We start from the raw sequence: 72,089 nt of genomic DNA, 5'->3' as shown, positions 1-72,089 counted from the left end.
GCTGGGGGAGCAGCTGGGGAAAGGCCAGTGAGAGGGCACTGGGAGGGCAGAGGGAAGGCCTTTCGCCATCAAGGGATAGGTCCAAACACTATGAGGTGATCCAAAGGAGCCATGCCAGGCTCTCATAGAAGGGATGGCATGATACATCCAGGACCTTGAGGGAGAGTATGCCAAAAACGATGAAAGGAAAACACAAGAGCAGGAAAACAGCTGAGAGACAGTTGCCATGATCCAGGCACAAGCTGTGAGGGTCTGAGGCTTTAATGTTCAAGTGAATTATCGAGGCAGCTTAATTAAAATGCAGATTTCTAAATCCCACTTCCAGAAATTCTGATCAGTAGGTTTGAGGTGGGGCTCAGGGATAGGACAAATCTGATGCAAGATCAAAGTCACAGAAATATAACTGAATATTTTTCACTTCTACTTTGCTCCTCTTGGTCACTTTTATAGCTAACGGTATAACAGGAAGGAACTACTTAAATCAAAACCATCTTAAATTGAAGGCATCAGTGGAATATACAAATAGAACAGTGATTTGAATGTCACTTGTGAAATTTGAGCCCAAAGGAAATTTTATGGGGAATGTGTTGGTAGAAATAACTCCAGTTGCCAAGGGACCCAGAACAAGTAAGGTCATGCTCAGAGGCCGTGCTTTGTCTGGTGTGCTTAGGTCACCAGATGATTAGTTCCAGTCATTTTTCTATGATAATGCCTTTGGATAATGTCTAAAAGGGCCTAGCTTCCTCTAGATTTTCAAAGATTCAGCACATACCAGCTGTCCTCTCTCACATCGGTGTTTATTTTTTCTCTCTCCCTTCCTCTCAGGTGAGGATTAAAAAACAAAAACAAAAATGAAAAGTAAAAAAAATGTCACCCAAGAATTTAATTTCCCCATCGTTATCATTAAAAAAATTTTTTTCTCTCCCTCCTTCTCTGGGAACACAAACATTCTACATAATAATAACAAGTTCAGGAAAATGCTGCTATGCTTACTTCCTCCACCAAAAAACGAAACAAAACAAAAAACAAACAAAAAAACCCCCAAACACCCCAAAGCAATTTCTGATTAAATTGTTCAAACTTCACTTGTTGCAGAGAGGAGATTAACACCCTTGTGCCCAGACCACGAGTGGCACATAATTAAAATGTGGTTCCACAGATCAGGAGACACTGAGAGATGAATGACCATTCTTTGATGGACACTGTATTTTGCTGCCTTCTGTCAGAAAAATTGGATGAATGTATTACAAGGCCTAACTTCTGAAAGTTAATATTTGGAACATATGTAGCTATATACCGGTGTTAGGGTCTTTTGTCATAATGATACAAAATAAAAATAAATTTAAAAATATTAAAAATTTAAAAAAATCATAAATAAAAATACATATTTTGACAATGAGCGTTCAAAAGAGAACCAAGAATACTATTTTTCCTGAGTCATGCTATTTAGGTTTTCTGTGGAAGTCCTCAGAGAAAGTTACATATTGTGATAAATAACTTCCATTATGTGTGAGGCAAAGCATGAGCTAAGTATTTTAACATATTTATCTAAAACCATTGCATGCCTACTATGTGAAAAATCCCTATTTTCATAGAGAGTTTGTTCTAACAGGAAGACATAGAATGAAGCAGAAAAGTAACTAGAGCATACAGTGTGTTCCATAGTGGTATGTGCTAAGGAGAAAAATAAAGCAAGGAGGGGAGATGGGCAATGTGGGTGGAGAGATCTCCCGGGAAAGGTGGCACTTGAGTAAATATCTGAAGGAGGGTGAGATCTCTGGGGAGCAGGACTCCGGGCGGAGGGACCAGCAAGTGCAAATACCCTGGAGGGACTATGCCTGCGGTGCTGGAGACAGAGCGTGAGGCAGGTGAGGGAAGGACAGTAGGAGACAGACAGCAGTGCGTCAGGAAAATGTTCGCTTCCACAAATGGTGAACAATGTGGACTTCCCCTGAACCCTGTATTTCTGGAAAATAGTGACAGTTGAAAAAAAACCCTCCCCTTTTGTGTTCTGGGAAAGAATGGCTTACTACAAAGAGCCACCCTTCCCCAAATGACCTGATAAGGCACACGGATGACCTCCTTGTGTACCTATGACAGAGACAGACAGACACTCCAAATTTCCATTCTTTGTCTCAGAAAGGACTAGCTCAACTGTCCCCTCAAAACCAGCTGGACACAGAGGCAAACATTCCTTGTTCCTGACTGCCTGAGACTTCCCCGATGACAGAAGCATCCCAGCTGGAAAATCAGTTGCTTATAACTTGTCTACTCCTCTCTATACAAGTCCAAGGCAAAACCATGCTGCCAAGATGCTCTGATTTTCGGATCTGGCGTACTTTCCTGATTGCATCTGAGAGAATAAAATCAATTTCCTTCCTTGCTCCATTTTTGTCTTTGACAGGGTATTAGATATATTAAAAACCCATTCACAAGATTTTTCTTCCCCTTCATAACACATGTTTGCTAACAAACCTTCTTTAAATTGAAAAGTAACTCTCTTGGGTTAAAATCACCTTCATGCAGGCTTGAAGAGCAGAGACAGTCATGATTCAAACTTAATTACTGGACTCTAAGGTTACACTCTGTGAGAATTAAACTGGGAGTTAGAGGAAATAGTTCATCAATAGAATCCTTTGGGCAATGTTCACTATTGAGAATGTAAGTTTGTCCTCTGCATTGCCAGCCAATGTCATTGATTTAATAAATAATAAATTAAGTTTAATTAGTTTATTTCCTTTTATTGGGATATTTATTATATGGGGTATTGGACTATATTGGTCTTCATTATAAATAGATAAATTATAAAAAGAAAAATATATTTTATGTCAATACATTTTTGCTGATAAAAATTTCTGCCAATAAAAAAGTGAAAATTCTTACCTACCTTGTTCCTAATATATGTCCACAATAGCTGGCAGTTGAAACTACTCACTTTGTTCAACTAGGGTTTTTTGAAATAGTCAATTGTACTTGAAATGATAAGAAGAAGCCTATCAATCATTCATACCATAGTATGAATTAGTGTCTGCAGACTTTTTCTTTCACTTGGATAAAATCATCTTCAATGAGGAAATGGGACTTTGTAACAAAGTTGTGAGTGAAGAGAACAGGACAATTTATGGGAATGCAGGCTTGAGTGAGAATGCTATTCTATAGTGGAAATGTTGGGTAACTAGACAGCACAAAACCCATGAATGCAAAAGAGAAGATGAGATGCACACAAAAGATAGATAATATTTATTTGCTCATATTCCAGCCTCAATTCCTAGAACTTTCACAGGTTTGTGAACTAATTAGAGTAATAGAAACATATCTGATAAAGGTCCTTCTTTCAAAGATGGACTTTGAGCAAATTCAGATGTACACCTTGAGAATTCTCTGTGTCCAGTATAACTGAGGGCCTGAGGGGGGATCAGGAAGCAGGCCTGCAGGTCATGCATGCCCAGGTGATGCTATAAAAAGAGGATCGCCACCAGAACCGGAGATCTGCCTAGCCACTCCCACTCTCTAACATGGGTGGGCCCCAGGATGTGAGTCCAGATGGAAGGCCCACATACCATATGTCAAAATCTTTAGAAGTTGTCAATTAGGCTGGTAAGCTGCTAGATAAATATATTCTCTCTTACTATCTTAACAAATATAACTCCCTGGAAGATTAGGTTCAAATTTAGGACTCAGCCAGGCAGGGAGAGCTGGCTCCCTGGTCCTCAGCTTGCAGGGGCTTTGTGTATATGTGTGTGCCCTCTATTATTGTATATTCAAATTCTGTTCACATTCATGCCAACAGCTCCTCCTCCCCAAGTCACTCTGTGGGCCTCTGAGCATGCACACTGGTGGCAGAGGACGTGGGGTAGAAGCCTGTGTAGGTCAGGGATGTAGGCTTGGGATCACTTGAGCAGGGAATTCCTGGGTCCTGGATACACTGATCATTGCCTAGAAGGGGAGGGGGCTTGGATTCCAGGGGGACATCAGACCCCTTGGTCCCTTGAACTTCTTGCTCTGGAAGGTGGGGTTTCTGTTTTCTCTCTGGTGTGCTGGGGAGGATTGTTATGAATGTAAAACTAACACTAACCAGTAAGTGAAATTGTTCAGGGCTTCACCAGAGCTGCCCAAATACAGTTTTGTCGAACCCCATAGTGTGGACCAAGCCCACGCATGTCCGAGGGCAATTTCCTGTCCCTTTGGTGGGACAGTCCCCCGAGATTTCATAGTGGTATGCATTGTGTCCCCTCTACTTAGCGTAACTATTTTTAGGGTGTGAGAAACAGAGACCATGATCTGACATAGACTCAAGCTGGTGTGTGTGGGGCCCCACTGCCCCTGTCCTGTGGAGACGTGGCCTCATTAACCCGAAAACACACCCTCCCATAGGTCACTGTGTCTGTGACTTTAACTGAGGCAGAGACAGAGTGAACAAGATAACTGAGTAAATAACGGAACAGAAAAATTGTTTCAAGGTCCATATCACTGACTGGCCTGGATTTTGTGTGTGAGAAGGAATGAAACTGTGAGCCAAGGTGAAGAGACCATTATTGTTACTTTTTTTCTTATCTCAGTAACAAAAAAGCCTAAGTGGTTCTGAGTGTCTCACCTGTCCCCCCAAATATTAATGGAGAGTTTATTCTCCACACGTTGTTTAAAAAAACGCCAGGACTCACCACCACTTCCATTACCACCCACGTCAGCACTAGGGTTGACCAGATGTCAGGGATCCTACTGTGCACTTTTCATTTATATTTATTGCTATCATTTATAACAACCTTGCCAGTAATGCTATTTCTTTTGTTTTCTCAAAATGAGGAGGCTGAGGCCCAGTGAGGTCCATCTCCCACCAGTCTCTCATAGATGGGAGTTTCTTGGGCTTGGGGCATGGCATTGGGGACCAGATCACTTTTTGTTGTGAGGGGAGGGGCTGTCCTGTGCATTGTAGGTTATTTAGAAGCCTCCACAGCTTCTACTAAATGCCAACAGCTTCTCCCCGGGTTGTGACAACTGAAAACATCTCTAGACATTGCCAAGTGTCCTTGGGGGTAAAAATTCCAAGGTATGGCTGGCTGGCATGGCTCAGTGGTTGAGCGTTGACCTATGAACCAGGAGGTCAGGGTTTGATTCCTAGTCAGGGCACATGCCTGGGTTGTGGGCTTGATCCCCAGTGTGAGACATGCAGGAGGCAGCTGATCTATGACTCTCTCTCTCATCGTTGATGTGTCTATCTCTCTCTTCTTCTCCCTTCTTCTCTGAAATCAATAAAAATATGATTTAAAAAAATTTCTAGTTATGAATCACTGTTCACAGCATAAGTGGCTAACCTGAACTTTGAGTCTGTTGCTAGAAACGCCTTCCTTACCTGGAAACAACATTAGCATGTGAACATCAGCACTCACATGAGGAGACCGGCTTTCAGGGCTGCCGAATGCTTCCGTGTGCCCTGGTTGTCACAGAAATGAATGCCATTTCAAAAATCATATAAAAACAACAGCTAACATTTATCGAGTGCTTGCTATGTTCCCAGATGTACGCCAAACACGCCCTACACATTTGCTCATTTAATGGTCTCTGCGCCCTTCTGAGGAATGATATGCCTGCAGACTCAGCATACAATAAGACAGATTCAGAAAAGGAAGCTGCCATTGCAGCACAGGAGAGCATGCTGCAATGGCTAATCATCTTTCTAAGTTCAACTCCAAGTTCTTGTGAGATATTAGATTTTAATGACATCTGCGGTTCTAATTATCCCCAACTATGGAATGTACCTGGTCAAACTTGCACTGCCAGAAAAGCGTTGTTCTGAACAATTTTCATGGGGTCAGCCAATTAGTTCATAGGATCACTTCCTTTTTGGTATCTGGTCTGGAACTGCTGTCACCCCCTCCCAGGGGAGTGCATGGAGTCTGATGGGAAAATGAAATAAAAACTGGCTTCTTGCATTTTTCAGACTCGTGGTTCCTTAACACCGTCTCCCCTAAAAAGCCATTGGTTTTGAAAGCATTTTCTAAGTCAAAGTGATAGTCTCAGAAAAAAAAAAAAAAATGACACTGTGAGCTCATTAAGTTAAATTAAACCATTGACTTAACAGTAATCATTTCAGGGGGAGAAATTAAAGTCCAAAGCCAGCAGAAGAAAGCTCCAAATGAAGGAAGACTGGTCTAGAAGTTGGTCTAAGAACTTGATAATACACCAAACTTTACTAGGGTTCACATGGAGAAGAATTCTGACTTACAGATCAATCACAATGCTGAAGCTCTTCATGGCATGTATTGTGGAGGGTTGGTTTATGGAATAAAATGATTTGAACATAGGATGGGAAGACAGAAAAGCCTGGGAGAGTGGGGCAGGCATGCTAATTCCAAAGCAAAAGATACCTGGACTGGTAAGAAAGAAAGGGGAACAGCCCTAGCCGGTTGGCTCAGTGGATAGAGCGTCGGCCTGTGGACCAAAGGGTCCTGGGTTCAATTCCGGTCAAGGGCACGTACCTTGGTTGCAGGCTCCTCCCCGACCCGGGCCCTGGTCAGGGCTCCTGCAAGAGGCAACCAGTCAATGTGTTTCTCTCACATTGATCAATGTTTCTCTCTGTCTTTCCCTCTCTTCCACTCTCCCTAAAAATCAATGGAAAAATATCCTCAGGTGAGGATTAACAAAAGAAAGAAAGAAAGAAAGAAAGAAAGAAAGAAAGAAAGAAAGAAAGAAAGAAAGAAAGAAAGAAAAGAAAGAAAGAAAGGAACATAAAGAGGAATCAATGAGGAGATGAAACCCAAACTGGTGTGGCTCAGAGTGGGGGAGACATTACCCAGATCTGTGCCTAGAGGCCTCCTGTGGCTTCACTATACCCACAGGACTCACCTCCCTTCCCCAAGACAGAAGGTGTTAATTGGGCATATGTAGAATTAATAGGCTGTGCACAAATGTAGCTGTGGGGAGGAGCTTGGGGAAAGCGTGAAGTGTCAGCGAGGGAGGGTTTCTGGGGAGTCTGCAGACTTAACGTGCTTCAGGCTCAGCACAACCCGCTCCTGTGGCCGGGGGTGGGCCAGCTTCACGCACACAGTCTGCGAAGATGCACAGGGCCTGAGCTCAGAAGGGCCCATGCTTGGTTTAATGCTCACCTGCCACTTTGTTCTTAAAAGTGTTTGAGCAAGGGTCTCCATATTTTCATTCTATGCTTGGATCTACGAAATAATTAGCTTGTCCTGGGCAGCAGTCAATGCTGTCCCCATACGCCTTTGTGACGTGCCATCTCCTCATTACTCTGGGCGTCAGGGAGGATGGGGCTGTTTGGGAGGGGCCCCAGGAGTAACACAGGGGTGACGCACAGGGCATTGTGCTGAGAGGTCTTAGAGGAACACAGTAAGGTATCCTGTTTCTTCTAAGGTCACATCAAATATGACACACCTTTGTGCCGGAAACAAATCAGTTTCACTAAAAGAGAGATGTTGACAGGAAGCCAGGAAGGCTGGTCAACAACCTTAATTGCTCTAACCACTCACCCTTTAGTTGAGACATTGTTAGCTGAAGCAGCCTCCACCTTTGTTTGTCCCATGTAAGTTTCTGTTATTTCCTGCCTAAGGGCTACATGTACATTTCTGTTTATCCTGGCTAAGATGTTTTCCCCAAAGCCTCAATAAAAGGGATGGCAGGGCCAGAGCAGGGAGTAGTTCTCCCACTAGAGTTGGACTACCGCCTGGCCCCCCATTTCACCAAATTGAATTTCTTCAAGTCTCCTTTCATTTGTGTGCGGCCCTTCTCCAGAACTCGAACCCTGAACCGGAACCCTGGACCACGCGGGACGTGGAAAGGGATTCCTACACCTTTGGCTTCTTTTTTCCCTGAGAAAAATAAAACGTATTAGCTGTGCATATAAAATATATAATCTATACTGATCTAAGAAACACTAAATTGTAAAAAAAAAAAAACACCAAAAGAAACAACAGCAGATACATCATTCTGGGTTATTTAATCCAACTAAACAGCGGTGCATTTTGTACGAGTGATGCAGATGCTCTTGCACCTGTGATTTGTTGCGAGATGGATACAACTGATTCTCAGACCCTGAGATCTAACTTTGATGATGTTGAAAATCAGCGAGGAGAAACCATTTGAGCTTCTCCTGGTCATGGTTTTGCTTATTCTGTTTAGCTTAAGCAGACCTAATAGTTTTAATACCTGAATGTTCTAATCCAGCTGAAAAGTGGACAAATGCATCTAGATAACAAGTCCTTTCTGCAGATGCAGACTTTCCCTGGATCAGACGATTTTCCGAGAGTTTTTATTGACATGCTTCCTCAAGGTGAATGCTTCTTTAGTGGCTCAGATTTGTGGCCTGAGAAATCTCTCTTCCCCAGAGAGCCCCTCACCAAGGAGCGGGTTGCCCACAACAGACGGGACTCACGTAGGCTTGGCTATGACAAGCTCAGGCACAGCATCCTCCCATATGCCTCTCACCAAATCTGACTTGAAAAGATTCCCCTACTGCTTCACCCCAGGGCTCCAGGACAGGGCATGGTGAGTTACCTTGGAAAAGGGCCTCGGATTTGCTCTCTACCGCAGTCACCAAGAATGCACTAACGGCCTGGTGTCTGACGTAGTGCCAGGGGATTGTCTAATACTTATATTTACCATCCGAGAAAGCTTTGCTGCATATCTGCTTTGTGGATAGATCATAGCAAGGTGAGGGGGTGGGGAGAGTGTGAAGACAAATGAAACCTGGGGTGGGATGAGAGGGCTCTGAATCTGGTGGGACAGAAAAGGTGTGTGTGGAAAATCCGCTCTGATGAGGCTAGTCACCTCGTCCCTGCTTCCTATGATCTCGTGACTAACTCACTTTACATCACTACGCAGAATGCTGTCACTTCACTTCACACCATGTTACCCACCTTAAAGACCTTCCCGGTGGATAGACACTGGGTCCAATACTCTTTGTAAATGATGTGAGCTAACGCTGACTCATCAATACTTAACAACTAGAGGCCCGATGCACAAAATTTGTGCAAGAGTAGGCCTTCGCAGCCCCAGCTGCCTCAGCCCTCACAGCCCCAGCTTTGTCCGGAAGGTCTTCAGGATGGTTGTTCTGCTGTTTGGTCTAATTAGCATATTAGCTCTTTGTTATATAGGATGGTGGTGACAGTACTGATCCATTTCCTATTGGTTGCAATCAAAATGAGGCTAGCTTCCTTTGAGTCCATCTAGGAAGAAACTTACTGTAACTATGACGATGGCTACTATAACACTGCTACTTCTACAACTGCTTTTCAATATCTCCATGTGGCTTGCACTCTCCTTCGTTTTACACACACTGTTTCTTCCTTTTATAACAACCCTGCCTGATATTAATGATTATCCTAGTTTTCCTGAAGAAGAAATGAAATGTCAGGAAGTTAAGTCTGGGGTTCAGGCACAGCTTGGCCTCACGACCACCCCTGCAGCCCTTCCTTCAGTGAGAACTCTGCTCTCTGGCAGCCCCTCCTCCCGTGGGAGCTTCAGGTGAAAGCTCAGGTCCTTGGGGTGCACTAAGGAAAGGCTGCGGGAGGAACTGGGGCTGCATTGCTAGAAAGGAAATGGCAAGGGCTGGGGTAGAACCCGCTGTCTCATAAACACTTTTTTTCTTTGGTAAGCATTAGCATTCTGGAGCTGTAAGAGCAACTGCTTGCTTGTAAAAAAGCACCATAACCTTTTTATTGGAAAAGTCTAATGGCACAAAGGGAGGAAGAGGAAGAAAGAAGGAGTGGAAGGAAAAGGATGTCTAGAAAATTCACTTAGTCGCCTGATCTATTTGTTGTTTTAGCCTCACCCAAGGATTTTTTAAAATAGATTTTTATAAAGAAGAAGAGAGAGGTTCCGTATATATTGGGGATCAAACCCGAAACCTAGGTATGTGCCCTGCCTGGGGATGGAAACCGCAATCTTTTTTTAAAAAAATATATTTTATTGATTTTTTACAGGGAGGGAGGGAGAGGGAAAGGGATAGAGAGTTAGAAACATCAATCAGCTGCCTCCTGCACACCTCCTTCTGGGGATGTGCCTGCAACCAAGGTACATGCCCTTGACCGGAATCAAACCTGGGACCTTTTAGTCTGCAGGCCGATGCTCTATTCACTGAGCCAAACTGGTTAGGGCAGAACCCACAATCTTTTAGTGTAAGGGATAACACTCCAACCAACTGAGCACCCGGCCAGGGCGCCTGAACTAAGCTGATGGGAATTGGCTATGAGCGCCCTGAGGAGAGTATCTTCAGAGAAGGCCAGCGCTCCAGGCCCGACTGGAGCATGCGGACTTGACATCTCTCTTATCAAGGCCCCTGTGCAAGCCCAGATGAGAAGGGACACATTTAGGGAAGATAGTGGGGCATGCCATTCACCCACTCCTCCAAGTCCCATCAAACCATCAAGTCATTAGATGGCATAGTTGAGGCGGCTAATTTCATTTTAGTTAAGACAGATCAAGTTTGGTTAATGTAATTTTTGAATTACATAATTACATGTGTAAGGCCTGAGCGATTTAATATAGATCCTCAATGAATTAACCCCCTACGGCATAACATTCATGGTCACACTGCAGTATGAAGCTCTTTGCCGTTACTCAGTATCTATTATGATGAATCTTCTCTCTCACTGTCTTGGACTCAAGGTCCCCCCAAAAGGGCCTTTTCCAACTTTTCCTTACAGCAGTGGTTTTGAAAATTGTGAAATAAAACAGCATTTAGAAAAATGGAATGAAAATGATAATATGAGAGTGCAACGTTCCTGAAGAGTAAGCTGTTTGGTGGAAATTTAGTTTAGCTCTCTGTGTGTGTGAGCCCTGGGATGGGAGACAAATTTCATTTCTCACTACGGGTTGTGGCACGGCCCTACCGGAGTCCTCCAGCCTCTACTTCCCAGCCCCTCTCTTCTTCTAGTCAGACCATTGCAGACGCTTGGTTTTGGAGGTCACTGTGGCTCCGTGCCTGCCTCTGAGACTCCACCTCTCACACACTCCTTCCTTCCGGGAGCCACCTGACTCACGGTTAGGACTCTGGATCCTGTGCCCCACCCACTCTCTGTGCCAGCACATCCCTCACCCTGCCACCCACCACACACAGGTGGCCAGAGGCTCCAGCCTGGCCAGGACATTGGTGCCCTGATCATTCATGAAGGGGCGATTCAAGAACCCACCATGTACACGTACAGGTCCCTTCTGCATTTGCAGTGAAGCTTTTGTCAACCGAAGAGCTACCGCTTTCCTGGTTGCAGAGAGGGATACTTTAAAGAGAAGCAAAGGCTTGCCCGAGGGGGTGGAACCTGGGCCTTGTGAAGGGTTGAGGGAACAAAGGCTGGCCATCTCTCAGGAGGAGCCTCACCCTGGCTTTCCGGACTGATTCCTCGTGTGTCCTTCTTTGGGCCTCTCTGTGTAACTTGACATTTGCTCCCAGCCACCAGCTACGGCTCCCCTTCTGGGCTTCAGTAACAAGAACTAATGTTTTTATTAAGGGCTTACTGTGAACCAGACACTGTGCTAAGCACACATGGTCATTATTCTACATACTCTCACAGCCCGATCATAGGTGGGTAACGTTTCCAGCCCATTTTACAGACAAGGAAATGAGCCATGCTAGTGGCTGGCCCTGGTTCGGCTGGGATCTGTACCTGGCCAGCTGGCTTCCATTCCCGCAAGCTTGACCACCACATCATGCAGGTTTGGTGGTGTGTTGCCCGCCAAGTTCTGCCCTCCCACGCCAGTCTCACCATTGCTGCCTGGCCAATATAGAAAAGTGCATTAGCTTCATCACGATGCATTTCTTTAAGGACTGAGAGTCAGGAAAAGGGTTATTCTTCCAAAATTTTGGTATGTTTTATTCATCAGCTAAGAATGATTTAATTATATTTTCCTGTTTTGCCTTGGTTTCCAGGAGACTCACAATTAAGTTTAAATGTTTATCGTGTGTTAATTCTGTGGTTGGCGTAATTTCTCGTTTTCACTGCTTTCACTTCTATTTATGGGAACATACATGCATGTTTAACGATAAACCACCTCAAAATTATAACAAGAAAGGAAATAAGCAAATTATCACATTCTATTCTTTGGAAAGTCACCTAATGGTCTTGAGTATTTGAATTACTTAAAAGAAGCCTCGCTAGTATCATTATAGAAAATTGTGCACAGAAGACTTCTTCTACTCCCGCTTTGCTTTGGAAAAAATGGATGTACAGCTTTATGCTTTACTATTTGCTTTGGCAAAACCTCAGGGCTGGCTGGCAGGGCTGCCACATACGGCGGTGCAGATTATGGGCTGCCAACTCCAGGGCACGCCATTCACGTCGCAATCTATGGAGTTGCTCAGTGTGCAAGCCGCACATCTGTGTGCAGCAGCTCAAAGCATTTAACTGGGCTCCTGCCGCTCTCTACTCTTCGTCTGGGATTGGAGCAGTTTGAAGAGGGGGTGGCTGTGGAGCAGGGAGGTGTTCCATCGCTCCTGCTTCTCTTCCCAGGCAAAGCCATTCCTCCTCGCTCTGGATTGCAGTCCCAGGAAATGTGGGTGATGAGGAGGGCTCCCCGCTGTGTCTGTGCAGGAGCATGGAGGTTGGGAGACAGTGGGGGCGGGGGGGGAGGAGGAGAATGGGCCCAGGGAGATGCTAATCGGAGCAGGGAATCAATCATCTCAGAACCTCTCTAGAGTTTCTTTTGGCTTTATTTGGGGCACTTACTGGAAATGCCTATCCCTTCAGAGTCTATTTCTCTACTGGAAGGGCAAGAAGGTTCCAGCTGAGTCTGGGGATGCCGACTCCGGGGTGCTGAGAAGGGATGCGATAGCTACTGGCACGCTCCATGGCTTCCTGTTCTGAGCCTCACTTTGGGGGGCTTGCACATGTGGCCTGTCACCTGCAAGGGGAGTCCTTTCCTCCGGGGCTTCCTGCTCTGGAGACCACCAAGCAGGGATTGGAGGGGATTATATAAGGGTGCCAAATATATGGCCCATTTTATCCATTGCTTATTTTTATTTTATCAGCTTTATTGAGGTATAACTGACAAATAAAATTGTAAGATATTTAAAGTGTACATGGTGGTTATTTGATATAGGTATACATTGTGAAAGGATTCCTCCCATCTAGTCAATTAATGCATTCATTACCTTATTTATTTATTTATTTGGTGAGAGCATATAAGTGCTCTCTTAGCAAATTTCAATTATATAATACAGTGTTATGAACTACAGTCACCATGTTATACATTAGATCCTCAGACCTGATTCATCTAATAACTGAAAGTTTGTACCATTTATGAATCTCTCCTTTCCTCTTCCCCCGCCCCCCCCAGCCCCTGGTAACCATTTTTCTACTCTCTGTTTTTATGAGTTGGACTAAAGTATTTGTCTTTCTTTGTCTGGCTTATTTCACTTATCATAATACCCTCATGGTCCATCCATGTTGTCACAAATGGCAGGAATTCCTTCTTTCTCAAGGCTGATTACTATTCCATTGCATATATGTATATGTTTATCCATTCATCTGTTGATGGACACTTAAGCTGTTTCCATACCTTGGCTATTGTGAATAATGCTGTAGTAAGCATGGGAGTGCAGGTATCTCTTTGGTATCCTGTTTTCATTTCCTTTGGACATATACCCAGAAGTGGGATTGCTGCATCAAATGGAAGTTCTATTTTAGTTTTTGGAGGAAAATCAATGCTGTTTTCCATAGTGGCTGCACCAATTTTCATTCCCACCAACAGTGCACAAAGGTTCCCTGTTCTCCACAACCTCACCAACACTTGTGTCCTCTTTAAAAAAAATAAAATAAAATATAAATATATATGTATGCATATGTTATACACACACACACACACACACACGCACGCACACACACACACACACACACATGCCATTACAAAATGGGAACACAGGCCCCTCTAAGAGCTGCTACTGGGAAAGGGTGGGAGGGAAGGGACCAAGTTCTGACTTAATCACATAGCACTGGCCTCAAACTCTTGCTGGGATCATACTTGATCACTAAGAAAAGGTTTGCTGTTACTAAAAATGACATAAAGGTAAAAAGACTCACTAAAGAAAAATTATGTTTAAATTGGCTCTAGTTTAGAGAAGGAAAGGGTCTGAGTCCTATGGTTGCATATTCTATCCTAATCTGGGCTCCAATACCCAATCTTGGGAAGTTTACTTAACTTCCCTAAATCTCAGTCTCTTAATCTGGAAAATAGGAAAAATACTAATAATATCTGCATTGTGGGGTTGGGATGGATATTTAAAGAGCTAATGTGTATAAAACACCAACACAAAGCACAGCGGGGACATTCAAGGTGAGTCCCTGGCTGACAAAGAGAAATGCCACCCCACTCGGTGATTAGGGGGAGAATGGAGATGTGATCAGCTGAGCTCACGGGGACTTGTTTCCTAGGTGCCTCTTGTAACTCAGGCATTACAGGATGTTGAAGGGTAATGCTGACTATTTGAGTTTCAACTTACATACCGTCTTTAGATCCCAAACCGCCTCCTCCAAGATGTGGTCCCATTGTAAGTGCTCAATAAATGGTAGTTATCATTATTAAAGTTTGCTCAGTCAACAAGTGTCCAATTAATTTGTGATGAGTGAAGATGATATTTGAAACTTAAGAAATAGCTGCTGGTTAGACCAAAGGGACTATGGCTACTTTATTTTATTCCTAAGGCAAAGTATGGATGTTTTCTTTTTCTTCATAGATGCTTGTGTTCCTCCCTCTCCCACTACTCCGCCCTCTCTCAACCCCCTCCCAAACAATTGCATTGTAAATTCAGTTTTTAAAATCTTGCTACTTTGGGCCCCATTCTCTGTTCAGTTGATGATTTAGTCTTCACTAAGTAGAAGCTTACCTCATGCTATCTGTGCAGAAAGGATTTTCTGTTATTAAGTCTCCCAGAAACATGGTTGCCAAGGGCATGGGCAAGTTGGTGTTGGCCATTAGGAAATGGATGATGTTAACTATAGGCCAGTGTGACCAAGGCTTAAACTAGAAGAGAGTTGTTATCAATGACTTTTTCCTGAGAGTACCTCCCCTCCCCATTATTAGCATGTTAGAGATTACAAAGTCTTAGTTTAAACCAGTGATTCTCAACCCTGGCCCCACATTGGAATTACCTGAAGAGCTTTCAGAAAATACACACGTCAGAGCCTGACTCCCAGATTTCATTGGCTAGTGGTGGGGAACTGACACCTGTGTTAGAGTTTCTCAGATGATTCCACTGTGCGGGCTAAACCTTGTGTCTTGGTCTACACTCCCAGTCCTCAGGCCATTAGACTCACAGCACCAGGATCACCCACAAGACTTGTTAAACCCAGATTGCTGCTTCCCACCCCAGCTTGTTTGACTCAGTGTATGTGAGACGGGCAGAGAAGGCGCATTGCTAACAAGTTCTCCGGGGATGCTGATAATGCAGGTTCCAGGCCACACTTTGAGGATCACTTGTACACACAGATCACACAGTTAGGGAGGCTGAGAAGTCAGTCCCACAACTTGCTGTCTGCAAGCTGGAGAACTGGGGAAGCTGGTGGTGTGATTCAGAAGGGGTTGGGGGAGAGGGAGAGAGAGGTGGAGAGGTTGCTGGTGTAAGTCCCATAGTCTGAAGGCTCCAGAACCGGGAGTTCCTTTTCCAAAGGCAGGAGAAGATAAACGTCCTAGCTCAAAAAGAGAGAAAATTAGTCTAGCCTTCCTCTGCCTTTTTGTTCTACTCGGGCCCCTGACGGATTGGATGATGCCCACCCACACTGAGGAGGGCAATCTTTCTATTCAGTCTACTGAATCAAATGCTAATCTCTCCCAGAAACACCCTCTGAGACACACACAGAAATAACGCTTCACCAGCTATCCAGGCATCCCTTAGACCAGTGAAGCTGAAACATAAAATTAACCATCCCAAGCCTTGTTTTTGCTTGTCGCCATTTTTATCTCCCCCCCTCCTGCCCCCCAACCAGAACTCCTTACTTTCCCCAATCAATACCCGGAGCTCCCTGCACCCCACAGGTCTCCGAAGTGCCTTTCCTTTTGCCTGCAACACCTCCCCATGTCACAAAACACACTTCCCTGAGAAGCGGCTGTAATTCAATTTTCACTAATTGGCATTAGGTTTCCTCCAGCAAACATAAATCAGGGAACTTATACTCAACTCGTTAATGTTAATACAGACACTTTTACAACATGTGGTTTCTCATTATATAAGGTTTTATTCCCTATGTTGAAGTGAATACAAAAATAAACTATGGCTGTACTTCCTTTTTTTCACACTTGGGATGTTTTAATACATTTTACATTAAGTCATGATACGCCCTTTTAAAATCCTAATTTGTAAGGAAAAAATAAGGAAATTGAACTGCTGAATTATTAATAATGGAATCCCATAGTGACATTGGGTGAGTATGTGTCAGTGTAAGTAAATATAAAATAGATTCCGGGTCTTTCCAGCCTCTGCCCACACCAGCCATTTATTTCTCTCGCGATGGTTTTGCCTCTGGGGAAAGGGCACTATGTTGAGTGGGAAAGAGATGAATGAATGCCCTTTTCTCCTGCAGTTTCGTGTGCAAGTTTTCCTGGTCAGTCCGTGCCTATGACTCTTCTTGGCTTCCATTAAATTACTTCAAAAGGTCCAAATAAAAAGAGAGGAGCAAATAAACCCCAAATGATGGAATAGGAAATACTGCCCAATTTAAACTTCATTTTTTTTTTTTTCATACTGAGCTAGTAATTTTTTTTTTTTTTTAAATATGTTTTTATTGATTTTTTACAGAGAGAAAGGGAGAGGGATAGAGAGTTAGAAACATCGATGAGAGAGAAACACCGATCAGCTGCCTCCTGCACACCCCCCACTGGGGATGTGCCCGCAACCAAGGTACATGCCCTTGACCGGAATCGAACCTGACCCTTCAGTCCGAGGCCGATGCTCTATCCACTGAGCCAAACCGGTTTTAGCTAGTAATTTTTAAATAAGGAAATCTCTTATAAGGTCTGTTAAATTGAGGTCTAAAGCAATTTTTGTACCTATATCCCACTAAAGCTGGTCCAAATGAATAATTTTTATTTCTCTCTCTCTTCCCTCGCTTTATGTCTCTTTCTGTTTCTTTCATCTTTTGCAATGAAACTGGCTTTAATTTTCCTGTTTCCGGGTTTGTGCATGTAGAGAGAAACAATCTGAAATAGAGGACTGATATTTGAAAGACTGTCTAAATAATCAAAATAGCCACAGCATATAGGATTAATGTGTCATCATTGTTCTCAGTGAGATGTATGTGTGGTGTACATTACATACACATATATTATGGTATATAAGCTTCACAAAAAAATTGATATAGCTAACATCCCCAAGGTCAAGGAGCTAATAAAGAGCAGAGCTGAGACATGAGCTCAGACAGTCTAGTTCTAGAATCTATGCTCTAGACCAGGTGTCCTCAAACTATGGTCCGCGGGCCACATGCGGGTGTTTTTGCCATTTTGTTTTTTTACTTCAAAATAAGATATGTGCAGTGTGCACAGGAATTTGTTCATAGTTTTTTTTAAACTATAGTCTGGCCCTCCAACGGTCTGAGGGACAATGAACTGGCCCCCTGTTTAAAAAGTTTGAGGACCCCTGCTCTAGACAATAGAATTTCAACTTTTCATTGAATTGTGTGGCTTTTATCTAGATCCAACATCAGCTGGACTGCTTTCTAACTTTAGCTGAAATGACATTGGAGCAATGTTGTCAGACTTGGGTAGAAAGTTTATAATGGCCTCCTGAGGAGACCCTCCGTGGGATCTATTGGAAGGTGGGGACCAAGATGAGATGTTTTGTTTTGGTCATTGTGATATTCTTGGTCAAAAAGACCCTATCAGACCTCTAAGACTGTAGGTCTCTAGAGACATGTGCCACTCTGCATATTAATGTCCTCAAGGTCACTCATAGTTCACTCAACCAGATCTGAGGTAGCCTTGGTAGGTGGGGAGAGGCGGAAAGCCTGACTCATCATCCCTGGCACATGGATGTGACCTAGTGTTGGTAGGACAGGTGAGGAGGGTCCGGGGGAAGTTCTGAGGTAAGCTCTGCCAGGAAGGAGCAGACACATGGCCGTGAGGACAGCTGAGTGAGAGAAATCCTCACAGCAAGTGACGGTAGCCTCTGCTTCGCAAGAGTTTGTTTTCCATATAGTTGAGGGACACACCTCCAGCATGTGGATCCTTCTAAAGGACCCATTGTGTATCCATGGTCTTCCTGAGGTTTGGTGTTGCCCTAATCACTGAAATCCTCATTTTTTATTAATTTGAGCCTTGAGCATACTCATAGTAGTTTTCTCTTATAATATGCTTCTCCTGCACTGTTAATATGTGTGTATGTTATTTGTATGGTTGTGCATGTTTGTGGGTATGTGCATATGGAATGTATGTTAATGTGAGCTAATAGAAATTATGTTAATGAGAGCTAATAGAAATTTAATCTTACTTATGCATTTGAAGTCATGACTACGCCCAGCTGAAATAGACTCCACTCCTCTTCAGCACCCTATAGCTATGTTCTCAAAGGTAGTTTAAGGAAAAAAAGACAATGGAGAAAAGGTATTAAAGCAACAAGGTGGCTGTGTTGGCCTTTATTCCTGACTGCTCACAGTCATCATCTGTGCTGTGAGCTTACTTTCAGGACATTTCCTATCCAATTCCCATGGTTGTTTGTGTGGTGGCGATAAGGAGGTGCAAAAACCAATGGCCCCGGTGCTGTCTCCTGCCTTCCTTTTTTTTCTCCGTGACCATTCCTTCAGGATTTGGAGATTTGGGTTCAGAAATAGACTTTAATTCACTGGGCATCAAACATTTAGTCTTAACTCTCCCCAGCAGCTGCCAGAGTCAGAGGGAACTAAATGTGGTGTCAAAAGATTTCAATATAATCCCCGCAAAATGACTAGATGGTGTCCTATGTTATCTGAACTTGCGTTAACCCTCCAAATGCAAGGAGATCGCTGGACAACTCAATATATAATTCTGTCTTTCCAGAGGGCCCCCTCCCCCGTTTTCATGCTTCAACCTTTGCAAAAAGGAAAAAAAAAAAAATTGGTGTCTTATGTAAATTATTCATGCCACTTTCTGTTCTGCCAATTCCAGCACACATTTGAAATCATTAATATGTCATGAATTTCCTTCATCTAGCCTTCTCAGATTTTTTAAAATCATGAAGCACCACAAAGAGGTAATAAGATTCATTAACAAGGGTATTATATGTATATTTTTAGTTCGCTATTTTCAGTCTTCTTGATGCAATTTTGGAAGCACGGAATGCTCGATAGGTAGGCACTGAAAATGGCACCAGTTCAGGGCGCTATAGTGAACAGTCCCGTTCAGCACACGATGGCACTTGGAGATGAAGCTGCTCGGTTTGGCAGGGTTTGGGGAAGTGCCACTTGGGTAAATATCTCAGGCACTTGCTGCAGTCTTGTAACCATCAAAAAAGGATGCACCATTTGGCTACGTGGAGGGCAGACTCGTCCCAATGACCTTTCCACTCTTTCACCAGCAATCTTGCCGCTCTCCCGAGCTTCTCACGTGTTCATTCTGTGCCAGGCCTTGCGCAGAAACCCAACAGAGAGCAGGGCAGGCACGGGCTTTGTCCTCATCGACCTCTCTACTCTGATCACCTGGATCACTGCAAAGTACGGGGTCCAAACCGAGCGCAAAGGCATGAGCTAGCAGGAAATGCTGACTAGGAGAGACAAGGTATTGAGCTCATGCCACTAAAATGGAATCATTTAGTGAGATGGAGAAGATCATAGGAAGAACAAGTTTGAAAGGGAAAGATGAGAAATTTGGTGCTGGGCTTGCTTTCCTTTACTTGGATGGTAAACACCCAGGCAGAGCTGTTGAGGAAGCAGTTGGACATGTGAATCTGTGTCTGGATGGGATGTCTGGGAGGCTAAAGATGCCTGTTAGGAGAAAGTAGTCAGTATGTGGAAGGGTTGAAAGCTATGAGACTGGGTTATATCCACCAGGGAGTGATTGTGGACAGCGAAGAACAGGGGCTCAAGGACTTGACTGGGGGCAGTTCCACTTATGAGGATTGGGGAAATGAGAAGCCAGGAGGGCTATTAGAAGTAGGAGGTCCCCGCCCAGCCAGCGTGGCTCAGTGGTTGAGTGTCAACCTATGAACCAGGGGAATCACGGTTCAATTTCTGGTCAGGGCACATGCCTGGGGTTGCTGGCTCGATCCCCAGTAGGGGGCATGTAGGAGGCAGCCAATCAATGATTCTCTCTCATCATTGGTTTCTCTCTCTCTCTCTCTCTCTCTCTCTCTCTCTCTCTCTCTCCCTCTCAGAAATCAATGAAAGAAAGAAGTAGGGGGTCCTGGAAACTAGAGCAGACAGGACAACATTCCTCCCATCAATCCACCTCAGGCATTCTCAAATTTCAATATACTTAAGAACACCTGAACACAACACATAAAACTGGGTGTGCTGTGCTTGATTTGCAATGTAAGGGATTTTCAACAGTTATGTGTCATGTCTGCCATTTTTCACCTTCCCCACGGACTTGAGAATCTAACCTGGCCCCCCAGCCTCTGCTTTGGAAATGAGTCCATGATGTTGTCACCTGGATATCATAGTCCTAGAAGGGGAGCGGGAGGGACTATGAAAAACCCATATACCATGTTTTCTCCTCTGAATCAGAAAGCATGTCAGTATTAAATGCTGCAGAGGTTTATAAAGCAACTCACACACCTCCCTTACAACGTCAGGGCTCCTGTTCACCTCCTCTTCACATGGACAGGCAATTGGCGTTCTTTCTAGGTGAGTAACTGTGGGAGGGAGTGGGCCAGGCACCGCCCTCGGAACACTTGCCAGCCTTGGGTGGCATTAGTCTATAAGCTGCTGGTTCTGCCACGGCAACGCCAGAAGCAAAAGCCTTTAATGAGACCCTGGAAGCTTCATAGCTGTAGGTCAGGGGAAGGGCTTCCTGCGGACAATGACGTCCTGATTCCACGTGTCTGTCCTGGGCTCCAGCTCTGTCTCCGGGAGAACAAACCCATCACCATAGTAACCGCATCCACCTAACGCACCTCCCCGTGGCCCTCACATCCTTTCCACGGCTTCTCCCGCACTGACGGCACTTATTAATTGAAAATCAGATCTCACAGTTCGCTTGTCTTCGGGAGGCTAATATCTCTTTAATCCCCACTGCTGCACGTAGGGCTGGAAGGCTCAGGACCCTCGGCCCTGTTTCCCGAAGAGTTAAATGACATTCAGGCAGCAGGAAACTTCTGCCAATAAAATAAAAATCGGAACCAGTTGCCTTTTATTATCACTCAAATTATTCTCTCCACTTGACATGGATTTATTGGTCAGCTTAGCCTCTGTGACAGATTTGGTTGTAGTCACACGGAGCGTGACTAACAGCCTTAACTACAAGCCTGTAAACGGAGCGTGATGTACGCGTACATTATCGCCATCTAATCATTTCTGTGGGCTAATTATATAATGGCTGAAGTAAATGAACACCATGGCGACCGCCATGCACAAGTTCAGGGAGAGCCATGCATGGGCTCTGGCAGCTGACCTGGCTTCCGGGGAAGGTGGGTAACTGTGGTCACCAGTCTGTGTCTTGCACCATCTATTAGCACCATCTCTGAGGATGGTTGCTTGCATCTCTTTCCTGGTAATTCTTTTATATATATACTAGAGGCCTGATGCACAAAATTCATGCAAGAGTAGGCCTTCCTTCCCCCAGCTGCTAGCACTGGCTTCCCTCTGGCACCCAGGACCCGGGCTTCCCTCGCAGCCCTGGCTTTGTCCGGAAGGTCATCTGGAAGGATTTCTGGTCTAATTAGCATATTACACTTTTATTATTATAGACTAGTGGCCCAGTGCACGAAATTCATGCATGGCGGGCGGGGGGGTGGGGGGGGAAGGGAGTGCCTCTCAGCCTGGCCTGCACCCTCTCCAATCTGGGACTCCTTGGGGGATGTCTGACTGCCAGTTTAGGCCCCAATCCTGGGGCCTAAACTGGCAGTCAGACATCCCTCTCACAATCTGGGACCGCTGGCTCCTAACCACTCACCTGACTGCCTGCCTGATCACCCCTAACCACTCTGCCTGCTGGCCTGCTCACCCCCAACTTCCCCCAACTGCCCTCCCCTGCCGGCCTGATCGCCCCTAACCACCTCTGCCTTGGCCCCGCCACCATGGCTTTGTCTGGAAGGATGTCCAGAAGGTCTCCCGGTCTAATTAGCATATTACCCTTTTATTAATATAGATAGTATATATATACACACACTTTTTTTTTATTGATTTCAGAGAGGTAGGGAGAGGGAGAGAGAGATAGAATCATCAATGATGAGAGAGAATCATTGATTGGTTGCCTCCTTGCATGCCCCACACTGAGGATTGAGCCTACAACCTGGGCATGTGCCATGACCGGGAATCGAATGGTGACCTCCTGGTTCATAGGTCCACACTCAAACACTGAGCCACACCAGCTGTGCTCCTGGTATTTCTTATTCTCCTCAAAATTTTGTTTTAGACAAAATAATTGATGTAAGGTTTCTGGCCCTTTTAACGTGGGTAGGCTTATCATAGCACGCGTGGTAATACAAGGGAGGACCGTGACATTTCTAGTTGTTTATTTGCCGTGCATTCGAGGTTGCTGGGTGCTCAAGGAAGACCCCTCCCCTCTCACACACGGTGAGCACCACAGGGTAGGCCGTGTGAATCGAGGGTCCCCAGCCGTGAACACGCCACAGGCTGTGTGGAGGGGAGGCAGCTCTGGAATTGGAAGCAGAAGACCCGGATGGGAATCCTGAAGCTGCTGCCTGGGCTGTTTCCAAACGCCTCTGAGCTTCCATCTCTAAATGTGGGACATAGAAACAATACCTTATATTTGAGACTGGAACGAGCTAATGAAAATGGTTTTATGCCATATGTTTTCTATTCAATGTTCATCAAACCTATGAGGTAGGTGTAATTATTGCTCTCGCCTTGGAGGTGAGGAGGCTGAGAGAACTGAAGTGACTTGCTCAGAGTCACACAGAGAATAAGTGGTAGGGTCAGGATTCGGACCCAGAGTCCATCCTGTTAACTACTATACTGTACTGTGCTGAACAGCGAATGTAAATGACTGGCAGCACAGCCTTCCCCGTTTGTGAAAGGAGTCAGCTCGTGGGCAGCAGGCACCGAGGTGACATAGAGGGCGGGGACTGGGGGTGGAGAATGGCTGGGCAGCACTGCTCACGGTCACCGATCGGCAACAAATCAATGTGTCACTTTGCATGTGTGCAGATCAGCTTCGCATGCTTTATGAGGTATTTTGTTACTTAAAATAAAGTCATGGTCCATGTTGTAAAGTAGCTTCATTTTTTAAGGAGGTAGTGACTGAAATTGAAGTGTCTTGTAACTCCATCCATACCCACACCCCGACTCTGCATGGGCCCTGCTTCCTCCTCTTAACTCCCTGGAACTCACAGGCACTCAGCCCCCTCCTCCCACCCACTTCCACCTCCACCCACTTCGCACAGACCCTATCCTCAGGGTACTGCACACGGACACATACCGGCCTATGCATTCTGAGGGAATGGAGGCAGGGGCATGACTGATAATCCCAGGTGGAGTTTGTAGATAGTGAACTGTAGACCACAGCAAGTTCGGTGGGTCTGCACAGTCACCTGGCCAAGTGAAATGTGAGTGCCGAACAGGAGGGAGGGTAGGAAAGGTGAGTGAGTCAACAGGAGGTGTGTGAGCAGGGCTGCAAAGGGATGGGAGCAGGGTGCCAGGTAGTAAGAGGGGTCCATTCCATCCTAATGTTAAAATCCTTAACTCAGAGGTATCCTGGCATCTGGAGTGGGGGTGGGGTGGAGGTGGGGGAGGGGAATTCTCTGACATCTTTGTGTACTTTGCATGTGACTACAGTCCTAATGATTTGTTAGCAATATAAAGAACAAAATTCTATAAAATACGAAAGTTAAGAGCAGGAAACAGTGACTGACACCAAGGATTAAAAACAATTTCCCAAGAACATACGCCGGCATATTTTAGATTTTCTTGGCAAAATCTGAGGTCAGACTTTTAAATCGATCTCGTTTATAGCGGAAAGAGTTCCTGGTCATTAGAAACTAACCCGAGGCGGTTAATTGCAGAGATCGCCTCGCCCTTGTGTTCACCAGGACTCCTACACTATCTCATCCGTTTATGTGGCTGCCTCATTCGTGGCCTTCAGGCTTCAGCTCAGACGTCATTTCCTCTGAAAGGTCTCCTGGTAGCTGCCACTGCACACCCCTCCACTTCCCCAACCCCATGGCCACTTCCCTTCCTGTCACCTTGGGGTGCCTTCCAGGACACTTACCAGAGGCTGCAATAGCCTTATTTACGTATCTGATTCCTCGTTTCTTCCCCATTAGGATGTAACTCTACTGGACCAGGAGCCACTCTACTCACCACCTAGCAGAGCGGACCCCAATGAAAATACCAAGCAAGTTTACCACTGACTTATTTAAGGCTAATTTTAAAGCCTGAAAATTAGTATTGACTTTGTCTGTTTTATTTCCTTTCAAATTTATGTATCTTTCAATAAGGCTATCCTTACACGAAATGTATTCAAGACCACCAAGAATTGCCTTAGTAAAAAAATAATAAATGCAAATATATTTTTCCTCCAGGAATGCTCAATTAATATCTTGAGGATCTTAATAGATCCTAATAAAGATGGTAGCCTGAATAATGAATAAACTGCATCTATTAGGTAAATATGAGCCAACTAGACAAAAAAGTAGCAAAAATACATTTTACCTAGTCTCTTAAAGTTAAAGTGTAACATATACTCTTGCTATACTTATGGTAATATTTTGAGTAGTTTAACAATAAAATACTTTAGGCTTTCAAACTTACTTTACAGTAGGGTTTTAGTAAAATAAAAGTTTGCTTACTAAAAAGTAATAGAAAATGATAATAAAAATGGTTCTAATGCTTTTATAATTATGCAATTTGCTTTTTATCTTGCAACCGCTCTTTAAAGAGGTACTAATGGAAATTGTGAAACCTTCAGTGCACTTATAGGAACAAAAATGCATTTTAATGTGGTTGAAGCAATAACCAAACAACTGTGTTATTAGTGGTAATGGCGGTGAGGCTGGAGGATGCTGCGCTCTTACAGATGGAAACGTGATGGCGCGTCTTTGTTATGAAAGACTTGCAGGAGTTGGGCTGTCGATGTCGCTCATCTATGGAAGAGGCAATGCTTGCTGACATGACGAGATTTAACTGCCACACTTCACTAAAAATTTCTCCCTGTTGTTTCCTTTAAAAAGTTTCAGTCTCCTGAATTACAAAAGCAACACATTTATTACGACAGCTCAAATAAAAGTGACTATCCATATAAAATTTATAGTCTTTGCTTCCCCCTCTAATTCTGCTCTTTTCATAACCCAGCCTAAATTTTTAGGTTACAAATTGTTTATTTTCTCCTTTGCCTATATAAATATAAACATTAAACATAATAATAAAAATAATAGCAAATAAAACTCTTGTAGTGCTTAGGATATACACTGAGTGGCCAGATTATTATGATCTCTGAATGCATAATAATCTGGCCACTCAGTGTATATCCTATATAATAAAAGGCTAATATGCAAATTGTCCCCTCGACCAGGAGTTCGACCAGCAGGCAGGCTAGCCAACCACCCATGTCCCCTCCCCCTGGCCAGGCTGGCTGGACCCCATCCATGCACGAAATCATGCACCGGGCCTCTAATATATATACTGAGTAGCCAGATTATTATGCATTCAGAGATCATAATAATCTGGCCACTCAGTGTATTTTTAAAGGACTGGACATATATCCTGCTATCCATATAATGCTATGAGATGAGTTCCAGTATTAGCCCCATTTTATAGATTAGGAAGCTGAGGCACAGAGAGGTCAAATAATTTGCCAAAGGTTACACTGCTAATATGTGGCAAGTATAGGTAGTCTTAATTACTAAGTGATACTGTCACTCACATTTAGCTCTTCTGGTTGGTTATGTCAAGGGGATTGCAGCATATGTTTCTTGTAACATGTTTGCATACCTAACAAAATAGCACGGTGCCTTTCCATTGCAGTGACATAGATCTAAGACATTCTTGGGGATGGTGGCACACTTCTGTCATGTGGACACATCACACTTTAACTGCTCTCCTGTGATAAACATGCAGATGGTTTCTGTTCTCCAGCCATTACAAATGACAAACGGGAAACAGACTTGTACATAAATCTCTATGCACCAGCACTTTTATTTTTCTCAGAATTGGGCTTTTGGGGGGTCAAAGACTATGCACATTTTAAATCCTAATAAATACTCCCCATTTATCTTCCCCAAAGGTTGTGAAAGTTTATAGCTGTACCAAGAGTGAATCAGGGTACTTGCTCCCTAAGCTGCCCTAAGACTTTTCTCATTACCTAATACTTTGTATAAAAGTAATTTTGTGAATGTGCATCTTTTATAACAAATCATTTATTCTATAGCTGTGATATTATGTCCTATTCCTGAGAAAACATTGGAGGGCCAGTCATAAACTGATTATCTAAACACAAATAAAATAGTTTATTGGTGGAATTATAAATGGCAGTTTGGAATTTTCCCCTTTTCCCAGATTTCAAATGTGCAGTGTTTGTTTTTCCCTGCCAACCGTGTTCATTTCTTATTACTCCTTCTCTTCCATCTCTATCATGCTCCAGGGAGGACCAAGAGGGGATAGACCACCATCTGTCCTAAATAGTTTATACCAGATGATCTCTCAAAGTCCTTCCAGCTCGATGATTCTTTGAAAATAGGAATTTTAAAAAATTGAGTTACAAACTCCAGGATGCTGGCTTGTGATTTTATAGGGCTTGTGTGTGGTTCTATTAAAAAAATAAAAATGTAAGCATGCTGTTAAAACAAGAGGAGTGTGCCTGTGTCTTGGGAAAATGAAAATTTTTGGAAACATGGCAGCAACCGAAACAATATATTCAGGGTTGTTTTAGGGACGCTTGGACCCTCGAGTTTGTCCTGTTTTGACTCAAAGGATACTGTAAATAGTACTATTTTAATAGGCAGGCACTAGAACAACATTGATAAATTGTCATTGAGGAAATGGACTGCCCCTAAATGGACTTCATTAAAGCCCATGTCAATCCCTTAATCAAATTTCCATATGATGTAGCTGCATCATATCTATTTTGTTTAACTTTAATTTTTATTTAACTGAAATTGCTTTCATTGGACTCCATTCTTTTCCATTTAAATGGGACAGATCTGATTCACCAGTCAGTTTTCTGTTTATATAAAATTGCACTGATTCTATCTTCTGTCATTTTTTGATGGCCATTATTTCTGCAAAGTTCATTTTTTTGTCTACCTTTGAAGGTCTAAAATTTAAAATTTTTTGAAGAAGGTTTGCTCCTTTTGTCATTTTTATTCAATATTAATTTTATAATGTACAGTTTTAGTCATTGTCAGTTTTGTATTGATTTTTCAACCATCAACCTTCATCATTTTATATGAATTTGAATAAAAGATGGTTTGCATTTATCTCCTGGCTAATCCATGATAGAACTGTGACCGTGTGTGTGTGTGTGTGTGTGTGTGTGTGTGTGTGTGTGTATGAGAGAGAGAGAGAGAGACAGAGAGAGAGAGAGAGAGCGAGAGCAATAGGGAATGGGAACTGAGAGACACAGAGCTCTTGAATGCACAGAGGGGCCCAAACAGCTAGAGGTGCAAAGGGATGAAGGCAAATGCCCTTGGGATCAAAAGGGCAGCCTCAAACCCTCCTGTTTCCTTGTTGCTGAGGTGAACGAAGATCTCTAAATATCCTACTGCTCTCCTGGCATCCTCTCTCCAGGGTTCTCTACCAGGATAGTCAAGTCCCATTCTGTCTTCCCTCTCCAAGAAGCCAGGAAGGCAGAGGTGGGTACGTTAATTAGGATTAGCTTCCGTAGTGACAGAAAATCCAAAGCACCTAGATAGAACTTTTTCTCTCTCTTCTGCAAGAAATCCAGAGGAAGGCAGTGAAGAGTGTTATGTGGAACCCTGAGAGCTGCAGCTGTGAAGGGGTGCTGCCTGAAAGAGGGACCCCGCCACTGCTGGAACCAGCCTGCCAAGACTGGCCGGGGGGCGGGGGACAGAATATTCTGACTGAGCTCTCCTCTCACTACCTGGTTGGCTGCTGCGCTCCTCTGGTTGGGCTGGTGGGATCTTGGTACAACTAAGCCAGACAGCAAGGGAGCCAGAGAAGGGCAGGGTGTGTGTGTGTGTGTGTGTGTGTGTGTGTGTAAATAGGGACTATCCAGGCAGGATGACACAAACTGACTTAACAACAAGATGAGACAAAGCTCAATGAGTATCCTAAGTAAAGTACCAGTTTCCATAATACTATGATTAGCTAATTAGCTACCATTGATTGAATGGCTATGATGCGCCTGGCCCTGTGCTAAACACGTTCCAGGCATATCCCGTCAGTCCTCATGACTACCTTGTGAGGGAGGCACAATCATTCTTATTTTAGGAAATGGGAGAGCCAAGCTGAGAGACAGAAAGAGCTGACTGGAGTGTGCACAGCGAGTGGTAGTGACAGGCTCTTGACAAGTCGGTCTGGCCCCACAGTCCTGCCTTCAAACACCCTGCGGTTTCCTGCCTGGAGGTCAGCGGGACCCATGCCTGCAGGGTGGACGTGGGCTGCTGCCTCACTCCAGCTTCCTGTCGAGGGCGAGGCCAACACTCTTTCCTCTCAGTTTTTCAAAGAAGGGAAGTTGGAGGCTGGGAGTGGAAGGCTGTGTGCAGGATCATGTAACAATTCCAGTTTTCCACCTTCCGTTTCTGCTCACCTCAGGAAGCTCTTACAGCTTCCTCCCTCAGCCCTGGCTTAGCTGCCACTTTCTGAGAAACCTGAGCCATGGGCAGGCCCAGCTCATTGGTCTGGTGGGATTTAGGGGAAGAGGCGGTTTGCCTCTACCTGCCTCGCAGAGACCTCGGGATAAATCAGTTTCCCGGGACCTGATTTGTCAGGGGGACTTTCCTGAACCTGTAAAATTGTAAAATCTTTTCTGCTTCCCAAAGAAACCAAGTTGGAAGGAACACTGACTTAGTTCGGATGGCTTTCCACTTTTACTTCTGTCAGCAACTACATGCAATTGAGCTTCCAGACAAGACACAGGAAAATGAACAGTGCTGAACAATTGTGTTATCGCAGACCAGCTCAGTGGGTAAACGCAGTAAAAAGCATCGGAACATTAGCTATAATGGCTTTCCAGGGCAAAGTGCAATGGTTATGAAGACACACAATTAGCAAAGTCATTTGTTCTGATAGACACTGCACTTCATACAGGGACAGAGCTGGTGTGGAGTCGTTTATCCGTATGAAGTTTATTGTGATCGCTGGGAATTCTCATGAGCACATGTCCCTCTCCCCACAAAGAATTGGAGGAGGATGCACTTTCCTTTCCCTTAAAGCCCTGTCTCTCCCCTTCTGGTCAATGACAAGGTTCCTGAAAGCATACTTTGGGTCTCCACCTCCTTTCCCATTCAACTCTCAGCTGTCTGGCAGGGTGACCTCTCCCCCTCCAGGCCTCCCATCCTCTCCACTGAACTCATTTCACTTGTGGCCTTGCTTGACCTTGAAAGCATTTGTCATTGTCCACCACTCCTTTATTTTTGGAGTCTTCTTTTCCTCATGGCTTTCTCTGACAGCATCCTCTTCTGAATTTCCTCAGCCTTTCTCCCTTTCTCTAACTTCTCTTTTCTCTGTCTGGCCCTTAAATGCCAATATGCTTTCTGGTTCTTTTCTTGGCTGTGATCTTTCCTGCCTAACTACCCTCTATTTATTCAGTATGGGTTACCTTTTTTCTAGTCTTTACCCAAAATACTAACAGCTTCCACTCTCGCCCAGATTTCTCTCCTGTGTTCCACACCACAAAGACACCCAGCTCCCTTACTGGATGTAGCAGACAATGATGGTGCCCCTGTGGGTCCCTTTTTAGCATTTCTGTGTGTCACAGCTCCCCACTGGGCTCTCCATGCCAACCAGGTGGCTCTCTTTCAGAGGGCTGTCCTCAGATTACCACAGCAGCTATGCTTACCCGCAGGGAGAGTTGTAACTTCCTGGGAGTTTATGTGGCCCCTGTGAAAGGAGAGAGAGAAGGCAGAAGGATTGGGTAGACTAAACCTCAGACTGCTAAGCACCACTGAGAAGGTGTCAGCAAGTCCAGGGGGGTGGTCCAGTGCAGAGACTGTGTGTTGAGGAGTCCCAGAAGTGGCAAGTCATTATAATTACACTTCTATGCTCAGTGGTTGCCTGGAGGCTGCCTGGGAGACACGTGGTCTCAGCTGGAAAGCTGAGGCTAAAAGCATTGCTTGTGGAAGGTTCTCTCTTGAAGAGAGATCTGAGCTGCTCACTCGACTCCACGGCTGCGGCAGGTGGGGAAGCTGTGAATGGTACTTTACCCATTAGAATCCAGGCTCTAGCCTGTGTTCTGTGGAGCCTTTGCCAGTGAGATCACATCCTCATGTGGCTCCCTCTCCTTCCTTGTCTTGTTTTCCCCACTTTCTTACTACTTTCCCCCCTGGCATCGATTCTTGACTCATAATCCACTTGGGAGAACTCAGCCTAAGATATGGACACATCCTTCTAAATATTCTGCAGAACTTATAAATACAACCGTCTCAAAACTGACACATCGCCTTCTCACTTAAACTTTCTCTTCTCCATAGCAAGTGTCACCTCCACCCACCAGTCACCCAAGCCTGCAGTCTGGGTGCAACTTTTTGATTCATATCCTTATTCTGCACATCCAATACACAAATCCTATTTCTCTTCACTCATTAATATTTCTCAGATCCATTATCTCCTTTCCGATTCTACTGACACGGATATCACCATCTCTTTGCTGGATTATAGCAACAGTTCTCCCACTGATCTTGGCCTCCAGGATGCCTCCCTCCAATCCACCGTGCACACTGCGGACAGAAGGAGCTACCTAAACATACAGGGGTGTCTAGTGGAGGCAGAATCTAAATTGTTGGGAGAGTACAATGGCCATTCTGGAGGCTGCAGGCAATCTCCCATTCTCTGATGTTAAATGGAATTTACTTTGACAGTAGCTTATCACTTTGTTCTAGAAAGAACCTTTTGAATTGTTTCTTTTGGTGATGTAAATATAAGACCAGCGTCAACCCACCATTTTTTTATAAGTCAATGTGATGGGCACTTTTTGACTCACCCAGGTCCTAGGGCTTAGATGCTATTGGTAAGTATAATAGGCAGCATTCCTCATTTCAGATAAGTTTAATGAGAGTGCCAACCTGGGCTGGGGGGATAGCAAATGGAAGGAAGGATCTTTCTCAAGTTCATGCTTGAGTCATGGCTTCTCCAACTCTAGCCAATGTGGATTGTCTTATTCTCTTAGCAATTTCTAAAAACAGAAACAACTACCTCAGCCTTCCCCTACTGCCCATTCCAAGAGTGATTGATAAAACAGAAAATAAGTTCAAAGCAATGTTTGGTGGACATTCTGTACCTCAAAATTTTATGGGTTACAACCTAGCTATGCTTTGGGGACCAGTAGTCAGAGAAACATCAATATTCATTACAAAAGTTTCATTACAGTCTTTTTTTCCAAACTAGAGTGTTAGCTCCTTGGGGGCGGGGTCCTTGTCTATTTTATTTTTATTCTCCAAAGGTTCTAGAATATTTTTGTCTGATGGATAATCTGACTCTTTCAACCCCATGTGGCCGAATGCTTATGTTTCAACTGCAAAATAAGCACCAAATTGAAAAAGTAAGGGAAACGAGATAATCTTATCATTTTGTAAAATAATAAAAATAGCGTTTAATTTGAATTTAGTGAGTATTATTTGATTTGCAAAATTTTGTTCTATTTTGTTTACTGTTGGAGCAATAAGCACCCTTACAGACCTGTTTATTGGTAGGTGTGAGATGAGTTTTTTAGCTAATCTTGTTTCAATCCTTCTGTGGTCATCTGTGCAATAGAAAAATGGCTCATAAAAAGCTCCAAATGGATAAAGAGAAAAAGATCAGGAAGGTACATGGTTGATGCATGTATTCATACTAGCATTACAAATAGTCTGAACAAAGTAGAGAGAATAATCACTTGTTGTAGAAATTCAGTCTATAATATGTGCCTCGGTATTTACAGTTTCTGATCAGTGACAAACAAATTTTGACATGTTTGATAGGCTATCGTGATGGGCCAAAAGATGCAAAATAAAATTCAATGGGGACGAATAAAACAGCTTACTCAAAAGCCAGGGAGATGTAGCTTAGCTTAAAAAGGTAATTTAAAGATTTAGTTTATTTGAAGCTCAAGATAAATCAATTCAGTTTTGCTGCTGAGAAAACAAATTCTATCCTAGGGTGCATTACTGGAAGTATACTGCCTGAGAAAATGCGTGTACTGGTTGTAGTTTCTGTGAGCACATCAAACCATACCTGAAATACTGTGTTTAATTCCAGGGATGGCATTTAAAGATGGACATTAACAACCCAGAAATGTTTCCATGTTGAACAAGGAAAGTGAAGAGTGTGTTCCAATTCACTGTAACTGTTACCAGTAAGAGGGGACTATGGTGAGGTGCACTCTTTGTCCCGTTCACCCACCTCTGTCTCTAGATAAAGAAGGTACGGAAATCAGATAGGTCTCTTAGAGTCATACTATAAGGGTCAACACATATTGAGAAGAGAAAGGTCCTAGGTCTACATGGAACAAAATATAAAGGACCAGTTATATGTATTAAAATACACTAAACAAGTCTAAGGAAGAAAGCATCAATTAGAAAGGTGGAACATGGGAAAAAAAATGAGTCATAGAGAAAATGACCAGTCATGCTTAGACAAGCCCAGTCCAGGGCAGAAGGGTCAAAGTTATGGAGTTTTGCAGATAGTCAAGGACATTTCTATTAAGATTGAAGAATACAACCAGCTCTGGTAGCCTGATGCCATTAAACATTCAGATAGTCTATTTCCTGTGTCCCGTTTCTGTGCCCACTAAGCTACCTTTTGATTACAAATTGGCTTCCTATATAATCTTGCCTACAGGGAGGGAATGTGCTGGTGTGCCATCTGAGTATTCTGGGATGTGTGACAGTAATAGCTGCCATTGTAAATGAGTCTGTTGGCATTCTGCATCTCACGGGCTTGGCTGATGGGAGCCTGCCTCAGAGGGTTAGAGCCACTCTTGATGTGCTTACAGAATCTGGTTTTATAAATTGCAAAGCTGAGCCAGACTCTGGATCATAGAAAATTCGCCACGGTAACAAGATCTACTTCCCTGAGAGTTCTTGGGAAACAAGAAATTCTTCTGACAATCAGAACAATACCCTTCGTGTGAACACCTGTAGCAGGTGTTGCCATTTGATTCTTAGATATTGTTTCATTAAATCCTGACTTCTCTCCTGGAAGGGACTGAATGTGGTTTACTTTTGTGTCATTTACAATATCCAGCACGTAGAAGTTTTGCCAACCAACTCAGAGCCTGTCCCTGACCACCCTAGACCTAACTACCACTCTTCTTCAAGTTCAGTGCTTACTCACTTTCCATCCCTCTGCCCCACTGAAACCAGCAGGGCTTGCCCCTCCCTCAGCACTTTCCTCACCCCACCCGAGAACAGTTATTCTACTGGGTGCTACAGCTGTCTCTCCAGGCTCCTCATACTCTACACTATGGACCTCACACTGCCCTGTTTCTGTTCCTGAGTCCTTGTACTCATGGTCCCGCCCATCAACTAAGTAGTATCCTTGGCTGGCTGACTTCCAGAAGATGGTCCACAATGCCATCTCTTCCATTGGCTCCACAGTCTGTCCCTGTGTCCAACCCAATATTTTATATCCTCAGATATTCCATTTGTTTTTTATATTCCCAGCTATACCTTAGAACTTATGAACCTTGCTGGTCTGGGATAGCTGATGGGGCAATGACCTAAACTGACTAAATACATTAACAATATCGTTTGAATAATCTATACATATTTTGGAGAAAATTAAACAGAGATGAGCAGGCTTAGCAACATGCCATTGAAGTCTTCATGCAATAAGTATTGTGCTGTGTGAATAGGGAATTAAGCTTGGTATGTGCCGAACCTGAGGGAGGGAGGAGTAGATGGAGGTTTCATGGAGGTAGATGTGGGTGTGAATTTAGGGGCAGGGGGTTGGGACTAGATCATCCTTCCTCAGAACATGGCAATGAAAACACCTCGGTACCAGTATTACGATGATCCCTGTTAATAGTAATATTACTACACTGACATTAAAGTTTGTTTAGTACTTTACAGTATATGAAGGGCTATTTATATGTATTATCTCATATAGTCCTCCTAATACACCATGAGGTAATTTTTATCCTTTTTACATGCAGAGAAACAGAATCTCAAAGAAGTTACAAATCATGGATCACAGAGTCAGTAATTGGCAGAGATGGGATTCAAAACCAGGTCCTTCCCCTCAGCTGCATTGTTTACACAATAAAGCTACAAAAATGAACTCTGTTTAGAGACCCAGCTCAAGTTGAAATCTTACGTGTTAAAAATCATTTAATGTAAACATGTAACACAATCATTTCCTTCTTCTGCTTTGATGTGGACTTGCTTTGTGCTTCAATAAAACGCCCATAAAAGAATTAGCACCAATATTGTCTTTTCTTAGAGACTGCCATTTGTTTCTCTTCCCTGGCAGGCTCTCCACTGTGGAGAGTGGGCCTCTGAGTATTTTCCAGCGCGTGGCAAACTGCACACGCACCACCCATTCGGGTGAATTACACTCACTCAGGAGCCAAGGCAAATGTCAGACACTGGTCCCGTAATGCACACTTGCAATTTTACCGAATTTCCTTTGAAACACTATTTGGGTGTCATTTCTGTCACAGCTTATGGGATATGGTTGCCTTTTTCAAATGAAGATGTGCAAATAGAAAGCCTTATTCAAATCCAGACACAGAAAAGCATTTAGGGGCGGCCCGACAACTCCTCATGGCGGCGGCTGCTGTTGGGGTGCAGTGGGGCGGTGACTGAGCTGGTGCCTGGCGGGCGGGCACCGAGCCCGGGCCTGGCCTCCGCGTGGCCCCCGGGCTCTGCACCCCTGATGCTGCTCGGGTGCTGACCCCGCCCGGCCGGGACAATGGTGAAGTATTTCCTGGGCCACAGCGTGCTCCGGAGTTCCTGGGACCAAGTGTTCGCTGCCTTCTGGCAGCGGTACCCGAATCCCTGTAGCACACATGTCTTGACGGAAGACATAGTGCACCGGGAGGTGACCCCTGACCAGAAGCTCCTGTCCCGGAGACTCCTGACCAAGACCAGCAGGATGCCCCCTGGGCCGAGCGACTGTCTCCTGCCAATGTCGCTCACTCAGTGTACATCCTGGAGGATTCTATTGTGGACCCACAGAACCGGACCATGACCACCTTCACTTGGAACATCAACCACGCCCGGCTGATGGTGGTGGAGGAACGATGCGTTTACTGTGTGAACTCTGATAACAGCGGCTGGACCGAAATCCACCGGGAAGCTTGGGTCTCCTCTGGCTTATTTGGCGTCTCCAGAGCTGTCCAGGAATTTGGTCTCGCCCGGTTCAAAAGCAATGTGACCAAGTCCATGAAGGGTTTTGAATACATCTTGGCCAAGCTGCAAGGTGAGGCCCCTTCCAAAACCCTTGTTGAGACGGCCAAGGAAGCCAAGGAGAAGGCAGAGGAGACGGCACTGGCAGCTACAGAGAAGGCCAAGGACCTTGCCAGCCAGGCAGCCACCAAGAAGCAGCAGCAGCAGCAGTTTGTGTAGCCAGCCCAGACCCTGGTGCGGCAGCACCCCACCCCACCTGCTGCACCCCCTCTGCCCTCCCCCCTGTATTTTATTATTAAAAGTCAACTTCCAGCCTGATCTACTCTCTGGGTAGTGGGTTGGAGGTGGTATCTGTTTGGCATCTACAGTGCATCAGACATGCTTATCCATGTCTGGGCCAGGCCTGCTTCTTCCTGCGTTGGATAGCTGAGGAGAGATTTGCCCAGGGTCTCAGACAGCACGCAGGCAAAGTGGTCATAGACGCTAGACTGTAAGCTCCATGAGGGCAGGGACCTTTTTGTTCTCTGCTGTGTCCCAAGTATCTGGAACAATATCTAGCTCATAATAGACACTCAATAAATATTTGTTGAATTCAATCAGCAAAAAAAGAAAAAAGAAAAATAAAAGAAAAGCATTTAAACTCATCTCCATGAAATTGATATTAAAATTTAAGAGCATCGCTGTACTAACTCTTGAACAAATGAGAAAATGGGCAGGAAAACCTTTCGCAGAGCATAGCTCTATGCAAATAGGAGAAGATGACATACTTATTAACATTCACGCAGAGGTAAATCTTCAAAATCTGTCTTTGCTGCCGCCAAAATCATTAATGTGGAATAATTAACCATCCAAAAGAATACAAGTACAAATCAATGATAAATGGTTCTAAAACAGAACTTAACATTTCTGTCAAAATTCCAGGTTGGAGAAGTGAGATAGACATCCTATATATTAAAAGGCTAATATGCAAATCGACCGAACAGCCGAATGACTGGTCACTATGATGTGCACTGACCACCAGGGGGCAGATGCTCAATGTAGGAGCTGCCCCCTGGTGGTCAGTGTGCTCCTACAGGGGGAGCGCCACTCAGCCAGAAGCCGGGCTCATGGCTGGTGAGTGCAGCGGTGGCAGGAGCCTCTTCTGCCTCTGTGGAAGCGCTAAGGATGTCCAACTGATGGCTTAGGCCGGCAGTGGGACATCCCTGAGGGCTCCTGGACTGCGAGAGGGTGCAGGCTGGGCTGAGGGACCCCCGAGTGCCCGAATTTCGTGCACTGGGCCTCTAGTAGGACATAAACCAAAACAGGAAATTTTATTTCACAATTTAATGCAGATTCAACAATACTTACTGAACAGCTACTCTATGTCACTTGTTCTTTTCCATTAGTTCTCCCAATAAATCTGTGAGGTAGGTATTATTTCCCCCATTTTATAGATAAGAAAGACAGCTCACATTTTAGGCATTTTCTTTGAGGTCACCAAAATCTGATTCTAAGTTGAATGTCTATCCACTACGACATGCCGCTTTTCAATCTGCAAACAGACCATGCACATGTAAGCATTGCCTTTCTGATGTTGGCTGGAATTACTTCAAAACACATTTCTCTGATAGGTATTTCTATCCAGAGGGAGCTGTCAGCTGGAGAGGCTGGTCCTTTCACAGCATTTATCAGTCTCCATGGAGGCAAGGGGTGTGGGTCCTTCTGGCCAGTCAGTGGTGGTGACACCAGCAGCCAGGCAGGCTGTGTGTCTCGGGAGCCTCTCCATTCAGATCGCAAGACTGTACCTTCTCTCTGTCTAACAGTTTTGAAAAACCTGCTTTCTTGGGTTGGGGCTGCAATTTACAATTCAGGCCCAGGTTTCTTATAAATTAAGGCAGAGAGCTGTAGAAGAGTCAGTTGACTATTCCTGCTTTCCTTTCATGGGCACATGGGCATTGTCACACAGACTCTAATCTGGCCATATGTGGGTGGAAAACGAATGTTCCCGGCTTCCCTCTCAGGAATTAGATAAGGTTTATCCCCCAAGATGGAGGCCAGAGGATTACCCAAATCACCAAACAGAAAAGATTAGACTTGACCACCCCAGGCGCAGAGACTTGCATTGTGGGATTGACCCTGAGAAAGGATTTGCGGATCTATCATACACAGTTGCTGGTAGAATCAGGATTAGAGGACCTCAATTTCTCATTTGTACCTCACAGCTCAGATAACTTCAGACCCTGGGAGTCGATGTTCCATATGCGGGAAAGGTGGACAGGACTGCACAAGCAGACGTTTGTTGTTATTGTTCCATAGTTGTCAAACTATTTTGTCTTTAATCTCCGAAATATAAAAAGCATCACTTACATCTATGAAGTTAAATAAAATTAAAATGTAGAAGATTACAGGTATTCGTCAATGGAAAATATTGAACATTAACTCCAGAGAAGACACTATGCTAGGGACTAAATGGGGGGAAAAAGTTACAAATTATAAACTTGAGGGATTTAAAAGAGTAGCACAAATATTTGCCATTTAATGGGTATCCTCTATGTTCTGGGCACTGTACTAAGAGTTTATGAACTTTCCATCTTCACAACAAGATTAAGAGTTTAATAGTGGCCTATTTGGTGGATTGGGAAACTGAGACTCAAAGGTTTAAGCAAGCCAGTTGTTCAAGGTCACAGCCAGAAAGAAAAAAGAGCAATGAGAATGAGATTTTGGAGGGCTGGGCTGGATCAAGGATCTCACTGATAACGACTTGATCCAGTATTACTTGCCTGGTAAAACTTGACCCTCAGTTACCTCTTTTGTTCACTGAAAAAGGTGAAACTGACTGCCTGGAACAAAAATATTAAAACTTACGATTTTAAAAAATCAAATAGTTTAAGATTTTGAATAAGAAATTATCAAGATTTACAAAAGATTATAAAGGGTTAGATTTAAGATATACATGTTTGGGTCATTCAGAACAGTCATTTAAATTAATGAGCTCAAAGAGGGTACTCAAGGAGGAAAATTGCAACTTCCATTTCTATCTATTAATTTTTAAAAATCTTTTCCTTTTAAAATTTCTACTTTTTAAATATATTTTGTAATCTATATAACCTATTAGTTCAATATTACATGGATATAATAAATAAATAAATAGGCACACACAATATCTATCACAAGAGTACAATGTATTTATATATTAATTAAGTGGTATGTGATAAAAAATCTCTGAGAACCACTGCTCTAGAGTCAGTCAGGACAGACTAAGTGGGACAGGCTCATTATACACAATATAATGCTATCAAGTGACAGACAGAGCACCCCCTATAGGTGATGGTTTTTTTCTGTAACAAGAGCCATAAGAGTTTGTCTGGAGATAGCTTTTATTTTCTTTTTAATTGAATTTATTGGGGTGACATTGGTTAATAAAATGATATAGACTTCAAGTAAACAATTCTACAATACATCATCTGTATATTGTGTGTTTACTACCCCAAGTCAAGTCTCCTTTCTTCACCCTCTTTTTTTAATCCCCCCTTTTACCCTCTTCTACCTTCCTCCATGTCCCCTTCCCTTTAGCAATCACCGTACTGTTGTCTGTGTCCATTAGTTTGTGGATTTTTTTTTTTGTTTGTCTTTTGTCTAATCCCTTCATCCTTCTCCTCTAGTCCTTACTCCCTCCCCTCTGACAGCTGAGAGTCTGTTCTCTGTATACAAGAGTCTGCTTTCACTTTGTTAGTTTGTTTTGTTCATTAAATTCCAAATATGAGTAAAATCATATGGTACTTGTCTTTCTCTGACTGGCTTATTTCACTTAGCATAGTAATCTCCACGTCCATCCATGCTGTTGCAAAAGGTAAGATTTCCTTCTTTTTTTTTTTTTTTTTTTTACTGCTGAGTAGTATTCCATTGTGTAAATGTACCACAGCTAGAAAGCTTTTTAATGCTTTGGTTATTTACCACTGAGGAAGTCTTTCATATCCTTTCTGCACTGTAACTTGGACTTAGGCTGATGTAATTGAATGAGTCACCCTTGCTGGGTGAAAGCCTGTAAAAGAAAGTCACAGTCTAATGTGTTCCACTTGGGGGTGGAGAAATATGATTATGACCTAAGTGAGATGGACAAGGCAGGCTACAGCTATTAAGACCTTGATCGCCATGGCTGAGACTCTTGCTGAAGACGTGGTTTCGTTGACTAGTGCTGGGAAAGTTGTTAGGATGCCAAGTTTGGAATGCCAAGCATGAAATACAAAAGTTGTAGAGTGACTATTAGAGCTGAAAGACCTTAGAGGATATCTGGTCTACCCTCTCATTTTATGGTAAGGAAACTGAAGTCCACAGAGATGGAGTCTGAATGTGATATAATGTTTTGTTATATGAGACTCTGTCTCATTAATGCAGGAAGCCAGGGCAGCCCAATGTCTCCTGAAGCAGCCCAACTCTTAGCGGGGCTCAGAAGGAAGTCTTTGGTACCTGAGAACAGGAAACATTTTACTTTATAAGGAATGCAAATTCCACATGACTCACTTTAGCATACTTTTTTCTCCATTTGTATAGGGAAACTATGTTATAAGGAGACAATTCTGGAAAAGTACATGTTATTAGACATGGATGAACTATTAATGAACTCTTCAAAAATTTTCAAAAATAGCCAATCTTGGTCTTATTCTATGGATATACGCCATTTAGCATTTTATTTAACCTCTCAGGCACAAAAAGATTAAACATTAATGTTGGAATTTTCCCAAGCATCTTTGTGGCTAGTTCTTGGGAAGTTTTCCATATATTTTTTATTGAAAGCAATGGAGAACATAATGCAATAATAACTGAAAAGGAAAATACTAATTATTTTACTCTGTATGACTTTTCCGGAAGAGGTTTTAACCTCCGTGTGTCCCATTAATTTAAATATTGTATTTCCTCTAAGGATTTCCAGTCTGAGATTGTGCTTCTGCAATTCCACATGCATTTCCCACATTTCTATTTCTCCTGTCTGGAATGTTCTTCCTGCCTGGCCAATGTCTCTATTTCTTTACCAGCTTAGCTCAGAGTTTAAGAGACCTCCTTGCTACTCCTGCCCCTTCCCTTAGCAGAGAGAAGAAGTCTTTTTCTCTTGGGGTACTTTTATTATGGAACTTCTCAGGCTCTGCTAAAATGCTCTGTGGAACTGTCTATTCCTTACACTAAGTCTTGAGTTCAAGTATTACAGAGTATCTTCTTTATTTATTTTTACATTTTCAGTGCCTAGCAATAGTCTGCCACTTGCTCCTGAAACTTGTTATTAGAGAAACACAAATTATTTTCAGAATCTTATTAAAGAACAACTAAAAAATTCCAATGTCTAATGTAGATTAGTTATAGTAATTTACTGTTTACTTCAAATCATCAATAGCTCTTGCATTAAATAAAGCCATTCAGTTGCTTTGAAAGGAAAATCCTGCATTTGATTCATTATCAACTGTGCGATATCAGTCAGTTAACTCTGCTCTGAGCTTCAGATGAGCTGAGAGAATTCTAGGTTATTATATTTTGAGAACAAAAGTAGCTAAAAGTACAACTAATAAAATATTGGAGAGGCAAGATAATACTCTGGCCTCTGCCTCTTCTTTGAAAATTGTTTATTTTGGTCCATTTTTATCATCTTACATTCATACCTATAGTTCAAAAGGAATTATTACTTTAATATACTAGAATTCTCTTTTTGTCCCAGGCAGCCATGCAATGAATGCATGGCTTAGAAATGTAGTCCCTTGATAAATTTAGTTCATGCTAATTTCTCTTTGGATGAAAAATAAATATTTTAACCTGTGATTCTATGTTTATTATCCTGTTGGGTGGCACATTATAGACGCCCATCACTTCTACATTTAAATCAAGGGAAGAAAACAGCTGTCAATTTTATGACCTAGATACAAATCATATCCTTTACATATCCCCTATCCTTGTAGTTTGATAACTTCTTAGGTTCTGAGAATTGATCTAAAAAAATGAAAAACCACCTATTTTCCTCTTTCCTCTTTATGGATTTCTTTCCCTTTATATTTTTCAACTACAGGCCCAGTGCATGAAATTCATGCATGGAGGGGGGGAGGGTGTCCCTCAGTCCAGCCTGTACCCTCTTCAATATGGGACATCCCTCTCAATCTGGGACTGCTGGCTCCCAACTGCTTGCCTGCCTGTCTGCCTGGTCACCCCCTAACCACTCCCCTGCCAGCCTGATCGACACCTAACTGCTACCCTGCCGGCCCAATTGTCCTCAACTGCCCTCCCCTGCTGGCCTGGTAACCCCCAATTGCCCTCCCCTGAAGGCCTGGTCCCCCTCAACTGCCCACCCCTGCTGGCCTGATCGCCCAGAACTACCCTCCCCTGCCGGCTATCTTGTGGTGGCCATCTTTGACCACATGGGGGCGGCCATCTTGTGCAAGGGTGTGAGGGTCAATTTGCATATTACTTCTTTATTATATAGGATTCGCTTTAGCAGGAAAAAACAAAGGCTTACCAGTGTGATCTCATGGCCTGGTTTTCTTGTATTTATTTAAATATGAACTATTGCAAAATTAAAACACTGCAATATAATATCCAGTCTTTTCTAAAGAAAACTCTTTAGCATAAAGCCTTTCCCACTGCACTCCACATCCACCTACAAAACTAACACACTCTAACAAAGAACATACTTTCATCTTTTCCCCAAACATCCATTATGCCAATGATAACATTTTTCAAGAAACAAAGTTTGATCTCTGCATGCTTACTTCTAAGTCTCATTGTCCTCCCAAAAGACTAGATTTGTGAATATAAAAAGTCCCTCCCTACCTAGCATTTGGCATGTTTTAATTTCAATAGAGAATACTTAAGTCAAGAATAAGGAAGCCAGACCTAACGAGGAGAAGAATTTGTCACTCATTTATTCATTCATCCACTCATCTACAGGAAGCTCTCTATCACACACAGAGAAGACTCCGATTCCCAATCTCTTCTCAAGGATCTTATCAGATAGTAGGGGAGGAAAGACATGTATAAGAGTAACTACACTGAGTGGCCAGATTATTATGATCTCTGAATGCATAATAATTTGGCCACTCAGTGTATATCCTATATAATAAAAGGCTAATATGCAAATTGTCCCCTCGACCAGGAGTTTGACCAGCAGGCAGGCCGGCCAACTACCCATGACCCTCCCCATGGCCTGACCCCACTCATGCACAAATTCATACACCGGGCCTTTAATATATATATACTGAATGGCCAGATTATTATGCATTCAGAGATCATAATAATCTGGCCACTCAGTGTATATTATAGACTGGAAGTGAATCATGCGAAGGTGATATTTCAGTATGCACAGAAACAGCTCTGTCAACCTTTTAAATATTCCCATATAGATTAGTAGAAGCTGCTTTCTACATTTCCCAAGCCACCATCTTATCCATTAGCTCCTGGATAGAGACACCCTTCCCATGACCTCTCCTATGGACCAACAGCTACAGGCTGAAAGCTTGTGCCAATCAGGAGCTCCTGCTCCATTCTGATTGGCCATTGCTTGGGCAGTTCTGGTTGTGACATATTTGGCTTATCACCCCTTGGATAGATGATTCAAAGAGGAAACAGACTCACAGGAAAACATAGTCCCCGACTAGATCTCAACTAGCTACAGAGTTATAAAACATGGAGCAAGAGGAAATCATTGAGATTCCATTTTGGAGCCCAGGTTTGGGGAATGTCATCAGAAAATTCTTCCTCGCCAAGACCGGTTTGGCTCAGTGGATAGAGCGTCGGCCTGCGGACTGAAAGGTCCCAGGTTCGATTCTGGTCAAGGGCATGTACCTTGGTTGCGGGCACATCCCCGGTGGGGGGTGTGCAGGAGGCAGCTGGTCGATGTTTCTCTCTCATCAATGTTTCTAGCTTTCTATTCCCTCTCCCTTCCTCTCTGTAAAAAATCAATAATATATATATAAAAAAAAAGAAAAAAAAAAAAAATTCTTCCTCTTCTCGTGATACAAAAGCCAGGGTTGTATGCTGGGCCTAAAACACGTCTGCTTTCATAGATCAGGTGGAGCCTTTCAAAACAGCCATGAAGTTTAGTTTCTTTGTTTGCCACCCATAACGTTCAGCTTGTGTTGTCAAATTTGCATTTGAAGCTACTATTAAACCACAGCATCAAAATAATGATGACAGTCACTGCAAAATAGAAGAAATCAAAAAAAAAAAAAAAAAAAGGAAAAAAAAAACCCAACCTCTGGAGAGAAGAATGGCTCCAAATGTGGAAATTATGCAGAGCTGTGAAGAGCCTCATTCACATATAATGTCCACTTCGTGCGCGGGAGGAAGTGCTGTACAAACAAATCTGAGCAGAACCTGCAATTCCCATTCGCCAAGCACTGCGCAGGGCCGCTTTGCCGTCTAGACAAGAGTGACTCAGAAAAAGGAGTAATTTGTAGTGGAGCACAAGCGCTCAAGGAAATTTGTCAAAATCAGTGTGGAAGTTGTAACAAAAGGAAGATAAATTTGGTTTGTTTGTCTTTGTTAAAACTGAATAAACAGAGAGGTGGGCCTCTGATTCTAACTGTTCAGCATTTCCTGTTTATTCTGTCTGGAAAAAACTTATAGATTTTGATGAATCTGATATACCAGCTTAACAAATATTTTTTAAACCAAAGTAATACATTTACATAGTTATTCTTTCCTCCCTCCCTCCTTCCTTCCTTCCTTCCTTCCTTCCTTCCTTCCTTCCTTCCTTCCTTCCTTCCTTCCCTCCCTCCCTCCCTCCCTCCCTCCCTCCCTCCCTCCCTCCCTCCCTCCCTCCCTCCCTCCCTCTTTCTTTCTTTCTTTCTTTCTTTCTTTCTTTCTTTCTTTCTTTCTTTCTTTCTTTCTTTCTTTCTTTCTTTCTTCCTTCCTTCCTTCCTTCCTTCCTTCCTTCCTTCCTTCCTTCCTTCCTTCCTTCTTTCTTTCTTTCTTCCTTCCTTCCTTCCTTCCTTCCTCTATTTTTACTGTACCAAATAGTATGAAAAGTAACCATTGCTCTTTCCATTCCCCATTCATACCTCCCAGAGACAACTCATTTCAACACTTTTCACTACCTTTTTCTTTTGGAATATACAGTTTCTCTACATTTCTCACTAGCATGTTAACAATGCTATTGTTTGCTTGGCCAGTTTTAAACATTTTTTATTTACTTTTTGTTATTAAGCAATCTAACCTACCCCCTCAAACCCTTAAAAAACAAATCTCAAACTTTCCCATAACCTAATGATTTGGTTAAATCAACAGTCAGAGTTTACATTTTTTGTGACTAAATATTACTACTGAGCTAATGAGTGTCGTAAGATTACAGGTGTTTGTTTTTTTTCCAGGAGTTAAGTTGCTTCCCCCACCCCACTTAGCTGTAAATCCATGTATGTATTACAATTCTCCCCACTCCAAAATTTTCAAAAGATCTATCAAATTGGCCATCACTAATATTTTCCACACATTTAATTACATCAGATAATCTAATTGTTCTAATCCTTTCTTTACTGGAAACTTTTCTCCCATAACCCTCATTCTTGCTGCTCCAACTTGACTGTTTCTCTGTGAGCCTGTTCTGTGCTAATGTCCAGGGCTTTCCTACATCTTTCTTTTGACTTGGATCCTGTGATTCTTGTGCTCCATGCCCCCTCTTGCCTGGCTTACTCCCGTGTATCATCAAAAATGAATGTACAATATACTTCCTCATCAGGAATGCATGGGAAATAATGTTTTGGGCCCTTGAATATGGAAAAAATGTCTTTTTCTTGCCCTCACACTTGAGTTTTGGTATGCCTGGCTTGAAATTTCACGTGACAATTCCTTCAGGATTCTGAAGGCATGACTCCATTCTTTTTTAGCTTCCAGGACTGCTGCTGAGAAGTCTGATGACATCTTTTGATTTTGATCCTTTGTGTCTGATGTATTTTTCCTCTCTGAAAATCCATTAGGATTTTCTTTACACTCCTAGTGTCCTGGAATTTCATGGCACTGTGCCTTATAGACAGGGCCAGGGCTCTTTTCTCTCTCTCCCATTTATTGTGCTGGGCATCGGTGGCACCTCAGTCTGAAGACTTGTGCTGTCCAAGTCTGGGATACGTTTACATGGTAGGTCTCTGATATATGTCCTCTGTTTCTGTTGGGACCTTCTGTTAGTTAGATGTTGGGCCTCCTGAATTGGTCTTCTAACTTTTTTTAATCCTTTGTCTTCTATTTTAAATTTCTTTTTGTTGTTGTTATTCTCTTTCCTGGGAGATTTCCTCCATTTTCCCCTCCAACTCTTCTATTTAATGCTTTTATTTTTGGATTTAAATTGTTAGGACCTTTCTTGTTCTCTGATCCTTTTCCATAGCAATTATAGCAGACGTACCCTAAAATGACCCAATGAGTCACCCTCCAATATAATATCCTACCCATGAATCGGAGCCTCTGTGACTTGCCCCCGGCCAATAGACTATGGCAAAGCCAATGCGACAGTCACTCCTTAGATTAGGTCATGTCATACTGCAAAGAGTAGAATGAGCGATTCTCCCACTGGCCTCCAAGAAGGAGGCTGCCACTTGGGAGAGAGCTTGTAAGAGCACACCACCTGGCACAGAACTGCCATCGGCCACCAGGAGCTGAGAGCAACCCCCTGATAGCCAGCAAGAGAGAGGGACCTACAACCCCTTACAACCACAAGAACCTGAATTCAGCCAACAACCACAGGGGCTTGGAAGGGAGCCCCAAGCTTCAGAAAGGAACACAGCTCAGCTGACACCTTCCCTGCAGCCTGCTAAGACCCCAGCAGGAAACCCAGCTAAGCTGTGCCAGGAGTCTTAACCCACAGACACTGCGAACTAATAAAGAGAACTGTGGTGATTTGTTATGTAATAATACAGGAACTTACTATTCTTTCCTATGGTTGCAATAACATCTTTTATCTTTCTGAATATTTCTTTGCTTTCCTAATTCTTTGATTCCTCTATTTTTTAAAAAAATGTTTTTATTGCTTTCATGTCAGAGGCTTCCCACAAATCTCTGATAAAAATTAGATAAAAGTTCATAAAGTTACTTGAAAATCTTGTGGGACTTATTGACCATGAGTGATGCATCAGCTTTTGTTGTTTATTAAGGGACACCATTTATAGTAACTACTAGAGGCCTGGTGCACGAAATTTGTGCACTCGAGGGTGGAGGGGGGGCGGTCCCTCAGCCTGGCCTGTGCCCTCTCACAGTCCAGAAGCCCTTAGGGGATGTCCAACTGACAGCTTAGGCCCATTCCCTGTGGGAAGCAGGCCTAAGCCGGCAGTCAGATGTCCTTAGCACTGCCACAGAAGTGGGAGAGGCTCCCGCCACTGCCGCTGTGCTGGCCAGTGGTGAGCCCAGCTTCTGGTTGAGCGTTGCCCCCGCCACTCCCCCTGTGGGAGCACACTGACCACCAAGGGCAGCTCCTGCGTTGAGCGTCTTCCCCCTAGTGCTCAGTGCACGTCATGGTGACCCGATTGTTCCATCATTCAGTTGATTTGCATATTAGCCTTTTATTATATAAGATAAGTCTTTATCTCTGGGACCATTTAGTTTTCTAGAGACAAACTTCTAATCTTCTGCCTGGGGGAGGGGATGGCTGGTTGCTCCATTCTGAGGCAGGGAAAGGGGAAGAAGTTGGTTTGAGGGGCCTACCATCAATATACTGATTTAAACCTCATCTTTCTATTTCTTTTTTTTTTTAACATAATCACTTTTTTAAAAAAATATATTTTATTGATTTTTTACAGAGAGGAAGAGCTTTACACTTGGCCTCAAAAAACAAACAAACAACTCACCCCGGTTTCTACTTTTGCTGATTTCTAAGTGTAAATACCCTCCCTTGGCTTATTTCAAGCTTCCAATGTGATATAAATGTATGAACAGAGTTGGGAAAAATGTGTACACTTGGTGCTTGCAAGCCCTTAGACACTATCTCTAGCACACCACTGGGTCCCAGAGCCCAGATTCTCTCTGTTTCAGGTTCTCTAGAGAATAAACTTCTACATACATCATATGTGTGGAAGTTGCTACAGTAGAGAGTTGGATATTGCAAAGGAGGAAATACATGGAAAATGAGAGTTCAATTCTGAAATCTCAGGACCTCAGAGGATGAAAACAAAGGAATGAATTCCAGCGTGTGGCCAGGAATTTTCTCAGAGAGAAGAGAAGTCTCTCACATTGGTACTTGTTCTCTGGGGCCATATTGGATGACTGAATTAAATCCAGATTTAACCTTCTGGGCATAATCCCCAAAGAAATGGCACCTTTAATCCTCAGCACCTTATTAAGAAGTCTGACATATGCAATTAAGGGGCTTTCAAATGAAGGGCGCACATCCCTCTGGCTTATGGTGTAAACCTGTCTTCTGAAAGGTGGTGAGCATGATCAGCATAAGTGACAGGTCTGCTAGGAGCTCGTCACACCTCTCCCCTCCCTAGCACTTTAGTTGGTCCCTCAGTCAAACCAGATCAGGGCAAAACTCTGGGCAAATGAGCAATGCCCCGGGTCCTTGCCTGATAATCCAATGCCAAGGGCCCAGTTCCAAAGTTTTTTGTTCCAAAATTGAGAGGCATGGCTACAGGACAGTTTGTGCTTTCTCTCCCACAAAGGGAAGGGCCACAGGGGCCAGAGACCCGTTTACCAAGACCACAAAACTAGCTTCTCTCCTTTCTCTGGTTTTAACCTAACCTTCCTAAAAAGATCAAGGGGAGAAAGCAAAAGGGGAGAAGCCTTGCTGCGAGGCTTTGGCCATGCTCTGAGGGAGAGGGGGTCCTGGAAAGAAACTAGTTGGTGTTTCCATCCCTCCTCCTCTCCACGGGAGAATTTCTACCTGATTCTTCCCATCTCTGCAGAGTCTGCCCAGCGGCTTTCCAAGGCAGTGCCTCTTTGAAATTGGAGGCTGTGGATGTCTTACCCTGGGTGGCACAGAGCTAAAGATCTGCAGAATGACCAGAATAATCAAGACCCAGGCTATGTCCCTTCAAGGAGAGGTTTCCTAGGGCAAGATGATACACAGCCACATTTTATGAGCCCCCCGCACAAACCCTCCAGTCAAGGTTGCTGCCAGGCCTGATAAAATCCAGATGGTATTCTCTGTATCCCCAAGGCATTTTGTGCAGAGATTTCTTTGAATCTTTCCACATTGGTTTTGCCCCTTCCTTTCTTTGAAAAGTAAAATGTTGAGTTTAAAATATTATGGAATACATAATTAAGGAACAGCATTAAGGAACATTAGAGAATGCAAATAACTGGGGTGAGGGTAGAAGGAAAGAAGGAGAGAGAGAGAGACCATTTTTAAGATTTTCAGATATCTTTCCAATCATTTTTTACTGCTCAAGCTTTTTTAAGAAGGGTTTTTTATTTAGTAAAATAGACATAAAATAAAATGTACTATTTTAGCTATGCTTAAGTATTACCAGTCAGTGGCATTAAGTACATTCACAACATTGTGTTACCATCACCACCATCTGTTACCAGAATTTTTCCATCACCCTGTAATCATTAAGCAATAACTATGCCCTACTCCCTCTAGCCCCTGGTTACCTCTATTCTGTCTCTAAGAATTTGCCTATTCTAAATAACTCATATCAGTGGAGACATATATTTGTCCTTTTGTGTTTGATTTATTTCAGTTAGCGTAATATTTTCAAAATTTATCCATGCTGTAACATGTATCAGAACTTGATTCCTTTTCTATGGCTGAATAATACTCCATTGTTTGTGTTTACCACATTCTATTTATCCATTCATCTGCTGATGGATATTTGAGTTGTTTCTACCTTTTGGCTATTATAAACATTGCTGTGAACATTGGTCTACAAGTATTTGAGTTCCTAGTTTCAAGTCTCAGGTCTACACCTAGGAGTGGAATTTTATTCAGCTTATCAAGTTGTTCTTCAGATGAGTATTGCTCTGCTAAGAAGTACCTTTAGTAGTGGGAATAGAAGTCCTGGCTCACACAGATATTGAATGCCTGTTAAAGACAGCTTTTTCTCTGTCATAGGCTCTACCAGGTCAGGCCATCTCAGTAGGTGATGAACTCTCAGATAGGCAGCATAGCATACCTTAGTTGGAATTCTGTGCCAGATGGACCTAGGTGCAAATCCTAGCTTAACCAAGAATCAACCATTTGTAGGCTCATGGGCAATTATTTCATGTCCTTGATTTGTTCATCTGTAAAATGGGGATTATAATATTGTTACCCACAACAAGAAATATATATTTAGTTTTCTTTCCCAGTTGTGGCACAGAGCTTCTAAAAACCTTTGGAATTTCTGAAACGATAAGAGCAATAAAAGTGAAAGGGGTATCTGTCCCTTGTTATTCATAACAGGCCCCTTTGGAACACACTAGAGTTTATGATAATGAGGTGACTTTTAGAAAGCCCTTAGGATGGGGGCTAGTTGCCAGGAACACAAAGAAAGTGATTACGATACCGTTGTAATTAGCTGGTTATTAATAATAGAAAAGGAGCAAAGGGAAGGACAGACGTTATAGGCATGTCATTTGGGCAGCTTCACCAGGAAGCTGCAATGTCACACTCCCCAGGGACCCAGCAGCCCATTCCCTGAAGGTCACTCGGGGAAGGGGTCCAACAAAGGGGAGATAGATGCATGCACAGTGAAGTTGGGGTGACTAGGGAAGGTGCCTGTCAATCAAACCTGGGAACAGAAATCATGGCTAGAAGAGGTGGACCCAATGAAAGCCCGTGAAAATTTGGGGGATACATAATCCCCTAAACAAAGGAGCTCACTCTCTTTGCTCTTGGCTCTCTGGTTCCTTTGGCTTTGCTCCTGCCTGTGTTCCCTCCATGGCCATGTGATGTGGCCATGCTGCACCCACGTGCAAGGGACTGACAGACTGCAGTGGGAAACACAAACTAAACTAGCCTGATGCTGGATTGGACTATGCCCTAATGTGGAATGGAAACTCTGGACACTGGCATTTATTTTAGTCCTATTGAAGCCATAGCTGCACTTCTTCCTTGGAAGGACAAAGGGCAATGGGACCTGGGAAAATTCCACAGAAACAAAGCTTTCTACAATATTTCATCCACCCGTGTGAATCTCAGAAAATTCCTTTTCTTGGGATATCACAAGAATTCTACTCTCATGAGCAACAGGTAGGGATGAGGACGTCTCCCCACTGGCTACAATTAGAGGGTTGGAGATTGAGTTCAATCACCAATGGCCAACTATTTAATCAATTATGCCTATGTAGCAAAGTCTCTATAAAAACTCCAAAGGACAGGGTTTGGAGAATTTCTGGATTGGTGAACATGCGGAGGAGCTGGGAGAGTGTTGTACTCACAGAGAACATGAAACTCCATGTCCCTTTTCCCATACCCTTTTCCCCCTGCCCTGCCCTATGCATTTCTTCCATCTGGTTGTTCTTGAGTTATATCATCCTATCTAATAAAAGAGTAATATGCAAATTAACCATCACTCTGTGACAAAATGGCAGCACCCATAGCCACAAGATGGCGGCTCCCAGTCCTCTTAGCCCCGCCGGAGTCTCCCAGTCTGCCCAGCGGTGGAAGTCTGGGGTGTTTGGCTGGGAGGCGCCAGCCTCCGACGCAGCGATCCCTGCCCAGCGGCAGCAGCCCGGGGTGTCTGGCTGGGAGGCACCAATGCCCGGTGTGTTCCCCGGCCAGCAGCAGAAGCCTGGGCTGGGGTCTCAGCCTGGCAGGGCCACGCACCCCCACTGCGCGATCCCCCAGCCAGTGGCGGCAGCCTGGGCTGGGGTCACAGGCCGGCAGGGCTGCGCACCCCTCCACGTGATCACCTGGCCAGTGGCAGCAGCCTGGGCTGGGGTCTCAGCCTGGCCAGGGTGCGATCCCCTTCCAGCGGTGGCAGCCTGGGTTCTCAACCACTGAGTCACACCAGCCAGGCAGATATGGAGGAATCTTAAATGTTTTTTTTTTAAAATATATATTTTATTGATTTTTAACAGAGAGGAAGGGAAAGGGATAGAGAGCTAGAAACATCTATGAGAGAGAAACATTGATCAGCTGCCTCCTGCACACTCCCCACTGGGTATGTGCCCCCAACCAAGGTACATGCCCTTGACCAGAATTGAACCTGGGACCCTTGAGTCTGCAGGCCGATGCTCCATCCACTGAGCCAAACCAGTTAGGGCTGTCCAATATGTTAAAGAAAAAACCCTATCTAATAAAGAGGGAATATGCAGGGGAGGGCATTTGGGGGTGACCGGGTTGTCAGGGGAGGGCAGTTGAGGACGATCAGGCTGGCAGGGGAGCAGTTAGGCAATGATCGGGCTGGCAAGGGAGTGGTTAAGGGGTGATCAGACTGGCAGGCAGAAGCGGTTAGGGGCAATCAGGCAGGCAGGTGAGCAGTTGGGAGCCAGCAGTCCTAGATTGTGAAAGGGATGTCTGACTGCCTGTTTAGGCCCGATCCCGATCCGGGCCTAAATAGGCAGTCGGACATCCCCCGAGGGGTCCCAGATTAGAGAGGGTGCAGGTTGGGCTGAGGGACACCCCCCTCTGCAGTGCACGAATTTTGTGCACCAGGCCTCTAGTTTATAATAAACTGGTAATCTAATAAGCAAACTGTTATTACTGAGTTCTATTTCCCATCTAGTAAATTAAATGAACCCAAGGTGAGAATCGTGAGAACCCTTGATTTATAGACAATGCCTGAACTTGAAACTAATGTCTAAGGTGGGAGCTGGGGCAGCCTCGTAGGACCTGATGCTAACTCCATGAATACAGTACCATAATGAAATTAAATTGTACGACAACCAGCTAGAATTGCAAAATTGCTTGATGTGTAGAAAACCCACACATCTGGACTCAGAAGTGAAATAGTGTTGCAGAGTAGCGTGAGCGTAAAGGAGAGACACACAGGAGCATGTTTTTCTTTTAGAATTGTCTTTTCCTTGTAAGGTTGCTGTGAGCCTTAAATGAGGTACTATGCTTGAACAGTGCTTGACATACTCTGAGTGCCAAGTAAGTGTTGCTTTCCTGTCCTTCCTCTGCCTAAGGCCATCCCTGTGGATTAAATATATTTGCCTCATCATGTACTTTGAGAAAAAAATGAAATAAATATTTTCGGAGAACTTGGGAGATTCCTTGTTTCCACAGTGGCTCTGAGAAGGCTATGGTCTGTAATTTCACTAATAATTACAAAAACCCCACTGCCAAATGACAGCTGACTGCCAGCACTGTCTTGCCCGGGACACTTGCCAATCTCAAGGTATGTACAAAAGGGAGGACAGAAATGCCATCTAGGAGACCAACTTTCTCAGGGACCACCTCAGGAGAGAACCACATGGCAGCCTGCAGAATACCAGCATGGAAGACTCCCCTTGCAACTGGATGGTCTCGTTGGTTTGGCCTGAGTGTGAAAAAGAAAACTACTATCTATACCCCCGGCAAACTGTATTGCTCCCTAAGTTTTGTTTGGTGGTCAGTCTCCTCCTTTTGGATTTCAACCTTTTGGGTTTATTATTTTATAGTACAATGGGTCATTCATGCCCCGGATGAGCCCTGGTGGACCACTGATGGATGTCAGTAAAACCATGTGCGGTGAGGCCCTCTGAGAAACACAAGCAGGAATGATTGATTCCAGGTACCATCTGAGGCAATGGCCACACGGGGTGAATGTGAAGGTAGATTCAACATGCCTTATTCACAAAATAAATAAGTTGCTTCCTTTGATTTTTTAGGGCAAACAAACAAACAAACAACAACAAAATACACACACACAACAAACCCAAACAAACAACTAATTATGGGCTAGGCTCCAGAGCAGAGTCCTTCAGTCCTAGTTTTAGAAGGTGGGACAAGTTTGGTATAGAGTAACTATTATCAGTGTTCATTCATGTCAAACTCTCCTGGGGGTAACTACTGTTAACTATCTCTCTCCTATTCCACCAAAGACAGTCCTGCCTTTGCCTCTATTCTCTCCTGCCCTCCACATCTGGAGAGAAGTACAGTGGGTCCACAGGTTCAAGTATGAGGCAGAAGGAGGGAAGTGTAGCAGGAAGGAAGCTGTGAAGCTTATGCATGTGGAGGAGTTTCTTCGGGGGCAGGTGGGTGGGAGAAGTTGAGAGTTAAAGAGAATGGCTTTGAAGCAGCTGTGAGGCTGGAGTTGTGATGTGCTGATAAACCAGCTCTCTGGAAACCAAAAAAGAGCCCTGATTTGTAGTGTCTGCTGAATTCCCTGGTGTAAATATTCCCAGAATGGCTGATAGCAAGCTACCAACGTGAAGTCAACTAGCTTGAAAAATTCAGCATACCACTAAATGGGAGGGAAGTAAAGAGAAGAAGAAAAGAAAAACTATTTCAATCAACTTCAATGTTTTTTGAGAAACAGAATTGGAGAATCCTGTTACCTTGGCTCTTGAACACAGTGTTTGTAATATAATGCTGTTCTGACTGGTCCAGATGAGTCTCCTAGCTAATATGGGCAACCCGCAGAAGCAAAGAAGGAAAGAGACCTAAATTTGTTGAGTACTTGTGTGTCAGGTATTTCACGTACTGTATGTCATTCACAACGCACAACAACACTAGGAGGCAAGTATAATTGGTCTCATTCTGCAGATGAGGAAATGTAAGTTCAGAGATTCGAAATAACTTTCCTAAGGTCACACTGTTAGGAAGTAGGAGATTTGGACCTGAACCTGGTCTCTCTTGGTTTCACGGCCCATGCTTTGTTCACCACATGGCCCTGAACAAACCCCTGCTCCACTGTGACCCAGCGTAAAGGTTCAGCATCCCAGGATGGGGAGGGGAGAAGGGAGGCATTGCATCATTCCCAGTTTCTCTTGGATTGTTTCCAACCAAAGGACAACATTCTCTATCAAAACCCCTGTTCCCATGATGTCGTCCTCTCTGTCTCTTCCTCTCATACAGTCCTCCTTTTATTCCAAAGCCCAGTATGCAGCATTGGTTCAAGTCCATGGCTAACTTTCATCCTGGTGTGAGGTTTTAGAGGTACACACCTCGCACCCAGCAGAAGCTGCAAGTTTAGATTCAAGTTATTTAGGGAGTTTTGCCAAAATCCCAAATTCTGAGCAAGCCCCTCAGTGCTGTGGCCCTTTCTCCAGTCTCCAAACCTCCCAATGGTGGTTCTTTTAATTGGCTTTGCTGGAGGTTGAATTCTTGGCTCAAATTGAGCTATTATTTGTCACTGTCTTTTGACCACTGGGTAAGTAGGTGCCTGTCTTCCACCTCCTATCTCCATCGCCTTAGGCATCACTTTTTAAGTCAGGGGGTCCATGGTCCATGAATTTTGGGTAAAACACACACCCCTGCTTCCAGCTATTATGCTGTCTTCTGCCAGCTCCTTGTTCTGTGTGGTTTCTCTCTAAATATCCTACAGGAGTGTCCATGTTATATACAAATCACCTTCACGCGGGAGGATCTAGAGCCTGCTGTAGATCTAGGGTCCCCAGTTCACGGTTATTATTATACATCTCCGAGTTAAGGGACATCACTGACTTATCTACGAAAAGCCTCATGGGTTTTGATGTCATAAGAAGTTAAAAAATACCTAGCTGAGTATTTGGAAAGGCAGAGAGATTAGGTCTATTAGAGTATGGCTTTGGAGCCACAGGCCACTTAATTTTCATTCCATTAAACAGCTAATTAATCTTCAAATCTCACATTCTTAATCTGTAATATGGGGCTATTAATGGAATGTATCTTGGAGGATTGCTTTAAGGATCGAATGTGATAATGCATGTCTAATGCTTGTTTCTTAGGATGTAGCACCATACATAATATTTCACAAGGTGCCTTTGACATCTCAGATGCTCAATAACCATTTGTGCTTTGATTGCTTAGTTACCCATTAACTTGGAAACATCAAATTTATGCCTCATAGGAGCATCCTGATCCTCCTATAACCAAGAGGTCCAGACTCAGGTGGGGGAAGGCAGTGGGGATAGGGAAGATTACTTATGGGCCTAGCATCCCAAAGGTGTCCTGTCCTGGTGGGGATAAAAGTTGGGGTGTGGGTAGAATAGATTCTTTTTAAATCAAGGCTGAGCTCCGACATGTACTCAGGAGGGTTTGGGAATACGTTATATTCTCTCTGCAGGATTCTTTTACCCCAAACCTTCCAAGTTTTACACATTTGAAAAAGCCAGAAGCTAACAGCGCCCTATAGTATACCCTGAACATTCATATTTCCTCTTAAAGACAATGCAGCAGGCAGTGGAGTGTAAAGTGGAAAACTATTCTTTTTTTTAAAATATGTTTTTATTGATTTTCAGAGAGAGAGGAAGGGAGAGGGATAGAGAGAAACATCATCAGATTGGCTGCTTTCTGTACGGCCCCTACTGGGGATCGAGCCTACAAGCTGGGCATGTGCCCTGACCAGGAATCAAACCAGTGACTTCTTGGTTCCTGGGTCAAAGCTCAACCACTGAGCCACACTGACTGGGCAGAAAACTATTCTTTTTACATTGCTCTTTTGTTACTCAAACAACATGATAATGGCATGAAGTAAACACTTATCAAAGGAGCATGCTTCTCAAGTGTCCCACTCCTGTAAGTAACGATGCCCTCACCTTGTTCTTACTTCCTTTCAGGTCTTGTCCATACGCATTCATTATTTTTATACAAGTGCATCCATAGTATAAAAACAATTTTGCAATTTTGCTTTTTAAAAATGATTATATCATGAATATTTTCAAGTCTACTATGGATTCAAATGTATTATTTGTAATGCTTGAACATTATTCAACTGAGAGACTATTATAATTCGATCAATGTTTTTCTAATATGGGGCATTTAAGCTGTTTCTGTTTCTAATCTTAAGATAACACCACAAGGGACATCTTTGAATATTTATGCATTTCTACATGTCATTTTTTTGTGCATATATATGTGATATGTATGTATAGGTATACACACACACACACACACACACACACACACACACACACACATTTTCTCCATTTGCATTATTCCTTCATAGACAGTTCTTATATTGGGGAATACTGACTGAGTCAAAGGGTGAGAACATCCACATAGAAGACAATATTTTAGAGCATCCACTCATGAGGGTTAATGAAATTACAAAGGCCTCTAAAATCTTGGGATAAAGAGAATTCCAGCTGTACCATAAGCCCAATATATTACTCTGTGAAATAGAGTCATGCCCAGCTTCCAGAAAAACCATCAGAAATGCATAGCCTTTCCTTTCAGATCAAGCACCTTTTCTCTGCCTAGAGAAGCTATTGTTTGCATAATTATGTGAGCTTGAAACTGGCAGAGCCCTTTAACCTGGAACAGGACGACTGCAGGCTGGCAGATGTGTTGACATTGCAGGCTTGGACTCGCGCCTCTTGTGGCCCCATGAGCATCTGGCCAGCGAGCCGCGCCGGGTGCTGGTGGCACACTGCCTGCTTAGGAAGCACAGTGTCAGCTTGCTGGGCCCAGGCCTGACGCAGAGAGGGGGTGCGGGAAGGCTGGCAGATAGCAGAGCTGCTTTGGGGTCATCTTCCAAAGCTCTGGAACTGTTTACTTTTCCACTTCTCTATAAAATGAGCTGCTGCTGCCATGAAGGGAAGGGTCAGAGGCTGAGCTGGGGGCCTTGCACCTGGGAGACGGCTGTCCTTAATAAAATACACACGCACATCCCTTCTGCTTCAGCTGCCTCTTTAAAAAGAAGCAAATATAGCTGTTACCTTCTTAGAAAATGAAAGGATTAGCAACCTCACTGGGGAACACAGTTTCACTCCAAACTGATGTGACTCAAGGTTTCAGGGATGCCAGCTAGGAATATGCGAGAATTAGAGATATTTGAGTTATACTGGAATGTGGAGTTCCGCAAACTAAGAACTCTCAGTGCCCGTGAACAACTTTTCTGCCTTTTGGAAGCCCTGGGTCCTTTCCGCCAAGCACTCAGAGCAGGAAGCAGTCTTGCATTTCTGTCTGCAATTCTCAAATCCTCTCTCATTATGGTCTTTAGAGATTACTAGAGGCCCGTTGAATGAAGAGATTCGTGCAATAGGCCTTCCTTCCCCTGGCTGCCGGCACAGGTTTTCCTCCAGCACCCGGGACCCAGGCCTTCGCTCTGGCCACCGCCTTCAGTCTTGGCTCTGGGTGGAACACTGCTCCTGTAGCTCCCTCTGCCCCCCACTTTCCCCCTCTTAGCATGCATCCAGCCCCGCCTGGCCACTCCGTGCCTGCAAGCTTGTTGCCCAGAGGTCTGGAGTGGCAGGGGGTGGAGCCGCTTCCACCTTTGTCGAGTTAATTTGCATACTCACTCCTGATTGGCTGGTGGGCATAGCAACATGACGGTCAATTTGCATGTTTCTCTTTTATTAGTGTAGATGGTCTTTATAGTGCACTGGGGTTGATACACGTGTTGCATCTTTGGATGATGGATAACTCTTGCTGATCCCTGTCCTCTCCTTACCTTTCTATCTGCCATGAAAACTTCCTCCCATGAACCCATAGGTGTTTAGGTGACAGCGTGTGACACACCTGCCAGTGATAGGATGATACCTCTTCAATTCTCGCTCCCCATCACTCTGCAGGCCTGTGCTTTTCTTCTGAACGCAGTAACAGATGGCTCAGTGCGGACGTCAGAAAAGGGTGGAGCATCTGTTTACTTAAAAGAGCATATTAAAATGTGATACGCTGGCCCTGGCTGGTGTTGCTCAGTGGTTAAAGTGTCGGCTCACTCACTGAAGGGTTGCAGCTTTGATTTCTGTTCAGGGGCATGTGCCTGGGTTGCAGGTTTGATCCCAGACCCCTGTTGGGGTGAATGCGGGAGGTGACCAATTGATGTGTCTCTCTCACATTAATGTTTCTCTCTCTCTCTCTCTCTCTCTCTCTCTCTCTCTCTCTCCTCTCCCTCCCTCCCTCCCTCCTTTCCACTCTCTCTAAAAATCAATGGGAAAAAATATCATCGGGTGAGGACAAACAAAAGTAAAACAAACAAACAAACAAACTGTGATCTACTTTATGTACTTAACACATTTGTACAAACAGCAGAAAATACAAGCTTAGAGGTATAATGAGATTGTCAGGCTAACTCCACGCTTAGGTAGTTTAAAGAATGCCACGATAAGAAGAATTTAACAACGACAGCAAAGCCTGAAGCTATGACCAAGGGAAGGAAAGGCTTTGCTGATGCTCCTCCCTGGTTCTGTCACTTTCCTGACTGGCCAAACACTCTCAACACCCAGCAAGTCACCCACAGGCACCACTCACCCATGGTCACACAGGATGTGCCAGGCGTGAGGACGGAGCTGAGTGTGACAGAGTCCCTAGCATTCTCTCTGCCTCCAGTGGTCCCTCCTCACAACATCCTGCAAAGTGTATTATTTCCAAGAATTGCAAGGTCAGTGCACATGAAAGAGCTCGGGCATGAAAGGGACATGGTTGCTACGTTACTTTTATTGCACATCATTCCAGACTCCGCTAAACTCTGACAAATGCAATTCTCGATTTCCTTCCCCAGTTGAAACTGGGCTTTATGCACGCCACAGTTTCCAGATGAATTAAATCTTCAAAAGAACATACTATGTCACAGTAAGCATGACCTGTCATTATAGTTCCAAGTGTCATTGTTCTCTCTATTATTCAGTTCCCATTTGGGGCTAAAACAAAAGCTCTGATAAATATGGAACATCCAGTAGTAGCAGAGATACATTTGAATAGCTGGAAACTGAATAGAGCCTGGTCACAAGTTTTGCCCATAGTGGCTTTCACATGAAGTGTTACGCTTCAAAATTAAATTCATCTCCAACATCCTATCAGGCAGGGAGCCAGCAACGAGGGCTCAGGCTCTGGGACGGTGACAACACTGATCCACCTCACACTGTAGGGTGACCTTAGAATGAATAGATCCCGGACCCAGTCAGTATACCCACCTATAAAATGGGATAAACATGTCTCCCATTCACCTAGATACAGTGTTGTTACAAAGATAAGTTTGATTTGATTAATGCTTTTGCTACTTGGCAAAGAACTGCTTGATATAACATGGACTTAAGGTTTTAGAATTCAGCCTTAAAACTTAATTTTGAAGACGATCAGGCAAACACCAAACACAAACAACTTCTAACATATACTGTTACACTGAGCACTTCCATTTGTTTGTTTTTCCCAGGCCAAATAAAACTAGAAAGCAGAGCATAACAGTTCGCTCATGCTGCAAACGTTTGGACCGCCGCCTAGATTAAAAACAACAATAACAACAAACAAAAAGGGCACAGTTTCCCCAGCTACAGGAACTCATTTTATGGGCTCCAGTACATTCTTGGCAAATAAAAAGTACAAAGCACTCTGCAGGCTTTGTTTGGAAGGGGCCAAAGGCTACCCATTTATGGGGATGGAGGACAGAGTTCCTTGAAAGAGATGGGTACCCCAGTTTGCAAGAAAGAGAAGAAAGCCCACTGATGCTGGCAGCTCAGCGGGGTTTCTGTCTCAGACTCTGCTAATTCATCAGTTTCCATAAGCAAGGCTAGGGGGACCAATGGCAGCGTTTCAAATTGCCGGAGAGGTGAAGCTGTCAGGCACGCATAGGAGTCAGCCCAAAGCATGGGGCCCATGTGAAGCCATGGTTGGTGACACTGAGGATTTCTCTTTGTTTCCAGGCATTACAAGATTGAAAAGCTCCAGTCAGTTGCTCTTCAAGGGCATTTTTTTTCTTTTCCATTAAAAAAGAGAGAAGAAATACCTTCCTATAAAAAAGAAAAAAGAAAGAAAAGAAAAACAAAAAGGAAAAAAAAAAAGCAAACAACTTTTTCCTTTAAAGATAAATGCTGATGGAAACTTTACTTTCTATATTTTCTTTCTTCTTTTTTTAATTAAAAGGCTTTCCATGGTGGACCTGGTATAAATTTAGAGCTCAGCCTACCGGCCATGAAATAAATCTGCATACGTATTTTATTGGAAGTCACCTTGAAAATTGCTGAAATGGTGCTGTTTACCCTGCTAAGGATGATGCAAAGGGAGAGAGAAAGCAGGAGTACCAAGGAGAGGTGATGTGACTTATTTGGCCAATCAGAGTGATGGATGGCCTCATGGTGGAGCTTCTAGGAGGCTGTCAATAGGCCACCACCACCAGCCCCCTGAGTTCCCACCCAGACAGGGCTCATGAACCAGGGTCGGAGGTCGGAGAGTTTCTGGCCAGCACTGCAGGGGCTGCAGGGCTTCCTGTCAGGGTCATACTTCTCCGACTCTATACATATACAAATAACAATGTTTCTGCTCCAGCGCTAAAGATTCAGCAACTGTGGACTGCCATTTGGGCATCTAAAAGGATGGCAAGTTGGCACAAGGACAACTTTAAGAAAACAAAAGTGGAATAAGAGGAATGCAGCACACGTCATGGTCTCATCGTCATAGTTGAACACTTTGTACAAATTTGCTCTCAGATTTTCAAGAGCTTAATCACACACATATCAATTTCATAAATATATGTGTAGATAGCCCTAACCAGTTTGGCTCAGTGGATAGAGCATCGGCCTGCGGACTGCAGGGTCCCAGGTTTGAATCCAGTCAAGGGCATGTACCTTGGTTGCGGGGACACCCCCAGTAGGGGGTGTGCAGGAGGCAGCTTGATCGATGTTTCTCTCTCATTGATGTTTCTGGCTCTCTATCCCTCTCCCTTCCTCTCTGTAAAAAAATCAATAAAATATATTTAAAAAATATATATATGTGTAGATAGACACTTTTTTCAAGCAGTTGAAAATATAAAATAGACATTTCATATCTCTGTGTTCATGTAGTGCATGCCCACATGCTTTTAATGGAATAGATTTATAAGTGAGCCAAACATATATGCCTAGCTTCTTTAAGGCCTTTGTGTGGAATTACAAGTTAGAATTTGAATGGTATTATGGGACTGAAGGGTAAAATGAAAAGACCCTTGAAAATAGTATATTCCATTTTCATATATAGCATCTCTGGCGCTTTGAGGTCAGGTGGACCTGTTGGTCAAGACGTTGATCTCTCTAAGCCTCAGTTTCCTCATTTTAAAGTAGTAATTATATTATACTTACACAGGATTATTTTGTGGCTAAAACAAGGTGCATAACTTAGAGGAAGAGCTCTGTGTAATGTCATTGCTATAATTGTTATTCTTTTAATTTAATACTGAACTCACAACTTACTCATGACATTTTATTCTGCTTTTCATATTTCCAATTTGTGACTGCTTCTTTCCCTGTTCATGTCCTGGATGATAACAAAGTTAGGGGCAAATGGTGAGTCTTTCTAAAGCCACAAGTGGGTAGTTGTTAATGCTGCTCACCAAATATTTTTGGCTCTCCATTTTCTATGCACATGGAGAAATTGCACTTTTTGGAGCATAGTGGTTGGATGGAACCACCTGACATTTAATTGTTGGTATAAGACCCCTGAAACCCTAGTGCTCTAACTCAGAAGGTACAGTATAACTTTCTAGGGACATGTAGCACAAGTGAGAAACAAAGCTTTATTGTTCTAAGCCACTGAGGTTTGGGAATTATTTGTTACCACAGCATGGCCCAGCCTATCCTGACTGATATGTCAATCCAAAGGAAGATACTGCTACTTTCACTGCAGTCTTATGTTAACCGATGATGAATGATTCCTGAGCCACTATCCCCTCTACATAACACTTTATCTAGTCCTAGAGCTCCTGAAAGGAATCATCCATGACCTCAGCTCTCATATGTCTCATTATATCCTTGGAAATTTCTGGGGTGGTTACCATGCTCTGTCAGAAGATGAATAGGCCCCTGGCTCTGTGCCAGCTGAATACAAGAGAAAGGACCAGAAATGCCACCTTATTCCAGGGCTTGGGAGCCCCAGACTCTGTTGATAACATTCTAGGTCAGCTCTCAGGAAGGGGGAATGTGCAGTTGGCTGTATGAGAGGACTTGTCCTCTGCTTTTCCACATTTTCACCACTTAAGGGGGAAAAGAGAAGTCCAGATTTGATGCAATGGGAGATGGGATACAGACCTCAGATTTTCAGTCATGTGGTACCACTGTTGAGCTGTTTGTACTGAATAAAGTTTCCTTCCTTACCACACACACGTGCGCGCGCGCACACACACACACACACACACACACACACACACACACGCACACACACACACACACACTCCCTGGAGCAGTGGGAGCAGCTGAAGGTACAGAGGAAGCTCTCCGGCAGTAGAACTAGGAACTGCTGATCATGAAGAGGATCCCCTCGATGCACAAATATGCTTGGATTCTCTAGCACGTGTACACTGACAGCATTGATTTAAAAGTGGTTTTCTGTTCTTTCAAATTTATTTTTATTATTAAATTTTATTTCTTGGTAGATGCTACCATCTCTCACATATTCACCCAAATTAAAAATCGGGCAGTCATCCTAGAGTCATCGTTTCCTCATCTCCCACATTTCATTTAATTCTTTCACATCTACCTCCTTCCTCTTCATTCTCACACCGTTGCCCAAGCTACTGGCTGAGGGAGATGAGAGTCATTTGCATCCCAGCCAGTGTACCTTCAGAGGGGGTGCCTTTTTCTAATAGTGCCCAAAGGGGGCACCTTCTTCTAACCCCTATAAAGATGTCTGTAGCTCTCTCAACGGCCTGAGATTAGCCTCAACAGCTTTAAGGAAACAACCTTGGAATCTGCCTTCCTGCCTTCAGTCCTCCTCCTCCTGTCCACGCTGCAGCCAGAGTGACTGTGCACAGATGTGAATGAATATTGGCACTATCTTGTTTAAAGCCCTAAGGGGCTTTCCACTGCCCTCTGAAAGTGCCCACTTGTGCATGTGGCTGCAAGGCCTGCTGTGACCTGGGCCTGGTTATTCCCAGCTTCTCCTTCATCCCTCCCTGCACATGGAACACTCTCTGAACTCCTTGTAGCACCAGGAACAGGACTGTGGTTTTAAGCCTGGAGGTCTTTGTCCCTATGTACCTGCTGTGTAGAATGCACCCCATCCACCCAATTCCTGGGCTCCCCTTGTAAACGCTCTTCTTTTGAGACACAACCAAAGTATCCTACCTTTGATGACACTTTTCCTGACCAGCAGCAAGGGGAACTGACCTTCCTCTCTCACACCCTTACTGAACTGTCAAGGCACCTGTATGCTCACACTGTCTGTCCTGTCATGCCTGGTTTTACTTGGTGTTCCCCGCACCAAGCACAACCTGGGAGGGAGCAGGCTCTTTTTTCTATACTAAATAAATGAATACATGAATAAAATGCTGTTCCATTTTATTATTAGGGGTTGAATGCATAGTTTTTCAATGAAACTTAACAGAAATTGAACTTACTTTAATTTTAAGCTTCCACCTCACCTTTTAATTTAAATACAGTGGTTTAAACTACACAACTGCCTTTCTGAACTTGTTCATTTTCAAAGACTTGTCAGAATTATAAACGGCTGAGCTGGGAGGGGTTGGGGATGAAGGAGATATAATTGAGTATGCTGGTGTTATTCCATCACTCCCCTCACTTGATTGTCCCAAAATGCAAATAGATAAAATAACTCGGGTTAGGTTTAAAGAGATAAGGCAGCCCTGACCCATAAACGGAATGGAGGAAAGATAAGGACATTCACCTAGAATGTGTAAGGGACACTGAACTTCAAATAGCAATTAAATTGTAATCAAACAGGAAAGGGAAACTTTAAGATGAGAAAATAAAACCGCATGTAGGAAAGGACATGTTATAATTTGACTCGAGAATTCATGGTTTTCAGATTTACAGTTGCAAGAGAATTGCCTTCCATATTAAATAGAAAATTTAGGCCTCACGTTCTCAATCAGTTGCTGAAGGCTTTTGAATTTCTGTATGCAGTTATCCTCCAGTCCCACCAAACCCACACTGTGCTGGGAGGCTGCACTGCATAGGCTTTGCTGCTGCACTGCTTGTATTCAAATCCTGGATCTGACAAGTCCTTGCTGTGTGGCCTTAGGCAAGTTACAAGACCTCTCTGAGCCCCATTTTCCTCCTCTGTAAGATGGGTATGTGAATGGTACCTATCCCATGGGGTTGTAGTAAAGATTAAATACAAGTAAGTTTAGAATAGTGAGTGCCTCAGTATGTGTTAGCTGAAATTATTGTTATTTGAAGGCCAGAATTATTAAAATATGCAAAGGAACACGGGTTAGGTGAAAAATATATTTCAATGGTCATTGAACCTTTTTAAAAAAATAAATGATTCTGCATGAAATACAAGTTTTTGTTTGACTCTTTAGTTTTATATATCAAGTACACTGATATATAATCTGGCCAGATTATTATGACTGGCCAGATTATTATGACCACCCCATCAGTACAATGAAGTGAATTAGTTATGCAAATAATAATAATAATAAAACCTTGAGAGTATTTGCTTAGGAAGTTTTCAATATTCAGTGTTTTTGGAAGTGTCAATGAAGTACTGATGGGGTGGTCATAATAATCTGGCTGGTCTTAATGATTTGGCCACTCAGTGTATATTATATCTACAGAAAAGTGAGTAAAAATGGCCACATTTGTTTGTTAACTTCTTTCTGGTGACTGACAACTCCGTCCAGCCTGGGAATGGCAGGTTGCCTAGCCGTGGGTCTTAGCTACTCTAGCCAGGCAGTTGGTTCCAGGGCAGCAACTTCGAATGTATGTGCTTCATACTCTGCGATGAGTTGTCAAATTCAACCTATGGGTGATGTCAATCATCATACCAGAAAATGGGAAATAATGACACAGCTTTCAAATAGGGATATCTTTTAGAATGTTTAATGTTTTAAGCAAAATTGGAAATGCATGCCAAAATGAGAGGAAAAAATTTTTACACAAAAAGAATTCATAAACCTATTGGTTGCTTAATTACCCAATTTTACACTGATGACCTGATTAGTTATATTGCTCATAAGTTGCTGCATGTGCTTTGTTATCTTAGGATTGCTCTGAACGAAGTGTCTAGTTCAGCGATTTTCAACCCACGTGTCGCAAGAATTTTTAAAACATGCAACACCTGACTACTTAGTAAGGGGCACAGACCTCTTCTCTCTTAGATTGTCAAATTAAAAAATCACAACAGTCAACACAACAATAGCCTCCCAGTGTGAAAATCAAAGTTATACCTATTTTTTTGTCAGACAAAAAATAGAGTATTTTTTTTGGTGTGCAGCAGAATTTTAGTAATTAGTTTATGTGTGCCATGAGATGAAAAGGTTGAAAACTGCTGTTCTAGTTCAATATTAAGTGTAACTTAAATATTGCCTCTGGCCAGCAGTATAAAACAGAAAAATCAGATTTGCCTTGAACTCCCTATTCTTCTATATCCAACAGTGTTTATTATACTCTATCTTGCAAAATTTCAGAAATAAATAAAAAAGTGAACATTTTTTCTCAGTTTATAAAGAAATCATTATTTTGTAATTTATCAAAGTGACAAAGTATTTTATGGCTTTAGCTATGGCATTTATATGATTGTCTAAGTCTTCATATTATGTGTCCAAGAAGGAATTTTGCCTGGGTTTATTTCTGACTTGCTTTTATGATCTAGCTTGGAATAGAGTTTTATAAAATTAAAAGAATTTAATACTTATCTGGCTCATCATAGAATTATAGAAGTTTAGAAATAAGGGGAAAATAATGTATTTCAACTTCTTCATGTGAAAGAGTCAAAAACTCATGTCTGGATAAGAGAATTTCCTGGCTAAGGAAATAATTTGTAGCCTTCCAGATATTTGATGTCATTGGTAGAGAATTTTTAGTAGCTACTATTTTAATCCAATTGACCCCAAGGATATTTTTTAATATAAACATTTCAGTCAGGATTATACCAGCATTGAATAATTTGGTTCTAAAAAGCAGGTTTTTTTCTGTAGTGAAAACTATTAGGACAATTTAATGCTCTGATTAATTTTCTAAAGAGTGCATTTAATGTTTTTTTTATATTTTCCCATTTTCATTTCTATTTTACTGAAATTATTTTCACTAGGATCAATTCTTTCCATTTAAATGTTATGTCAAGCATTCATTTTTGTCACTGATAAGTTATTTTTTAAAAAGGATTATAGCTTTGGCCATAATGAGTTTTTCTCTTAAGACCATTATTTCTACAAAGTGCAATTTTCATGTGTCAGAGTTTTCATTACTAAATTTTCTCAGGAATATTTTATTTTTCTCACTAATTTTCAGTTAATGTATTTTATGGGCTACAATTTTAATACTTGTAAAGTTTTGGTTCTAATAGTAGTATTAATCATTCCTACCAGGAATGATTCATAATACATTTTATAAATGACTCATAATTTGTGTTTATTTCTTAGCTAATGCATGAGAAAAACAGTAAGGATTTTATGGGAAAGAGAGAGAGAGAGAGAGAGAGAGAATGATTCAGAAACGCACAGGGAGTTGCAGAGAAAGGCAGGGAGGAGTGGACAGAATGACAGAGTAAGACCCAATGACACAGGTGGGGGCAGACGCAGAGGCATCTTCTTCTATGAACTGTTGGGGTCAAAATATTCCCATGTAAACAATTGGAGTGGGTTCATCTATGCCAGCTTGGCAAAATACTGGCAGAGGCTCCTGTTTTTCATCTGGGTTACTTCTAATCCCACATCCATTTCATGAGCACCTAGAGTCGTAGGCACTAGAACTCCAAAGCAGAAAAAGACAGTGTCTGTGCTCTGGAGAAACGTAACCTTGTAGAACTGTGCACGGAATGTGCCCTACCACCTCGCTCAGTGGTCTCCCCTCTGACACACGTAAGAACCCACTTCCCAGAGCTTGGCTGTGCTGAAGTAGTTGAGATATTTTTCTAGAAGTTCATGAAATGGTCTCTTCAAAATGTGAAGAAACATTTTGCGTTTGAATTACATTTCTGCCCTGCCTATCTATGTAGGCTTTCTATCAAGTAGTCCATGGCCAGTCACAGACTTGCACACCACCGCCACCCCCACCGCCCGCCGCCCCCCAAATCAGTTTCTGAGAGGAGAAACTCCAACACTGGCAACACAGTACAACCTTTGCTATATCTGGAAAGTGCTTTTAGAGTGTTTCTCTAATATCGTAGATGCTTTCATTTCTTTGGGGATAATGGCATTTGTTTGCAAAATGACGTGGGTTGTTTGAAAGGGAGCACATGTATAAGGGCAGAGACCATCATGAAATGTTAGAGTCTATCTTTTTGCTTTCTGATATTGCCACATGTTGATCCATGGTTGTAGAAGATCAGACCATGGAGATAAGTGACCTTCTTTGAGTTCTAAGACTACACTAGCCAAGAGAGCTTAGGCAAATCAACTCACCATTTCAGCTCCTTCTTTGGAAATGGAGATAATAATTCTTACCTTGCCTACTTATTAGAGTTCTTAAGAGGGTAAAGAGTCATAAGAAATATTGAGTTGTTTTGAAACCGGTGAAGGGCAAGGTATATCACATATGGTGGTTAATATTTAAAAACGCAAATAAACTGGCCATGGAGGGATAAGCTGGTTTCCAACTCTTCCTCTGGGTGGTTCCCTGTGCTCTCTGATGAGCAATGACCATAGGTTTATATGTCAATGTTACTGCATTATTTAGAATACCAATTTTAATTAAACCGCTTTCTGCAAGCACCAGCAGAACAGATTTTGAAATGCCATTCCAGACCCAACCACTGGTCCAAGCAGAGGATGAAATGCCTCGCTAATGATGGCCTGGAGTAAAATAAGCCACCCTCCAGCTTTCCAAAGAGTCTGTCAATAAATGTGGTTTCAAGCTCCACATGGTATGTGTTTGATGTGGAAAAGAGGAGAGGGACACCCTAATGTGAAGGAATGAGGTGGTAAGCCTTCGGAAACACCTATTTCCAGTGTCTCTGAACAATAAGACACCAGACTCCTAGAGAGAGAAAGAAAAATAAACTCAGTGAGCTTTGAAAAGAACAAGAAAAGAGAAAGAAAAAAACACCTTGAACCCAATTTAGGAAAAAACACGACAGTCTACAAAATCCACAAAATCTTGGGTTCATTCCTTGCTAATGAATTAGTGAATGGGTAATTGCTGTTTTCTGAGTCTCTCAGTCAGTCAGTCATCAGCACCTATCAGTTTCTATCTCTGGAATCTATTTCATATCATCTGTTGCAGCCCTCTGTCCAAGTCTGGATGACTCCTCCCCATACCCACCTCTGTGTCATTCTTACCCAGGGGGCAAGCTGGCGCAGAGGGAGAGCCCCAGCTTTGGAAAGAGACAAACCTGGATGGGAATTCCAACTGTGAGACTCAGTGTGCTAAACTTGTCTAAGTTTCCAATTCCTCATGTGTAAAATGGAGATAATAATGACATCTCTGGAAGTTACTGTGAGGATTAAATGAGACCATCTATAAGAAAGTGCCCAGACAGTATCCAGCATAGCTCAGCCTCTTGCAGCATGGGTCCCTCCCTCCTGGTCTCTCGGTTTCCAGTCTCTATCTACTTCAATTCTCCCCTTACATACACATGTCTAACCAGGCTTTTCTCCTTCCTGCCTTTTGTGCATTTCCCACCACTTACTGGATAAATTCTAACTTCTAGAATGTGGCTGCATTACTTAGGGCGCCCTGAAACTGCTTTGGGGAATATTGATTTTAAGCTATTTATTAAAAAACTAGTGGCCTGGTGCACAAAATTCAAGCACATTAAAAGGGAATTAATTAGAGGAAATATTTTAATATTGCTATTTCGCCCTTTCTCTATAATAGAAGTGTCAGAGATGAAAGAAAATTGGTAAAATGTATATGAAAATCTTCCTCCTGTCAGAATCTGGGGCATGCCACGGGACCCAGAGTCAAGTCCCCAACCATCCGCGCACGCCTCGAAATTGCATGAGACCCAGACCCAGCCGGCCCCACCCCCATTGGGCGAGATCCAGACCTTGCCGGCCCCACCTCCATCAAGTCCTGCCAGGCAGAGGGCACAGCCTCAGGTCCCCCAGCCTGGCGCCGGGCAGGGGGCGCAGCCTCAGGTCCCTCGGCACATATTGGGCGGGGGGCGTGGCCTGAGGTTCCCCGTCAAGCCCTGCCGGGTGGGTGGGGGGCACAGCCTCAGGTTCACTACCCCAGCCCAGCACCACACAGCCTCAGGTCCCTGCTGATCGCTTGTTACGGGAACCCCACCTCCGCTGTGGGTGCAGCCATTTTGTGTTACAGGAACCCATCCTCCACTGTGAGTGCCATCTTGTGATGGCGTTACAGTGTGAGGGTCAATTTGCATATCACCTCTTTATTATATAGGACAGGCTCAGAAAAAAACCTTTGACACCCCACCTCCCTGATCCCCAGTTTCCTGCCCAATAGATTCAGACAGGGAAACCTGCTTTGGGAAGGGAGCCTTGGCTTAATCACTTTAAGAATCTTCACCCAGCAAGAGACCCCAAGCCTGTGAGCTGGGTTCCCCCTGTGTCCCATTGTTCCTGAGTTGCCTAGCAAGGGTTTGCTTGCCATGTGTGTTTCACTCTCCCTCAATTACCTGTAAACCGTCCCTTCTCACTTCTGAAATCTAAGACACCATTCCCCCACTTTCTTCTTTTTCCAAAATGTCATATGTACCCAGCATTGCCCCACTATCTTTGGAATTTTCATGTTATGTGGATTCTCCATGTGCATATATTAAAACTTTTTTCCCCTGTTAATCTGTCTCTGTTGATTTGATGATTATTAGCCCAGCCTAGAATAACTGAGAAGGTGGGAGGAAACGTATTAATATGCTTTTTAGCCCCCACAAAGGTAAGCTGCTGTAATAAAAAGGCTAACGAGTACAGTGGTTTAAATAGGAGAGATGTTTCTCTCTCACATAATGCTCAGAGGTGAGTCACGAGGGCTAAGTAGGGCAACTCTGCCATCTCTAGGTTTTAAATGGCTGCTACTGTTTCCATTTTCTAGCCAGTGGGATGGGAACTGGGCCAGGGGAATTCATACCCAGGCTTTTGAGTAGGACATTCTGTATTCTGGAGGTGGCACTTAACCACTTCTTACAATTTCATTGTCTAGAACTAAGTCCCATGGCCACATCAATCTGTCAGAAAGGCCAACAGAAATGTAGTCATTAGCTGGTTGGCCACATGCTCAGCTAAAACATTAAAAAAATGGACAATTATGAGCAGCTGATGGCTTTTGCCACAATGACATAAAGGACTATCCTTCCATCTACCCTTGCAACTTTATCTTCACTTTCCTCCCCTTCTACCTACCTCATGGTCTATTAACACTAGGCTACTTACTATAATCCAACCCTGCTTGCATGTGCCAGTACCTTGGCATGTGTGGGTTCTTCCTATGCCCACCTGATGGGCTCCTACTCATTGTGGAAGGGCCACTTTAAAGAGCCCCTCCTTTTTAGAACGTTTCCTGATGCCTTCACGCCATTGGAGAATTTAATCACTACATTTATCTTCCCTTGGGCTTTATATGTAACTTCATTACAGGACTTTAATTATGTATGACTCCATCCTCTCTCTAGGCTGGAAGCTCCTCAAGATTAGGGGTTTATCTTATTCATATTTTGAATCCCTAAAATTTAGTATTTGCCTGGCTCATATTTAGTCTAGATGTGATGAATGGGTGAAGTTTAAATAAAAGGAGAACAATCAAACCAGTGTTTCCATATTAACTGCTATGAAGGTTAAGATGGCTGAACATTGAATTCTCTAATCAATTCTGGTAAATTGATAGAGCAAGTACATGGAAGAAGAAGCAAAAGAGGAAGAAAATTGAAGTCATTCGTGGATTTACATATTTAGAATGCCAGCTATCTTTTGTTCACAGAGCCTTAGGCAATCGGTGCTTAATCTGTTCATTTGTTGATGGAGAAGTTGAGGTCCAGGAAAGCAAGAAACTTACACATGCTCATCCAGGTCCTCAAAGCAGAGCTGGCCTCTTCCTGAGGTCTCCAAACTTCCTTGGTAGAACTATTGCCATATCCCATTGTGCAAAAAATAATTTTACATGCAATTGCAAATACTGAAATATTGAACAGGCTGATAGTGAGGTTAGATGGGTTTATTTTAAAGCCTTTTAAAAACCTAGAGTAAATTAGTAAGACGCAAAAACTCAACCATAATAGGACAGACTACTGTTTGAAAATGAGAGGAAAGGGAATGAATAGTATGTAGCGTATACTGTATAGCAAAACAGTAGCTTAATCTAAATGTCGTAGTTTTGTGGCCTAGTAAAAAGTAAAATATCTGTCACTTATGACTCTTTCCATTTATATACTTATATATTTCTGGCAAATATAAATTTTAAGTCATGTGCTTATAAAATGCAGAATATTAGCACTGGAGGCAACATGAAACTTTTCAATCCATGAATTTAGGTTTTACTTCACTTCAATAAAGGTAGCAAATTGAATCCCATTGACCAAAAGCAGATCCATATTTGTGGTTTTCTGGAATTTGTTGTTTAACTCAATGCTCTGTATGTTCACTCTGTCTTGCTGAAATTTAAATAGCATTGGCTTGGGCCCCGATCCGACTTTCTGAGGGCGGTCCAGCAGCTACCCCAAGAGTACTGTGAATTCCTGAGGGCTCCTATTCTTGTGGTCCCTCATAGCTCTTCATGTCTGCTGCTCTGAGCCATGAGTGGAACTCAGCTCTTTGGTTTTTTCTTAGACTATCCTTACAAGACATTTAATATACATGTCAGATGTTACTGA

General features: G+C 43.3%; 1 protein-coding gene across 1 annotated transcript; it reads left to right on the top strand.

Moving 5' to 3' along the window:
• Window positions 1–34,931: 34,931 nt before the first annotated feature.
• LOC103286689 (PRELI domain-containing protein 1, mitochondrial-like) lies at window positions 34,932–35,777 on the top strand. Its single transcript, XM_054713683.1, is given in 2 exon segments — window positions 34,932–35,280; window positions 35,283–35,777. Coding segments are annotated over 2 exon segments (654 nt in total). The 5' UTR covers window positions 34,932–35,093; the 3' UTR covers window positions 35,750–35,777.
• Window positions 35,778–72,089: the final 36,312 nt, after the last annotated feature.

This window comes from Eptesicus fuscus, chromosome 3 (assembly GCF_027574615.1).
Source record: "Eptesicus fuscus isolate TK198812 chromosome 3, DD_ASM_mEF_20220401, whole genome shotgun sequence".
Taxonomy (NCBI): Eukaryota; Metazoa; Chordata; class Mammalia; order Chiroptera; family Vespertilionidae; genus Eptesicus; species Eptesicus fuscus.
Note: the sequence above shows the minus strand (reverse complement) of the source record. Positions and strands in the feature narration are given on the sequence as shown.